Source organism: Coptis chinensis, chromosome 1 (assembly GCF_015680905.1).
Source record: "Coptis chinensis isolate HL-2020 chromosome 1, ASM1568090v1, whole genome shotgun sequence".
NCBI lineage: Eukaryota > Viridiplantae > Streptophyta > Magnoliopsida > Ranunculales > Ranunculaceae > Coptis > Coptis chinensis.
In genome coordinates, this window is record NC_141456.1 from 1,075,787 (window position 1) to 1,147,875 (window position 72,089).

The 72,089-nt window shown below is 35.6% G+C and overlaps 6 protein-coding genes and 1 non-coding gene across 8 annotated transcripts in view; 3 read left to right on the top strand and 4 right to left on the bottom strand.

Annotated features, from left to right (window-relative positions):
• Nucleotides 1-5,591: 5,591 nt before the first annotated feature.
• On the bottom strand, nt 5,592-8,118 carry LOC147521091 (F-box/FBD/LRR-repeat protein At1g13570-like). 2 transcript variants are annotated; one of them, XM_086590201.1, is made up of 4 exons: nt 7,581-8,105; nt 7,052-7,346; nt 6,779-6,949; nt 5,592-6,174 (listed from the first exon to the last, which is right to left on the bottom strand). In XM_086590201.1, the coding sequence occupies exons 1-4, from the start codon at nt 7,964-7,966 to the stop codon at nt 5,752-5,754; spliced, it is 1,275 nt and encodes a 424-aa protein (XP_086446327.1). In that variant the 5' UTR covers nt 7,967-8,105; the 3' UTR covers nt 5,592-5,751. The 2 variants fall into 2 exon arrangements, with proteins under 2 accessions (XP_086446327.1, XP_086446257.1); XM_086590131.1 differs by having other exon boundaries at nt 7,052-8,118.
• Nucleotides 8,119-41,371: 33,253 nt separating this feature from the next.
• LOC147521092 (uncharacterized) lies at nt 41,372-50,287 on the bottom strand. Its single transcript, XM_086590312.1, is given in 12 exon segments — nt 41,372-41,690; nt 41,933-42,154; nt 44,144-44,369; nt 44,748-45,105; nt 45,677-45,787; nt 46,560-46,917; nt 47,295-47,457; nt 47,657-48,272; nt 48,776-49,063; nt 49,065-49,121; nt 49,123-49,522; nt 49,740-50,287. Coding segments are annotated over 12 exon segments (3,477 nt in total). The 5' UTR covers nt 50,264-50,287; the 3' UTR covers nt 41,372-41,536.
• Nucleotides 50,288-51,072: 785 nt separating this feature from the next.
• On the bottom strand, nt 51,073-54,319 carry LOC147521093 (uncharacterized). The gene is made up of 11 exons (XM_086590523.1): nt 54,023-54,319; nt 53,793-53,950; nt 53,557-53,709; nt 53,299-53,430; nt 52,654-52,804; nt 52,523-52,561; nt 52,369-52,443; nt 52,059-52,118; nt 51,628-51,692; nt 51,421-51,511; nt 51,073-51,310 (listed from the first exon to the last, which is right to left on the bottom strand). Exons 1-11 carry the CDS (start codon nt 54,110-54,112, stop codon nt 51,257-51,259), a joined length of 1,068 nt encoding a protein of 355 aa, XP_086446649.1. The 5' UTR covers nt 54,113-54,319; the 3' UTR covers nt 51,073-51,256.
• Nucleotides 54,248-54,320, top strand: TRNAR-ACG (transfer RNA arginine (anticodon ACG)). The gene has a single exon. It is a non-coding gene; the product is annotated as a tRNA-Arg (tRNA).
• A 498-nt stretch (nt 54,321-54,818) lies between these two features.
• LOC147521095 (transmembrane 9 superfamily member 3) lies at nt 54,819-58,188 on the bottom strand. The gene is made up of 6 exons (XM_086590423.1): nt 57,870-58,188; nt 57,161-57,787; nt 56,412-56,549; nt 56,151-56,307; nt 55,578-56,062; nt 54,819-55,391 (listed from the first exon to the last, which is right to left on the bottom strand). The coding sequence occupies exons 1-6, from the start codon at nt 58,016-58,018 to the stop codon at nt 55,172-55,174; spliced, it is 1,776 nt and encodes a 591-aa protein (XP_086446549.1). The 5' UTR covers nt 58,019-58,188; the 3' UTR covers nt 54,819-55,171.
• Nucleotides 58,189-62,491: 4,303 nt separating this feature from the next.
• LOC147521096 (uncharacterized) lies at nt 62,492-70,503 on the top strand. The gene is given in 9 exon segments (XM_086590622.1): nt 62,492-63,908; nt 65,201-65,508; nt 65,510-66,552; nt 66,796-67,060; nt 67,062-67,076; nt 67,727-67,834; nt 67,940-68,218; nt 68,989-69,132; nt 69,792-70,503. Coding segments are annotated over 9 exon segments (3,357 nt in total). The 5' UTR covers nt 62,492-62,902; the 3' UTR covers nt 69,981-70,503.
• Nucleotides 70,504-71,397: 894 nt separating this feature from the next.
• The window catches only part of LOC147521097 (uncharacterized), a 1,936-nt gene continuing 1,244 nt past the window's right edge, over nt 71,398-72,089 (top strand). The window contains exons 1-3 of the mRNA XM_086558599.1: nt 71,398-71,600; nt 71,749-71,909; nt 72,003-72,048. Coding sequence (XP_086414725.1) covers nt 71,591-71,600; nt 71,749-71,909; nt 72,003-72,048 — 217 coding nt within the window. The 5' untranslated portion in view covers nt 71,398-71,590. The remainder of the gene's footprint in view (nt 71,601-71,748; nt 71,910-72,002; nt 72,049-72,089) is intronic.

Consider the following 72,089-nt stretch of genomic DNA (forward strand, 5'->3'; position numbering starts at 1 on the left):
TTTTGTATGGCTGAATCAACCCTAGCACCAACACTTGCCATTCCATCAATCAAGTGCACCTAACAAACCCCAACAAAAACAATAAATCTCTGACAAACCCCATGAATTTAGATTACTGTTTAAATTAGAACTCTTTGAGACAGCACCTAGCAGATCATAAGCATTGTGAAGTATTAGCAATAAGTCATAACAAAGTTAAACTTACATGTCGAGCAAGAATATAGAAAATTGTTTCTTCTGTAGCAAATCACCAGATAAGGTAAACAACCCTTTCACACACTGTTACAAAGAAACATAGAAATATAAGTACCATAAATGACTGCACAAATACATCAGACAAGTTGGTTCAAACAAATGGCAAACGCAATAAGTCATAACAAAGTTAGTTAAACTTACATGTCGAGCAAGAATATAGAAAATTGCTTTTCTGTAGCAAATTACCAGATAAGGTAAACAACTCTTTCACACACTATTACAAAAAAACATAGAAATATAAGTACCATAAATGACTGCACAAATACATCAGACAAGTTGGTTCAAATAAACAAATGGCAAACCATGCACTTGTAGATTGTCCAGGAAGAGCGCAATCCTGGCACACTTGGATACTCTTTGAACTTGAGATAAATTGCATGCGCTATGTCCAGGACTAACATGTCATATAGTCCAGGAAGGTGGCTGCAATATTATGTAAATTGGAATTAAAAAACTACCCAGGCAATCGAAGGCATCACGTAGTACAGTCCATGTGCTCATGGTTTGCATCCAAAATTCCAAAAATGACATGAAGCAGTACAATCCTTGTCGTCATGGTTTACAACAAAATCACTAGGTTTTAGCTCCAAAATAGCATACCACTGCGATAAGGATAAGATCCACAACTATAAGTATCAATGAGGGCAGAACTTTTGTGACATAGCTTATCCTTTAGGGTCAGATAAGAGTGAAAATATATTGACTATTGCATTCATATGATGTCTCTAGCTGAGAAGTGTCACTTGAATTGTCAGTGAAAAACACAAAAGTATTTGCATGCTTTTAAACTTTCCATAGGAATTTCAGCTTATGGAACTTCAGAATTCATTCATATATGGCATGTTTTAAAAAGTTACTCCGGCCTTTGCCAAAGTCATGAGGGCGTGCGCCCCTCTCGCAAGGCACATTAGAGGGTGTGTGCTCCTATGCTCATATATTTAACAATACTCACATGGTGAGGGACCACCCAACACGAAGCCTTATAGATTCAGAAATTTTTGTACTTCATATCTATCTAATAAAACACAATGGTGTGGGGCCCGCAGAGCTTCCATCCAGATGGTTACTATCATTTTTCTAAGCCATGACATTCAAGACTTTCAAATTCATCTAGGTGGTGTCTTTGCATTTCTAAGTTAATTGTGGTTCTACCATATTCTTCTTCTCTCATTTAGAGTAAAAAACATAAAGAATTGTTTCCTTCCAACATCGCCCTAACCGCCATCATCGTTTCCTTCCATCATCTGCCCTAACATTCCCTCCCAGAAGTTCAGGGGTGATGTTAGCTACTTCTCAACGTTGTTTGCTAATGCAAGTCAGCACTTCTCGATGCTAAAACTGGTTTGCCGAAGTAGATAAATGATATAGCTACTTTCCATGTGATCTATGTGAATCTAACTCCTCTTGGATGCAGTTGTGATTGGTAACATTGATTTCTGAGCCTTATTCAAAATTTCTAGAACTGTAAGCTCTCATATGTAATATGTAGTTTTGTTTGACTAATGGATTCAATCTCTCAATCTCTAATGTAGCTGAAATGCATAATTACCTACTTAATTTTATTTGTCATATGCATCAAAATGTTTCTCTATATATATATTTTTTTGCACGATTACAGCTTATACAAAGGAAAAGATAAAATTTAGTTGTGATAGAAAGGGGGTGTGTGTTTGGTGATAGCCTAGGCTCTAGGCTCTCCCTGGAACCTAGCCATCCCCGGCACACGTGACTGCATACCTTCCAAATTCTTATTTGTAGTTTGATTAGCGCAATCTGTTGAGATTTTACTTATCTCAATCTCTACATATATAGTAGTAACAGGGTTGTTGGTCTTGAACATATTCCACCTCTGTTTATCCTCCTTTGCGACCATACCGCATTATTAGAGCCATAAGTCGCTATTGCCGCTTCGGTTTGAATCTTTGTGCAATTTCAGCTATCCTTTTGCTAAACCACATTCCACCATTCAATGGAACTATAAATCGGCTTGGCTCCAATCCTTTTCAAATTTGGTAGAAAATTTGAGAAAGTTGGACCAGAAGTGTAAATGCTTTTGTAGAGTCTAATGTTTGTGGAGATTCCAATATTTTTGGAGCTTTAAGTAACTAAGCTTGTAGATTTAAGGGACAGCAAGAAAAGATGCAACGTATATAGCTAAGTAGCTTCATAAATCTTTCTTGTTAACAAAATGGCACAATATGAAGTATATGGATAATTATGTTAACATAAGGCGTAATCCTAGGTCAAAATGTGAGGGAAGTGATTTTTCCCTTGTGTATATGGTTTTGTAGTGTCCATTTGAGTTAGCAAAGCAAGTCTTGATAAAAGTCCGTCATTGTGCGGGGGATCTCCTCCCCCAAAACACACACACACGGAACTTTCGAACACAATTATGTGCCTTGTTGGTTTGTTCAAGAATTGATTACATGACTCGGAAGTTCTAGATGTCTATAAATATTTGTATTGATATTTTTTTTTTCTTTTCTGGTGAGGTGGACGAATTTTACTATGTCAAAAATCATGCACACACAAATCCTATCTTTTTACTTTGCTTGAAAAGATTGCGAGGCTTTGCTGGGGGTATGATATTTACTTTATTAGTTCGAACCCGACTCTCTTGCATCTGTTGTGGAAAATTTTAGGTGCGGATGTCAATTATTGACATGATTCATTGAAGTTGCCTTCTTGGTCAAGCCTTGGGAGGTTGGAGGTTGGGCCCAAGGTCTTGGGATTGATCCCCACCTTAACAGGATTCACTATTTCTCAGTGAATTTTATGTAGTGCACTTCTGGTAATTAACTAATATAATAGGCCAAATCATTTGTAGGTTTTGGTTGAGCCGGGGAACACCACAAGGATATAAAATCATAGCTCAAAATGCGATCTCATATTTTGTGGATGGAGAAAAAGGTAAGCTGTATTCTTTCCACAAAACCGGTTTAGCACAATGCCTAATTTGTACCGGCGTTGGTTGTGCATACCGGTATTCGCTTAGCCTATAATTATCGGCTGCATATTACTAAATTGATATTTATGATTCTCCGTGAAATGCCGTAAATCTAAAGCTCCTATTAACGAGGTTTCAAAAGACATGGTGTCTTACAAGAAGAATGGTGCATTTGTAGTTGCTCCCGTAAGTAGCTTACTACATACATTTTTAAGAACTTTGCTACTTCCATAGATTCGTTTCTCCATATTTTCCATGTGTTCTTTGTGTCCTTGTCATTGCCTCAATTTTAAGGAATGTCAGATGTTACTTTAATTATAACTTAATTTTGATAAGTCAAATTTTATATCATTATCATACTTCGAGAAGTATATTTTCTTGTGATAACTCGTGAATTGGATATTTACAGACAATATTACTGTGAAGCGAGTTATGGAAAGTCTTCAAAGATCAGTCCGCTTTGAAAATTTGGAATTGCAACTTCTTTATCAAATTCGGACAAAGAATGGTTAGTAACTTTTCCATTATTTTTCAAGTTTTACAAAGATCGAGGAAGTTATTTAGGTTCATGATAACTCATATATCTTGTCCGTTTTCCTTTGGTTCATATCCCCGACTGAAAAAATGGAACCGAATAGGGACTTTCCAAATGGTTGGGCTCCACCGCAACACATGATTGTTGAAGGTCTTGCAGTGTCTGTTCGAAGACGCAAGATCCATGGCGAGGATATTTGCCGTGAAATGGCTTAAAACAAACTATCGACTTACAAGAAAACAGTAACAATGCATGAAAATAACGATGTGGAATCGTGTGGAGGCGTTGGAGGGTGGTGAATACATCCCTCAAGTAAGTTACATAGTCTATTTGCAAATATTTGAAATTGTGATTAATTATCATAAAACAAAATAACCGTTAATCCTATTTACGTAATAGATAATTTCCCTTGAATCAAGAGCAATCACGCACAATGATGTGTGTGGGGTGATCTCAATTCTTATGTGTTTCGGTGTACCTATATGCGGTGGCTTTGGATGGACAAAACGGAGTAGTTTTAGCATTTTGGAAGAGTTTGGGTGGCCGCAAGACCGAAATATAGATTGTCGACATTTTGGGTACAACCGATAAAAGGAAAAGTAGCATAAATAAACCGGAAGCATAAGTAGAATTACAAACCGGTTACTTTCTAGGTTAACATTGTTTGATTCTCGCTCTAACTACAGAGAACTTTTCCGGCCATACTTATTACAATGTATCAGACTCGGATGATAAACCCGAAGTTCATTTCAAATATTTTGTTACCCTCATTTATGTACAACCGTTTGTGTTCTTGAAACAAAATGTACTATTATTGAAACTGTTTGGTTACCTACTTTGTTGTTGCCTCGCTTAGGTGGATAGTGATCCATATGGTGTTTTTTCAAGTTAATTGTAGTTCACTACTTTCAAGTAGGAAAATTTATACTTTTAGATAATATAGTTAGGTATAAGGATTTCTATTGAGCGATATGTGTGTTTAGTGTTATGTGTGTGTGTGTTCAAGTTCAAATTTTTCGCTTCTATAGAGTTAGCGTCGCGGCGACTTTTTATCGATCACCGCGCAAGACGCATACCCTAGTCTATATAATAAAAAGCAATGGTGTGGGCCCGCAGGGCCTCCATCCAGTGGTTATCATTGTCTTTTAGCAAATTGTGACATGGCAGATCCAAGTGTTTGGAGGGTTTGTGCAATTTTGTTAAGTGTAATCAATACCAGGGGATCTGTCCAAAAATCAATCAAAAGTCAACAATTGTGGCTGGGCTTATAAATTGTTGGGTTGGCCCATAAACTATTGGGCTTATAGATAATGGGCAATTGGAATGGCCTGGGCTTATAAATTGAGTTGTTTTATTTGGTCTTCATATTTGAATATTTTTGCCTAAGATGTGTAAGCTTTTTACCGAAGCGCGGCGACGAAGTTGTCGAAGGCCGTAGGAAGCGCCGAGGTCTCATGAGTGGCGAGGCACGGGCATACCCTAGTAATCACATAAAACACCAAAAGACATGCATGTGCTGCCGTATAACAAAACCTCTATTTATAACTTGAAAAATAAAAACGATCGGTAAGCACATGGACCAAAATATCGCCAATATATATTGGTATTTTGGTACACCAATATTAATATTTCCGATATATATCTACCGAATATAAAACTTTTTTTTTCCCGATATGTATCAGAATTTCCGATATAAAATTTTATATCGCCAATATAATCAATATATCCAATATTTACAATATATATCGATCGATTTTTTGACTATTTTTTAATATAAATCCGATATTTCTAATATATTTCTGATATTATATTTCCGATATATCCAATATTTCTGATATTTTAAATAGTTTGGACTGGTCACCAAAAAAAATTAATATATCCAATATATATCAGTTTTTAAGTACACCGATATATTCATCTATATCGATATTTTGGGACTTGGGTAAGCAATGTCGAAACTTAATTACAACATCAGCAGCAAGAGTCAATTCAAAGGTGAAGAAGATATTCACTCTTAATAACAGCATATATTGTCCAAATGATAGGCAGCATGCTTATGTTTGGGGCATAAGCTAGTATCAACTTCCCAATGCTCAAACAACAATATCTGAGCATCTGTTGACACCTTTGGCAATTGGAGCAGTTGATCGTGGAGTATTCTTAGTGGTACATTACAGTTCTCGGACTGAGATGCAACACCATCACCCTCCTTTATACTGTCGATGTCCTTCTCCAGGTGAAAATCGGAAGCAACAACTAATACCAAAGACTCCAGTACAACGGCCTTATCCAGAAAGAACTCGACCATTTTCATCTCAGTATGGCTTCCTTGAAAACTAGTGATCTTGACTATCTGGAGATTATAGAAAAAACAGCTAGAAGGCTCTTCTGCTTCTTTTGCAGTGTCTGGTTTCCAGGGAGAATATGGACAAGAGAGCTGTAGTCATACTAAAGTTAGAGCAGCAAAGATGGTCTGTCTTAAAATTAAGCAGAATATGTGAAGAAAAACTTAGGGAGTACAAGAAAGTTACTACATGCAGGTTCTACATTAATGGTGTGCTTGGTAAACAGAAACGGCCTGCAGTAAAAAGCGCTATGAACTTACAAATACATAGGAGCATCAGTTTATGTCTTGATTGAGACAAAATCTGATTATCTAAGACTAAAGAGAATTAATTACGTTTCTCCAGGATCATACTCATGTTTTGGTGCAAGGTCCTAAGCAAGATACAATCAGATTGATGCTAGCAATAAGAACAAAAACACCAACGACAGAACCTAGATTCTTCTATGCGCAGTTTTATTTTACCAAGCAGAACCCGACATCAATAGGAACATACATAGTTTTATCGACAGATTTGAACTTAAACCCCGTTTATTATAGTTACTGTACTGCAACTTTTACCTAATAAATTCAGTATCTTGCTTTGTTCATTTTGGCTCACTCAAGAAAATAGTGCTATAAAAATTGAGCACATTAAATTGGACAAAAGAAAGAAAAAGAGCCACATGTAACTAGCAACCAAGTAAGGACTACATACATCTATGAAGAGTTTCTCCAAGCAAGGACAGATTGTATGCTTAAAGAAGCTAAAGGTGTAACCAAGATACTCTTCCCCGATCTGTCCCCCAATAAGAATTTGCAATTCTTGCAGATTCGGCAGAGAGAGTGGCAGATTATCGGGAAAATACTCCTCTAACATAGCAATATGCTGGTAGAAAAAGAAGTCATGGTTTGAGTACACAGTCATCAGTATAATTTCAATGAAAACGATAAATTTGTACACTAATTTTTTTGAAATAGAAATGAATACCATTGGAGGAGCAATGCACATTGTAAGAATTTTGATATGAGAGACACCAGAGAAAATTTGAATAAAATCATGTTCAGGTTCCGTATGCTCATAACCAGCTGCACTGATGAAAACATCTTCCAAAGCAGAGACATTTCTGAAATCATACCCGTACAAAATACCACCATGAAAATGGACTGATTTGAGATTCGGAGCAAAGATATCAACCTCATAGGCATCAGTAAGAATCACACTCAAGGTTTTCAATTGGAGGTTTGGACCTGCAACCTTTATAGACCCCAAATTATTGCAGTACCTGAGATACAAGTTGGTGAGAAGTGGGCATTTGGAAACTATGCTTTCAAGTGTATCGTCTGTAATACTAACTTGACTAAGACATAGTGTTTGAAGGGAACTGAAACCAGTGAAATCTATGGGTAGATTCAGCTCAATGTGACTTGTTCTTAAATGAACCAAGGAATCATAACCGAATAGAATAGCAAGTAAATCAATTTCTACTTTATACTCTCCGATTTCTACAAGTGTGTACTTTTCTGTTGCTTGACAGAAAATAAGATCAAGTTCCTCGACTCCTCTCAATATTGCAAACTCTATCCACTTCTCAACATTGGCCTTATAATGCTCTCCCGGATAGAAATGGAGGAGAAACTTTTCGATCTTATTGCCACTGTGAAGCTGAAGATATTGGTTAACAGTATTAACAAACTGTTCTTGTGTTTGAGCCTTTGCAAATTCTTTGCCAAAGTCTAAAGTGGTAGCATGAATCCAAAGATACTTCCAGAGGTTTCTCCATCTTTTGGACAGAACACTACTTCTTAAAGCAACTTTCATAGGAAGGGAAGAGAGAATGGATTCAAGGATACCATCAGGTAGCTCACTAATTCTGTCACAAGATTTTGCCATGGATTCTTTCATCGCCCTCTGAATTGTAAGTACCTTGGACTGGAAGACTTAAATAGCTCTATACATTACACTATTTTGTAAAATAAAAACAATGGAAAGTATTAGGATGGGGTTCTTTCTTTCTTAGCTTCCAACGGAAGCTCCAAGTTCAAGTACTTGGATTCGATTTTTCAATGAAATTGACTGCTCCAATAAGTCGTGTTTCAATAAATTATCAAAGAAAAATATTAAAATAAACAAGATAAAGTGATTGAAAAGGATGGGCACTAAGCTGCAGCTCGAACTCCTTGAAAAAATAGTTTTCCTTGTGATCGAAGCTAACTGACCAGGGATGAGCTCAAAGGCTGTGATTGTAGTGGTTGTGTTTTAATGTTTTAAAGAAAAGTATCGTTCTTGCAACGGAAGCTCAATTCATGTAGGTAGTTTAATTGGCCCTCATCAAATTGCATTGTGTAACCTCTCTCCCCCAAAAAATATATATATATATTATAAATTTGTCATATTACAAGTTTGTCAGAAAGCTCAGGCCCAATAACCAATTCAACCGGTCTCACTATATTAAAACCCATGCATCGTTTGAGTATACCACCGAGTCTCAATGCACACAAAAGCGGTCACCCCATGTTGTTTGAGAGTTGGCACTCGGGTTTTTCTATGAAACAGGCTTAGCGTGTCGTTTGTATGTATATGTAAGCGGTACCACCGGGTCGTTTGGGGCCTCTATGGAGTGACATAAAGGAATCGTTTTGACTAAAATAATTAAGAAGTTCTAAACCAAAAAAATTCCTGATTAACCCATAATTAGCCCGATTAACCAATCAAAATTGATTACATAAACACCAATTACACTTTTCTTATACATAAACACCGAACATTTTTTCTTATAATACAAATCATTAATCGGCCATAATTATACAATAATTTATTTAAACAATTATCTGTAAAATTGAATTAGCAATGATCAATAATTAACATACCCCAATTGAATTAGCAAAATTGAAATCCGATTTAAAAGATTGGGTTAGAAACAATACAATTAGTTCTTGCACCAACACAGATTACATGCACTCTTTATCTGTTATGACATAGTATCTGTATGGCCAAAGTTAAAACACGAATCAAACACGCCAAAATCTAAAATAATGTAATCAAACATGCTAAAATCTAAAATAATAATTTGTTTTATATCTAAACTTGTTATTTTTCATTTTCTTTTATCAATTGTGAATTATAAACTAGTCTCAAACAAAAAAGAGCTAAATTGAATATGTTTAATCTTGACAAAAGGTAGAAAGCTAATTTGTGGCATAGAAATGTGGACTCATTCGTCTCAACTTCTAACCACGTAAACCTCAAAAAAAACTCAACACATCAGTTTATCATGTTTTTTGTTTTTTTTTTCTTATCCTTTTTGTTTTAGCAAATAAAAACAAAATGAAAAAACCACACCACCTCTCACTGTCCCGGATCGAAATCAGCTCTTGAGACGACCCAAAAAGACTTCTCATAAATATTCCTCCTTATTTAACTAATTTTCACACCATCTTTCACCAACACCAGCAACACCAAATTGTCCAGAGAAATAAACTCTAATTTAGATTCTACTAGAAATTTGGGCTATTTGATTCTTGTCTTAGAAACGAGGTGCTATAAATTTCTTCTCAAACAAGTGTTTTTTTTTTTTTTTTATGAATTCACGCAAAACACCAAATTACTTCGGTGATTGCTTCCATCTGTAATGATGTATTTCGGTATATCTTTTTTTATCCTTTCATTTGCTGATTATACAATCATGAAAAAGTTGCTGATTATACAATCATGAAAGTAGTTATGTGGTCTGGGGGGTGGTGGGAGAGTGGGGGGTGGTGGTTTTTTCATTATGTTTTATTTGCTAAAAGAAAAAAGAAAATGCAAAAATAGCTTATGCGTTGAGTTTTTTAGGTCTACGTGGTTAATTTGAGACGCGGCCCAATCAACTTTTGTTGTCCCGTAGACTACATTTCTATGTCTGTCTACAAATTTGCTATCCAAAAGTTATTATAAAATTTAAAAAATCTAAAATAGTTGGATAATTTCATAACACTGGTAGACTACATTTCTACGTCTGTCTACAAATTTGCTATCCAAAATTATTATAAAATTTAAAAAATCTAAAATAGTCATAACACTGTAAACGAGTTTTGACAGATTATACATCTTCAAATAAATTGATTTTTTGTGATAATGATCTCAATTGTGTAGAGAACCCACCAAAAACCAGCTTCTAACTCATAGTATTTAGTGGTGAAGTAACTTTAGAGTCACTTTAAGTGGAGTTCATATAACCATTCCATGTATGTATACTTCAATTTTCAAACACAGTTGGCTAGCCAAACAACCTTGCTGGATATCTTAGAACAAGATAAATAATATCTATCTCAGAACAAGATAAATAATATCTGTATGTGACAAATTGAAAAACACGTTATGATATTACTAAAGTGAATCTCCATTGAAATAACTCAAAGAACTTATTATAGATTCATAAACTTCAATTCCTCTGGTGTACACAAAATCCTTTAGGAACTGCACAAAAGATGAACAATTGACATCAGAAAATTGTTGGTAAAACATTTGGGTGATGATACCAGAAGTATGGGGCTTAAACCCGCCCGTACCAAGAGTTATTGATCTTGTTTAAAACAGGCTTGCAAAAATAAATAAATAAATAAAGAATAGGGTTAACTAGTAAGAAAGAAAATGGAAGATTTATATGATTCAAGGAGCATATCTTTATGCTATGGGAACTATTATGGTTTGGTTTGGCTGGCTAAAGATTTAAAGTTTCTTCCTAGAAGGCCAGAAATGGCAAGAAATGGCCCAAAGTAAATCTGTGTAACCTAGCTGGTTTCTTTCAGCCTGTAACCTGCCAAAATTGCAATTTGCAAGACTTGTGAAAATATATCCTGGTTTATACTAATTTTTCATATTTAAGCCGAGTGAATTGAAATTGGCAGTCTAGACAGCCATTTTAACTTTTATATATCTTTGGTGTTAATTAAGAAAATAGGCATAGTGCCTAGGCATCAATTCTGGCCTGAGATTTATTGAGAATAGACAAATTAATTTGGAAAGGTGATGTGAATGTACATTGCTCGTCTCTTTCATTATGCCCTGGCCCTGAGGCAAAGCAACCAAGCAGTTGTTTCGGCCACCAAACCAAAACAAAAAATAGGGGCCACTATTATTATGGACACAAAATTGTAGGGGTTTGGATTCTATTATTTATTGGTCAATAAATATTTATTAGTGAAAAAATTTTTTTTTTAAAAAATAAATATGTTTGGTCTCTATTATTGTAGAAAATAGTTTTTCCCCCAAAAAAACATTTATTGGTCCAAAAAACATGTTTTATGATAAATAACAAAAACTTGTTTTTCAAGTTAAAAAAAACATTTTTTTGTTAAATTCTATGTTAGTAGTGATGCTAGAAGAGTTGTGACATTGATATATTGAGAGAAACCAAGATGAAGAACAATTGAGAAGAATAGAGATTGATTGAGAGAGTTGGGTTGGAGAGATTAGGGTTAGAGTGATTAGAGTACTTTTGTTCTCTACTAAGAGTTATATATTTATACTAACTACTTTGGGTGTGAAGTAACTCAAAACATGAGAATAAAAACTACTAAATATGAATGTCCACATTTATAGAAACGTGGAACTTTACATATAGGACATATTCTAATATTTGTTTCTTCTTACTTTTTCATCAAGCTCCAAAAACATATGAATTGCCCATTAGTGAAAAATGTCAAGATATGCTAAGATATTTCGAACAATATCGTGAAATTTATTAGTTTGATAAAATAATTTTTAAGAAAAAATCTCAACCAAACATGTTTATTTAAAAATTGTTTTAAAATAAATATTTTTTCAGAAAAATACTTTTTGAAAAAAACTATTTATTTATTTTTTTAAAATGAGATCCAAACACCCATTAAATTTTATAATAAAGAGTTCAGTTAGGTGCCACTTATTTAGAACAAAAAAAGAACCAACCATATTTAAGAGAAAAATAAATACACGATTTCAATTAATCCCTCAATCCTTGAGAACCCATCTCCTTATTAAACTCTTTGGCAATATTTACCTTACAAATAATTAAAAAAACAAAAAATCCAAACTTTTATCCAAACTTTTAAAAAATCACAATTAAAATCAAAACTTTTATCCAAACTAACTCACAATTAAAAAATCCAAACTTTTATCTATATCTAAAAAATAAATAAAACTCCTCTGTCAAATAACAAAATCACGTCACTCGCTCTATTTTGAATCATATTGAGTAACACAAGTAAAAAAATTTGATAACATTAACGCATATAGGAGCACATTCTATTGTCTTGATTTAGGGCACCAAAATGTTAGGACTGGCACTGGTTCTATGGGCGGCTTTTGTTTAGGTCCATTATTATCTCTTGTCACCGCAGGCTGTTCCAGGTCTTGACGAACTAGAGAATCAGTTAACAATTTTGATTGTAACTTTGAAAACGAAAGTGTTGTTTCTGCTATTGATTTTGATTTAAAAGTTAGAATTACCCACATGTCTTATAAGTTACAAAGGGAAAGAATATGTATTGCCCTTTTGAATTTTCATATCCGACTAATTATTGTTTATTCTATCTTTCTTTCCTTGAAAAACACCATTTGTTTTTGGGAAAGATAATTTAAAAAAAAAGAAGAAGAAGAAATGCAACCACACTTCCAAAGTTCCCAGAAAAGAAGACAATATTTCAAAACATGTGTGCTTTTTTGAACCGGATTAATATTCTTGATTTTTTGTGAGGGTACCATCTAATCATCTAAATTATCATAGCCTAACAAACATCACCTAAATTGTTTGATTGTCCTGCAACGTGAAGCAGGACGGGACATTCCTAGAATTGTGAGTCCCTCTAACTTTATTCTTTGTGCTTTAACGCAACAACCTCGCTACTGTCCTGTTATGAATTATCTTTAGATTAAACCAGCTTAATGTATTAGTCCTCTATATTAGCAAATATGTGGTTTTTGACTTGTCCAACAGTTTGATTTTCCATAAGAACAAAAACATGTGATCACAGTGGGCTTCATAGATAGCTGTCCACTGAATTATTATTTTTTGGTTTCTTTTTGGAATTTGTTTTTAAGTCACCGCGACTTGATCCCATGACCAAACTAGCTAATAGTCAACCATGTATTATGCATAATAGTATGAAGTTGAACACTTGAACGTGATGAGCTGAATAATTGACTGAGTATCTTTGAATCCCATGACCAAACTACCTAATAGTCAACCATATATTATGCATAATAGTATGAAATTCAACGTGATGGCTGAATAATTCACTGAGTATCCTTGATTCGGTTCGATATTGAATGCTCCGCAACTCTACCGAGCTAGAGCCTAAATCAAGGAAGAATCGTTCAGTCATGTCTCATGACTTTCGTTAATTTGTTATTTTTCTATATTTAGAAGCAAAAAAACATATCTATATAATAAGCCAGGGATTTTTTCTGCTTTACATTTAGCCTAACACAAAGGTTCAGATCGATTTTTGGTACAATTGGATGGCTGAAATGTGATGATCAACCTCGAGATACGTGTTTCAGCTGTTTTTAATTAGTTAAGTCAGTTTTATATCGCATTAGCAGTGTTCGCAATCCAGTTACATCAGCGGTGTTCCGTCAGTGTATGGTCGCGGGTTCGATACTTGCTGCAAGCATTTTCTTTTATTTATTTATTTTTCATTTTGTTCTCATCATTATTATCAAGTTTAATTTATTTATTTTTCGTTCTCATCAATATTATCAAGTTTAATAAGTTAAAAACAACTAAAGAATATGGTTCACGTTGTGAGTCGGATCCAGGAGAACACACATTGCGCTCGCTTGGTAGTACTATCTACTGACCCATAACCATCATGCTAAGTGAATTTTATCTCAATTAATTCGTAGACATTTTAAATACTACCTATTAAATACTATCTATTGTGGGCAAATCACTAAACCAAAGAGATGAGTGCCTTTCAGGCACGGGGCATATACTAGTCTTTAACAATACTCACGTTTTTCAAAATGTCCCCCCCTCCTTGTATGACGGTCTACAATGAGAACCATATTGTTCTCATTATTCTCCTTGAGAGAGAGAGATGGATTTATTTATAGTTATGGATTTACCAACTTAGCAGGCAGGACAGTGTGCAGGAAGAGTGATAATAAAATGACTAAAATAGCCTAATTGGTATGCCAGTAACAATGACATTGGGGAAAAAAGATGGTATGATACTGCAACATAAAGAAATGCGCCCGCTCAGAAAATTTGCATTGGTATGACTTTACAAGAAAATAAAATAAGTAAAGACATTGGATTTAAACCTTTGGTTTTAGAGCATCTCTAAGTGGTGGAGACATCAACTACATGTTTGAGGCCAAAATTTGAAGCAAACATCAGCAAACAATGACCAACTCTAGGTGAACGCAAATCAGAATCTCAAATTTCGTATAGGACCTATATTACCACTGTCGCGTGACAGTTGGAGTGTCGTACGTACCATTCTAAAAGTAAAAAAAACAACTCACACGACAGTACCAATATTGTCGGGCGACAGTGGAAGCGCCGCACTACCATTCCAAAAAAAAAAAAAACAACTCACGCAATACTACCAATGTCACCTGATACTGCCACTATCGCGTCGTATCCGCATCCGAAACTGTAAATTTGCCTCCACAGATGCGGCTAGACAGTTGATATCTCCACATTTGCCTCTACCTAGAGGCAAAATGAGATAGTGTTTATATTTTAGGATCATTCAATTTTTCAAATCAAAGTATCAACGGCTATTTTGGTTGGTTTAGGCGGCATAACATCAATTAGACTTGAACAATCAAATTATCACTTCAAATTCTTGGGGATTGGACTTTTGTATTGGTGATCCATTTTCATTCTGTTTCCAACAAACTAGGAATATGAGGAACCCTGAATAACAATATTCAAGTTTGCAAATTAGACAAATCAATGGAAGTATTCAAAACAGAATTCCTAAAACTTTTCAACCATCGGATTAATCTTTCCAGCTTTGTTCTTCCCACTAGCGAAATGAAGAGATACATTCCATACACATTAGTTATAGTGGGTGACAAATATACCACTCTTTAATGCTAAAAATGGTTCAGGATAGTATCCACAAAGAGAGTGTATTGAAATTGTTAGGCCCGATGGAGTAATAGGCGTAAGGAGTAACAATATATGGAGCATTGGAGCCCGTGAAAAAAAATAATTCATTTTTCAATAAACTAATTCATAAGGACTAATGACCATAACTGAATTTTGATTTTTTTTTTAACAGTAGTGTATTTTCAAACCGCTGCGTCTCTCCGAAAAAGTACATTATTTTCTACAAAACTTGATCTTTCATCATTTCATGTACGTACTGCTCAAAACAATCAAAAAAAAAAAAAAAAAAAAATCATTTGCATAAATTCTTTTTTTGCATTCTGGATTTAGTGAGAAATCGGTTACCTCGACTTAATCGGTCAATTTGGTAATTTAATTGGTTGGTGAAAAAAATTAAAAAATCAGTAAAAAACTAGATATTTAGCAATGCCACCAGTTTTTTGGCCCATGGATCATGGAGCGGGTGGGGGACAACTCACTGAACTCAGTTTATGGCTAATGGCCTTACTTATGAGGGAGCCGGTTGTAGAGTCGCTCCCGGTTGTACGTGCCAAAATCAGCTTTGTAAAAGCAAGGCCGAAAATATTGGTAATATAACAAAATATTAGCAATCTTTGTCGATATCAAAAAATTAAGTACCCGATATGGAAATAATATTTGATATTTTGGCACCGAACCTTTTTGCAAAGCAATATATCTTTCTATCGATGATATATATGATATGCTCAATATATATCATTTGATTTTTTGACCATTTTTTTTTACTAGTCTATAGTATTTCGACGAGGGCCGGCCCCCGAAAGCTTACGTGGGCGACCGCCTGACAGCCCCCTAATATATAAGGCCCAAAAATAAATTTTTAGTGGAAAAGAATTATTTCACAAATCAAAAGCCCATACCGATAAAAAACCCAAAAAACCGAAAATTTCACAGTAAACAGTCGATTCTCTCATATTCTCTTTTCTCATTAATTATGTTCATAAAAAAAGAAAATAACAATAGATATAATAGATGAGGAGATCTTTTCAATGACTAGATCTCTCTCTTCCTAATTAATAACGTTTTCTTTTGGAAAATCACTCCAATTAATTGCTTGAGTTGTCCTCAATTACTTAAATACAAAAAGAATTAAAAAAAAAACCCTCATTCACCTTATGACCATCTAGTATCCTCTCATTCTCAATAATTTCTTTCTTTACAATTGTGGATTTGTATTAATTTTCACTTCGATCAATCTCAATTACTTATTCATCTAAATTTTGATTATTTTTCAAGTAAGTTAGAGATTAAAATCAATTTTTCCTTTTCTTAAATATTATTTCAATAACTCAATTTAATTCCAAAGTAATCTAGTCTAATATTATTCACCTAACTTGATTTCTTGAAACGACATGATTGTTTTCCTAATGCATTCATAGCTTATGGAATTTTGTTGATTGTTTTTCCATTCATGTCACAGATGCATTTAAATTTTTAAAATTAAAACTATTGAAATCATACCTTAGATCGACTATGTCACAAGAAAGTCTAAATGGGCTAGCGTTAATATCTATTGAAAATGAATTTTTAAATAAAATTAACTTTGAAAGCATCATTGATGATTTTGCAACAAAAAATGCGAGAAGGGAAATATTTCGATGATCCAATTTGTGTTGATGGAACACTGGAAGAGGGCCACATTTCGCCGTTTGCATAGGGCCATTGAAAACTCAGGGACGGCCCTGATTTCTGATATATATTGTAATTCTAATATTTTCCGATACATATCGACAATGCAAATATATTTTGACTAGAGACAAAAAAATATATATTTCCTTGATATATTGATAAATATATACTGAAATTTGAGCATTGGATATTTTCAACCTTGTTGGAAAGTGCTTATCCAGGTGTCTCATGATACATTGCCAAAAACTAATCGCTTCATAAGCTATACTCAACAATCAAATTCATTTTTGCTACAATTTTCTCAATGCTTAGTTTGTTTCTGGCCAAATTATAAATTGCCATGTGGTCATTGATAACGGAACAAACTATTGAATTCGTTTATTAGGACAGTGAGTAAAAGACAAATTTAACTTTGTCACTTTGTCAGTCTCACACTGTTGTCAGTTACTTTTTCTATAACACCAAGCCCACCATAAAGCTTTGAACCAAACAAAATGTATGCATTTGTGCACTTCTCAAGCCCCAAATTTGCCCCAAGCCTTTATTCTTCCCGTCATTTTGCAAATTGCCCCAAACTATGACAAACATTTTTCGATAATAAAAGCATTAATTAAGCTAGAAACTAGATATAACCAATATAATAATAAATATAATAAACAAGTCTAAAATGTAAATAACTTACTTTTAATTGTTGATTACTTTTTCATATATTTTTAAAAATCATGTAAATCTATCTAATAAAACACAATGGTGTTGGGCCCTTGAGGCCTCTCTATCCAAAAGAATTCTACCATTGTCTTTTCTAAGTTGTGACATACATGACTTTCAAATTCATCAGGTGGTGTGTTGCATTTCTAAGTTAATTGTGGTTCTACCATATCTCTTCTTCTCTCATTTAGAGTAAAAACATAAAGAATTGTTTCCTTCCAACATCTGCCCTAACCGCCGCCATCATCGTTGATGCATGGTGTCTTTCAAACTTGAGCTTTTAGATCTTACTGAGTTTTGGTGAATGAGATCACAAACAGTTTGCAATTGCAGAATGTGTAACACTTTGGTTCTGATTTATGGTTGGGTTACTTTTTGATGTTGAAACAAGTGAACCAGATGTACTGATTAGAGAATAGACGACCCTACGAACCTCTTTGAAACTTGTTTTCGGATGTGGGTGCCATGAATTAATTAATTTTTTTGGTCGTGGGATGAAGCTTGGGTTGGTTGTTGGTTCGTGTAAATGTAATTATTGGTTAAAAAACATTGTACTCATTTGGTTTGTTTTTATGTTTCTAATATGGTATGAGCTGTTTTTATGCAGTGGTCTATTGTAATATATGTGTGAAGACATTCTTAAGTTGGGGCTTTTGCTGCTGCAATGGACGTGCTGAATAAGAATGGGTAAGTTCTTAGCACTGCATTATGCTCTGATAATCCGCTCTTCGGAAAGATAAAGATATTTTGAAGCTGCCTTTAGTGCGTAGTTGGGATCAAAATGAACTTTAACTCAAACTTCCGCCCTTACTTAAACTTGAAAATCACGGAGAGGGTCGTTCCTATATCAATCATCTCAACAATCCTTCATTTGCTATCCCTATTTTACTCCTATTCTCATCGATATTGTCGTTTTCAGTATATTAACATTCAGAGATAATTATATTCTACTAGAATGTATGATTTGCAGGATGGCAGAAGCGCTTTGTGCTTATATTGAAAATGACCGTCCCTTTCTAGGAATTTGTCTTGGACTTCACTACTTTTTGGTGTCCTTTACTTAGCTTTTTATGTGTGTCTGATATGCAGAATGCTCAAAATGCCAAGAAGGCAAAGAGGTACTGCAAAATTGGAAAGGAAATAGTCTTAGCGTAAGTTCATCAAGTCGTCACCTATTTTCATTGTTTTAATATCTGCTGTGTTTCCTCCTGAATTGTGATTTTAATCTGTTTCAGTTAGTTCGAACTTTTGAATTGACGCCTTGTTATTTAAGTCATAGTTGGATTTCTTCCCTTATAACAAGTCCCCTACTATATATATACCTTGTAGGCGACTCTATCAGTGCCCTAACATTCCCTCCCAGAAGTTCAAGGGTGATGTTAGCTACTTCTCAACGTTGTTTGCTAATGCAAGTCAGCACTTCTCGATGCTAAAACTTTTATAACTTCTATCTAACAAAACACAACTGTGTGGGGGCTGAAGGGCCAATCCGACGGTCCAAAATCTTTTTCACCAAATTATGACTTGGCAGAAACAACAAATCTCACCTGATATGTTGTTTCTGTCCGTAACATCTGGATCCATACGATCAAATCTTTTTTCTCATCTCTCCCAAATCACTTTTCCATCTTTTTTTCTCACTTCTTACTACCGACTTCTTACTGCAATAAGACATCACTTCTTTCCTCGGTCCTAGCCATTTGTAAGTAAGTTTCCAACCCTTTTGATTCTCATAGTTCTTTTCTTTTTTAAACCCCCTAAAGGAACAACCTTTTCCAATGTCGAGTTTTTTGGTCTGCGAAATTTTTTGGTAAAAAATGGTTCTTATACCTGAATATTGATCTTGAGGTGTACACTAATTTATTTTATTGTTATTTTTATTTAGAGGAGGCACCACATTTAGTGGCTTCTCAGTTGTGACTGTTTTTTAATTTGAAATTTAAATAAAAGTTTGTCCTGAAAGTCATGTCTCATCTATAATCCATGATCACTCACAGGAGTGGTATTATATCAAGAGGTTTTAGAGGAGAATTCGGACACTTGGAATTAGTTTCGGGTTTATGTGAAGCTTCTCCTGATCGCGAATCGATTTCATTGTGAAGTTTCTACCGCTCATTTTATTACTTTTATAACTAGGTGGCTTTTCCATGCCGATAGTAGCAACATGTCTATGCCAATGTAGTCATTTGGTTTTAATCAAATTGAACACACTTTTGATCCGACCATAACCTTATCATTCACATCCAATATCTAGGGCTTTAATTTATTGCATTTGCTGATAATGCTCAAAAGTGCTCTAATATTGTTCACTGTTATTAAATTAATAAACTTTAGATTCTCAATTGTAATTTGCACTATTTTTTATTACTTTCATGTGCTTTATTTGGTTCACATGCAACTCAGTGTAGTAACTTCTAGCATACATGATGTATGAACTTATTCGGCTCATTTGGCTCATTTTGCTGATAATGGTTTTTATATAATTTTCAGAACGATTATTTTGGCTTCTAAATGATTGGTTGAACTTCATGAAGTTCACATCTGAAAACACAAACGTCCTCGGGGTAGAAGCAATAATCACCCAAGATGCTGCTATGTACAGGTTGTGTCAAAGGAATATTTCGACCTTTGATCATGAGGCCCTAAATGAATTCCTAAACCAGCTGATGTACAGAGTGTCGATCAAGGTGCCAAAGCTATGAGGGAGGCTCAAACCTACTATAGAGCTTCCTATAAAGCACTGGTGGTAAGTAACAAGTGGAAATACTTCCAATTAAAAATTTCATGTGTATGTTATTATTGTTCTCTAATTGATGTTAATGGTGCGGGGCAAAGATGGCTAACATGAGTTGGTGAACCATGGCAGCTCATTCTCCGGAAGCGGATGGCATCAACCGTGAAGACGGTGGTTGTTTGCATCTTATTCCTAAAGAACTTTCCCTGAAAATTTTAAGTAAAATTGAAGTTTGGAGAAAGGTTCTTGTCTATGTTGTGGTCCCAATGTCGCCGGAGGGATACGGAGAGTGCATCTGTTCGAGGCAATCTTTGGCGTAAGAGGACAATGGAGATGATGTACACCGACATTATTCAATTACATAAATGGTCTCTCGTTTCTACCGATGGCAATAAACTAATAATCACATCTTCCTTTTTCTCGTGTCTCCTCGCTGCATTAGCAATTAGCAATAAGTTGGCCTTCTTCCGCCCTTCCCGGTTTGAAGTTGCTCATATCGGTCATACTTTGGTGATGATGCTTGTATGAGTTTGCTTAGAATGAAGCTTTTACGCCAAGTAGCTCGGAAAGCTTTGATAAATGTTCTTGTAAGTTTGGTTGTGTAACCGTGGGTTGGTGTACTTTTAGCTTGTTGAATTCGCAGTTGTTGTTAAGGTTTACACACTGCCAATTACTATTTAAAACAATAGTACTGCCAAGATGATTGAAATATGAGAAAATCTACTATGGTAGTCTTTGTAGTGTGCTATGGTGTTAATCTATTCTTTTTTTCTTTTGGTTAAAGATCCTTCATTAACTTTAAAATGAGGAATTACAGTCATAAACCCCAACATCTATAGCCGACTGACTGCCATAGATTACAAAACAATAATTAATCAGCTAAGTCCTGGTCAGATGCCTCCTCCACTGATTAGAGAGTCTTCATAAGCTCCTTATTATCACCCAGCACCAGCACTTGTCTCAGCTGTTGCCTGTCTTTGAGTCTACCACCTTAGCTTCAAGCCTCCAAACATTTATGCTTGAATGGGATTTTGAGCACTAACCAACTTAAATTCCATGTCCTAATCTTTCGCCCATTCAAACACGGTCCTTGACTAAGATAACCTCTTCATAATATGAAAAAGTAGTTGTCGTTACATTTGAACATTTGAACAAGGTATTTGTCTGTGCCAGAGGGGTTGAGCATCAAGGTAGCGCCGCAGGCGCGTCGACGCCTCGCGGGCCATAGGCACGGGCATACCCTAGTATATAATAATAAGTATTATATGCGTCTTGTGTTTATCACAATTTGAATGTCATGGTCTATCTTTTTTACCCATCCCCACTTCCAGGGAGTGATTGGTTGCAGATAATGTTCTAAACACCACAATGTGGTAGTCGGGCGATGGGAGAGCGCCGACAGGCTAAGCACTAGGTTTTTTGTTTTTTTTCCAAATATATACTTATTACAAAAAAGCATAACATGGAAGAAAGCAAGTGATTTGTTCTAATTGGATAAGGTGCCTAAAGAGCAACTTCATATAAAAACACATTATCTTTCTTATAGACATATATAATTATACATTGGGTTCAAATCTTAAGCCTTCAATTCATGGGGCTTTTATTATCGACATTTAATAATTTTTTGGAATAATAATAATAATAATAATAGCCAGACTAGAGCGCTAAAGGCAGATTTATCGATCTACCGAGCTTGACTACACCAGTCTAATTGGTCCACCACTTTTTGAACCGATTTAGGCCTAGGTGAGTCGGTTGGGCATTGCCTAGCGCCTAGAGACTGTCGAGGCTGCTTTTTAGAATATTGTTTGCATAACCAAGTGTTACATGTTTATGGACAAATTTATTGTTATTTGTTTTGTATTAATTAATTGGTTATATCTATAAATATATAGTAAGTTCATTATTTTTTTCTTATAATATAAGTGATAAATTGTTTAAACCATTAAGTAGGGTCCAGCGGGGAATATTAATCCAACGATGACCTACATTTGTAGTACACAATAAAAAGGACTCGTGGTGCACACTCTAGTGCGCTTGTCGATCACCTCTCTCGTTGTAATTTGATTATATATCAATTAAAATTAATTCAAGCCAAAAAAAAATGTTAAATTGGTGAAACCAAGTCAATGAATGGTCAAACCAAATCCAAAGGTTCCCCAGTCAACCATATACAACTTTTGCTAATATTGATCCTAGTCCAATTGACTAACCCTAGTTTAGAGTCAAAGTTTGAGACTAGTCACATGCTTCCATTTTCAATTTTCAATACTTAATTATTATTATATTTTTCTTGTAGTATCACTTACAATAGATGAACTTTGGAAGTATTGTAATTGCGAGAGATAAAATGAAACAAACGGTGGAACTCTTCGTGTCGAAACATTGTTATCAATCACACACACCTTAACCGTATATTTAAATTTTTATGTAGTGAACTTATGTCGAGGATACAAATCCAAATTCAATGGTCTTAAAAACGTATTACTAAATTTTTTATGTTTTGGTCTTAGAAGTTTCTATTTTCCATTTCTATTCATTAGTAGATTTGTGTTTTTATTAACAAAAGTTATTGAAAAAAAGGTTTAGGGAAAATTTGGGGCAATTCGTAAAATGCTCCTAGAGTCTAAGGCAAATTTGGGGTGAGAGGTGCACCTGCACACCATTTTGTGGTTTTCCATAAGAATTTTTTATATCAAAGCAATTAAACAATTGTTTTATGGTAGGCCTGGTGGTATGGAGTTGAGCTAACAATTGTGTAGGCTGACGAAGTTAAATTTGGGTCACTATCATGAGAAACGAAGTAAAACTCTTAGTTCGGTTATATTTTAATGACCACAGTCACCTTATGACAGTTTTTGGCATATTGCAGCAAAAATGAGCTGTTGATTGTGAATTCGTGAATTGATATTAATGCCATCCACATAAGACCACACAATGCCAAGTCACAACAAAGACAACTACACGTTTACTAGCTTATAACTAGGGGTGTGTATGGGTACCAATTACCCGAACCGGAACCATTTATAACGGGTCTGGGTCTTAAAATATTAGACCCATTTAAAGTGGGTCTTCAAGAACCGACCCGATAAAGAACTGAACCCGTTAGAACTGAATAGTAAAAAACCGATGGGTATCCGAACCGAAACCGGAACCGATTAGTTTGATTTTGATATATAGAATTTAGTATTATATTACACTAAATAAAAACAAACCCAAACATTATTATTATATATAGTCTATATTTGTTAGGTGTAAAATTATACTAAATATATATAACATTTAGCATAATAGTGAATGTGTGTTATTAAATGCATCTTTTATAATATTACATTAAATATGTGTATTATAAATATTAATAATAATATTTACGTGTCTACGTCTATACGTATAGTCGTATACTATGAATTAACTTATGCACTGTTTATATTAACTAATACATGAACGTGTACGTGCTTGATATATTACATGTATATATATTAAATAACGAATACGTACAATGCTAACTAACAATTGTGGTACATATGGTATTTATTCTATATATGACGCATTACGTATAGTATAATATACATATGTTCGATTTAAAATATATACATACATATAATGTATGAGAATGTATTTAAAAATTTTAGATAACTTTCAAATATTATTATTGAATTTAGGACCATTACTTCTTATGAGAGGACAAAAATATCGATGACAAGTGTTATAGTCCCCGTAAACCAACTTTTATATCGGTTATATAACTAAAAAAAATAATTTTAGCAATAAAAATGTATAACCTGATAAGGAACCGAAATCGGAACTGGAACCGACTTAATTAATGGGTATGGGTATGGGTTTGGGTTTTCAAAATATAAGAAAAAACCTGAAAGAACCGACCCGATAGGAACCGCTAAAAATAGACCTAGAACCAAAACCGGTAAGAACCGACCCAGAACCGATCCATGAACACCCCTACTTATAACTCTATATAAAACTAGTTTTCGAACCCGTTCTATGAACGGGGGCCTTATATTAAATTATTATAAAAATTATAATACCTATGTGGATCTATGAGGTATAAATATTATATTGGTTTTTACTTTATTTTGTATGTGTGTTGTTCTTTGTCTTTTCCAGTTCGTTTGTGTAAGTGTTATCCACATATTCTATGTAGAGGTATGAGATATGCATATTATATTTTATTTTGAGCTATGAGATATGAATATTATATTGGGTTTCACAATATTTTTGATGTGATTCCTATGAATATCATTAATTAGTATATCTCGTTGTCACGTTAGATAATAATACTTGGCTACACTATTAATAAATTATGATTGAGCATTTAGTAATGGTTTCTTGCTTTCTATGAAAAAAGTGTTAATTTTTTCAAGTTTACATCCATTATCAGCTATATTTTGTGTGTTTATGTAAATCAATTGAGAAATAATTGATTATGGACAGAGTAGAGGTGTCAATTAAAGGTGGGCGAAAACTGTAGGATTTGAGGAGAGAAGTTATTATGGGTTGTATTATCCCACAACTATTTCGTTGTACATAGAACTTGTTGTTGATTGGAAATGATGTTATTTTTCAGTTTTTTAATGTAAATGGTGTAAATTTATAAAATTTTGTAATGGCTGAAAGTAATAGCAATGAACAGCAGTTGCACAGAAGAAATTTTATCAATGCATCTCTGTTGCTATTTATAATTATGTAATAGCTAGAGTCCTTCGTGTATAACAAATGATATTGGACCACGCCCCATGCAATACACGCATGTCCGGATTAACACCAAGACTTGTAAAAGCATTACACGCATTGTATGACCGAATGTGCTCGCGAAATGACCCCGCGGTGGTTTACCCTCAAAAATTTGGGCTTCATTCAACTGGAGGGTTACACCAGTTTTGGCTATGACGTCTGCAGAGAAGTTGCCCTCTCTAAAAATCGAGGTGAACGAAATAGACTGAATTTTGGTACAACTATTCCTCCATCTCGGCTGCAAGTCCCATGGCACTCTCCCACTAATGTAGGCTTTGATTGCCGGTTCAGAATCAGATTCAACCCATAACCTAAAACCATCCCTTACTAATAGCCGACTCTATGCCCTCAATGATAGCCCGACATTCAGCCCTAAAGTTGGATCAATCCGATATTCTTGCATAAAAGACAGCTTAAAAAACACCTTCGAATCTCGAATGTAACCCCAATACCGGGACGGTCCCTGGATTGCCAAAGGCAAAGACCGTCGGTATTTAACTTCATAACAGTTTGCTCGGTGGCACCCATGAACATTGCTTTGTTGTGAAGATCTCTCGCCTTTGTTTATTAAGTTCCATGCTCGCATTGTAGCCACATCCCTGTTAGAAGAATTGTTGCTTGCTTTCGACACCAATGAAAAACTACTAATGAAACTTGTTCAATACTACTTATTTTGGTTTGCATGGATATGCAAGAGTTGTAGAGTGGCAATGGAATTGCAAATATAGTCTTGGTTACAGTATAAGGTACTTCTTGAGGTGACCTATCAAGAATCGTCATGTATATAGTATTAACAACAATATAAAAAGTGTTTTGACTCAATGTTACATTTGTATGTCATATTATTCCATGCACACATTACGTGAGGAGAAGTGGGATTAGATAATAGGTACTACATGGAGACACATTTTGCAGGTTTTTCCTCTACGTCAATTTATAGTCTTACCAACACATTCTTTGATCTTCTATATATGTATAACCATCAACAATGACTGTTTGACGTAAACGTCCACGCACCTATCCAAAGTAATCGACTTTCTAGTGTCCTTCTTTGTAGTCTAAAAGCCCAATATTGTCTCATACTAACCGTATCTCTTTTATGATCGTCTATATTAAAAACTCTTTCATTTTCCTCACTATTAGGAAATCTTCTATAAGGAATCCAAGGTCTATAGCCATCTTCACCACGGGGAAACATTAAAGGATATTGCAAAGCCATGAATTTAGGATGCAATTCATTTATTCTCTCCAAACCTCCAACAATTATGTCCCTAAAATCATTAACATTAAATCCATCCCCTTTAATTAAAGTTGCAACTTCATTGCGGTTGGATTGTATTGTCTTCCATCACTCCGAGAATTAATAAGTCTTAGGCGGACATCAATCATTTCATCTTCTTTAAATATGTCTCTAGCCATCCTAAAAGACTGTACAACTTTATTGTGTTGATCAAACATTTTGATCAATCCATCAACAATTGCAGGATCAGGAAGTTCATTATATTCATTGAATATTTGCATCCTATTCTTCAATTCATTTTAGTCTTACCTATCTTCCCTCATGTAGAAATAAATTGAAACATGGATCCTTCTCCACAACATATAGAGAACGTTGGAACAGATGATTTTCCTTTGTTGTTTCTTTCTTCTTCCCAAAGAATTGCTCCATAGTACATACACAGTTGGTGGTCTAAAGTCATGAACTCCTAAAATATAAAAATTATTAGTGAATTGGGCAAACATTTCGAATAAAATATCGAATTGAAGAAGAAAACACATACCATCACTTTGTTAGTATACTTGCTTAGATCACGATGATTTTTTTTTTTTTTCCTTTTGCAAACGTTTATTCCTTTCAATCGATATTTGTGATTTGAGATATTGAAGTCATTATCTGACGATAACATCGTAAGATTCAAAGTACTGTTTGGCCTGTGTAATAAAAAAATATCAAATTTCAAAAATTTAATTAATCTTCAACGTAATATAGAATACAATTTTACCTTTATTTGAACGCATAAGTTGTGTTCCTTGGATGCCAACAAACGATTGCGTTTCTTTAAAGCCAACAAACGACTTCGATTAAGGCGAGCTATTTTAGCAGTCTGTTCCTTTGTAGATTCAACATTGACTGTTTGAGAATTATACCAAAAAAGGTTCAACTTTAGCCATTTCTTGTGTAAAGGATATTAGAATTGTTGTGTCATTATAAAATCAGTAAGTTCATACCAGTACTATTGGTTAAATGATTGCTCTGTTGCTCATTTAATTCCTGTGTGTGTATCAATTCCTCTGTAATAAAGGCATAAAGAAAAATATAGATATCAGTTACTTACATCTATACAATATCTTAAAATCAAATGAGAGTATAAAACGGTACTTTTTATTTCGCAAGTTACATACCAGTGTGACTTTGACATTCCATTTGTTGTGGATGTTTTCTTCTATGCTCGTTTAGCAATTTTTCTCTATGGATGCTCTTTGTATTTGCAGACATCATAATTCTTCTATGACGCATAATGTTTGAACCTTCAATATATTCGCATAAGGTTAGACCCTTCAATATATTATTTTGTTAGAATATTTATGAAGTGTGTAAAATAAAAATTAACACTTCGTACCATTATTCCTTTTCAGTGCAAGAATACATCGTCTATTGTACCGAGCAATTCTGGAGGTATATATTTTTTCGTTATCCATAAGGTAAACCTGAACAACTCTTCCTCTCTTTGCCTAAAGCTTTAACTCCTCTTATAGTAAATGTTGCTATTATTCACCGCAGTTGATAATGATTTAGAAATTGTCTTCTTGGACAAAGACTTACTTGATCAGATCAGAACCTTTGGCGATTATAGGGAGTGCATTTGCAGCGGAGTTTGGAACAATGCAGGTTTGAGTAGACCGATACATTGAGAGTTCTTGGTAATCGACCCAATGGATTACCTTGTGAAGCCGAGAGTGATTGCATGTTGTGTTGCTTTGCCGATTTTGACGCTGATTTGTTTCACGTTTGGGTTTGCTTCCAGTGTCCTTCTTGCTAATGGGGTTTATGGTGTTAGTATAAATATTATACTGGAAGCCTTAGGATATAATCAGTGATATGATCAAGTTGCAGGTGTTGATCTTGAGCGACAGAAAAAACAATTTGCTTACAGCTTTTGTTAAGAGATTTTGTTTGGATAGAGTTCTAAGAGTTCTAAGACTGTTAGTGTTACCTTTAAATTTTTAATTGTATAAGATTTGTAATTGTGTAAGAACTGAGTTAACTTTAGAGTTTTAATTGTATAAGACTTCTTGACATTTGAGTTGAATTTCTATGTAAGTAAGATTTTATATAATAGTAGGCACTCCTATATTCCGACCAAGTAGAACTCACAGCCTTAGGGTTCTGACAGTCTTCTAGTTCGTGCGGTTGGTACCTTTGGTTCAGGTGTAGTCACATCTTTTTCTCTCTTTAGCTCAGGTAGTGATGACACTGAGCAGCTTAATTTGTTTACAGCTAAGCGACCACTGTTACTAAGTCTAAGTCTGCTGGGCTTACTGACTTTCTCAGATTCGTTAGATCCACATAAGCAGTTCTGATGGGTAACTTTTGTATAGGCGACGATGATTCAAGATTTGAGTCACTGAACTTTGATGCTTTATGTGAGTTTGGAGAAAGCTTTGTCAGCAACCTTTGTTTCATCTGAGAGGGATGTTGTGATCTGAGCCTCTTCCTGCAATTCTTTTTAGGACACATTTTGAAACTGTCTTTGGTTCCTATCTCCCTCCAACAATATAGCTCACAGTTATAATATTGATCGGCGAATGGTGGAATGGTGGTTATTCTATCTTCTGTTTGTTAGAAAAGGATCTACGGAATTAAAACTTGCGTAACTTCATTAATTGGTGGATGGAGTTATCAAGGAGTTACATTCAACCACATAGAAAAATAAGCAATCAATTAAAACAAAACAAAAATTTGTAGAGAACTCACTAAGTGTTTCCCTATTTAGTACAACAAATTTTTATTGAGAGTTAAGTAGTTAACAACAGAAAAATATTCACATTGGGGCTCAACTAACATTAGACTAAGCACCGCATTACTATCCTTCTGAAGTTGTATAGTGATCAATTAACCACCCGGTGAGAGTAACCGACAAGAATTGATTGTGAAGATCTCTCTAGAAAAGATTAGTATGAATTGACAAATTCATCAAAACCTTCAGTACCATGTGTAGGATCGCCAACATTTGCAGTAAGAGAAGATAAGTCAGGTAGAGGCACATTGACATCTAAGTATCTCTGTCCACATCTTGCATTACTGTCGTGATGTTCGCCTAGTGTGGGCATGGGATGTGAACACGACAAACCAAGCTTCAACACCAACCCCATTTCCTCAAGATTGTAAATTGAAATACCTTTGCAAATTTATATCGAGAGTGTCCAAATATTTTTAAGTGCTGAGAAACATATTCATGCCTCTTAACCCTACTAAACTCTTGTAACCCGACCAACACAATGTCTAGAAATTTTGGGTTGGTTTTGGGGTTGCCGTGGATTAAACTTCAAACTTTGGGTTCACGCAGGTTGTGTTCTACTTCCGACCATTTCAACTCTTCTTCTTCCCGAAATTAAATATTTAAGTTTCTATAAATCAAGACAATATGAACACAACACACTTAAATGCTAAAGAATAATATATTATAGCCAAGCTCAAAATCGTTCATTTCTCAAATGTTTTCTTTTTCCAATATAAGCAATATTGGCTAAAAAAAAAAGGAAGGAGCTATACATTTTCTTTTGTCATTTTCTGAAGATCAGCTTTGAAGGCCCTTAGATTGGCTGCTCGTGCTTGTGCTTCAGTTGAAGGACCCAACTTAGAGGGCTTCCCTTTCCTAGTCGTGGCCTCTATCTTCCTCTTTCTCGGACTATCTTGACCTTTTGACTTCTTATCCTTGAATAACTCCTTTTGCCCTTCCTTAACATCCCTCATTGTATCATCTTAGGTTCTATTACGTGTACACTACCAACATCATCGGCTTGTACCCGCATATCATAGTCTATTGCGGGGTCATAACCAATGGACTCCCACTCTGTTCCACACGCTCAAATCAAGCTCATATCTTCGGTTTATAGCTGATATGACTTTGGACCTTGGTATTGCAGAGGAGTCTTCCGTGTATGCCAAATTCCACAAAATACAATGAATTTCATGATATATGCCGATAGTTTCATGAATCGTGATTCAGTTCATGAAGGTATCTAGTGGCATCTTGGTCAAAAAGCCTTGGGATGTTGGGCCCAAGGTCTTGGGTTTGATTCCTACCTTCATGGGAAAAGGTATATAACCGGTTATAAAATATAAGTTCAAGTTCTAACTATCAAAATAATGTTAGTGTATCGGCATTGAAATATTTAATGTCGGTACTTTTTCGGTCACAACATTAAAGGCAGAAAAGTGTGATTCACCAAGAGAAGAAAATCGATGACACGGCCATCAAAATTAGAAGGGGATATCTTTGAGATATCATTTTTCAAAATCTCAACAATACCCATACTTTGTTCTGTAGAGAAAGAACTTCTAAAAAGAAACCGACAACCACATTTTGTCCTATTCCGTAAGATTAAAGATCAACAATAAGCCTACAAGCCCGTCCGATATTGAAATATTGCTTCCACCAGCTCCAAGAACAGAGCTTATTGTACTGTTAGGAATTCTAATCTGCATGGAGCTGCTAATATTTGGAAACCTGGATAAAAGAAAGAGAGAGATGAGAACAACTTATCAGAAGATAGAAAATTGAATTTTCTGAGGATAGAAGGTTTGTGTAAAGAAACTGAAATGGCTATACCTAGAAGGAGTTGGCTGAGCAGGGTACCTAGGAGCTTGATATTCACGTCCGCCGCCCTTCAAGATGGAAATTATATGTTAGTTAAAAGAAGCATGAGTTTAGGTAAAGAAATAGCTAATAACGACAATCTTCTATAGAATAATAGAAAGGGTCAGAATGGAAAAGATGGACGCATTCGGTAAAAAATAATTAAAGAATGATAAAAATAGTAGTATCGATCAAAACATGTTGCAAGATGTCAACGGGTTTTAATATAGTCTATCAACTAAACTGAATTATTCCAATTGCGATTGAGTGATGATTAGGGTAGGAGAGACCTTAGGGTATTCAAGCACAGGGAACGGGAATAAAACAATATAGTGGAAGTGGTTCTAGTTTGATCTTGTAAGCCTAATCTAAAAGGAACTACAAAGGATTCATCAATCACAGCATGTGGTGGCCTCCTATCCCAATTATCAGAAGAATGACCAAGCTCATTTCCATCCAATGGGTCTGATTGTGAATTCATAAGACCAAACTGGTTTTCTTGCCTATGGACCATAAAATCGTCTTTAGTTAGCCTCCTATGTCCTAAAACATTGCATAAAGGGAAAGAGAAATAATATTTTTAACTTTTAGTTGCAATCCATAGTGGATTGGAATGTAGTAGAAGGTAAAAGACTAAAAGATAACTTTTACTTGCAATCAAAACAATGAGCATTGAAAGATATCTTGACTCCATTGTTTCTATATTTTTTTGCTTAAATTCAAGTGTTGTTGGATATAAAATGGTGTTAGTGGTGAAGCTATAGATATGATATTCAAGTTCCAGGGAATTTTCTCCACATTGGTTGGATTATGGCCGGGTTTCATTATAAGAAAAAAAAAACAGGTTGGGAAAGGTAAAAACATATTTCGAAAATACGTTCTATATAAGTTGTTAAATAATGGTACACACCAAAAGCTGTGTGTGTTTCACCTTTTCCCACCTAGAGACAATCAAACAAATGTGAAGCAAACTACTTTGATTAAAGAAAAAAAATATGGATGCCACATATAATATTATACCAAGCTTGAGCACTCATATCCGTTTTCATTTATGTGGGAGGTGAGTTACAAAGTTTACATCCCCAAAAAAAACCCAGCTTTGGCAAGGAGGCAACTCAAGTGGTGAACTGTTTCACATGACTTGGACCACTGGGGATGTTTTAAATTTCGTTCGTGGAATTACAGGCAAAAGTTATTCACACTTCGCTGTAGCGGATAAGGACCGGGAAATATAAATGTCAAGGCGTCTTACATACCTGAAAGTGTGGTATGGAACAATGGGTTATCATCTCCCCAAAACTACCTTTTTAGGTTGATGCTTTGCGCATTGCCTTGCCGTCATCAGGTGGAGATCATATTATGTCATAGCTGCCCTGGGAAGTATGCTCCCGTTTCAGTTTTTCTTCTTCTTATAGTTTGTTAGTAGTTTTCTTTGTCATTTTGTATTTCCTTTTGGTATAAAAAATATGAATAATAGTAGCCATTTTTTTTTTTAATAACGTTCACTCGAGATTGTAATATGATAAGAGCAGTTCTTGATGTAATGGTGATTTGGTGAAGCTTATTTTTCTATGAAACAAAAGCTTGTATTCTTCATTTCAATTTATGTACTTTGTTTCAGTTTTGTTTTGCGAATTACAGATATACTTATAATAGATCAAGATAGTTGAATTATCGAGGCTGGCTCTCAGGCTTGTCTAAGCGCAGGAGTTAGACAGGGGGTCTAGGCCCTTTATGTGCCGGGTTGGCTCTCTAGGGCATTTTATAGGATTTGATGATTGTCGGGGAAGACTGTTAATACAACAATACACAATCAATGGTAGTGTTAGTAGTTTAGCTAGTGCATCGTGGTAAGTTAAACCACCCCAAAAACATAAAGGGGACTACTAAATTCACGCACAATAATAGGCAGGGGAAAAAAGGGTATACTTACTCTTGAATTGGGGTTGGTCCTTGCAAATAAATTTTTTAGCTTTTAACTCATCGGGCCCTTCGAATCGGGAATAAAACCCAATGGTACAAACTCTTCCCTCCATTTCTTCCATGAAACCAACATCTTAACTGCTTTCATTGGGTTCATCAACCTTGCTACTAAAAATCTCGTCAACATGGCATCACCATAGTTACGCGGAAAGCACCAACAACAAATTAAACCAATACATTCATTTATAGATGTTATTGAATATCAAAACTATATAAACATTCAAATCAAAGGTTATTAACTCAAACAGACTTTTCATCAAATTAATTCATAGCAAAGAACTATGAATTATCAAACTAAATATATCAAGGAACAACCAAAGAGTATAGAACGCGTTACCGTGAAACTCTTACAAAATTTTCCAAGGATCAAAAGCAATATTATTATAAGGATGTCTATGGATTTGGTTATGATCCGTCAAATGATGATTACAAAGTGGTAAGAATTGTTTGCAACTATGACATTACTTCTAAAGGTTATAAAACAAATTGTCATGTCTCAGAAGTTCATCTTTATTCGTTAAGGGCTAGTACGTGCAGAATGTTTGATGTTCCTTATTTCATTCATAGCCCATTCCAACACAAAAATAATTTAGTCCGAGGGACATTTTTTAATGGTGCAATTCATTGGTTTGGAAACCACATTACAGATTCGTTGTGACCAGTCAAAGAATGGACTAAACTTCCATCAGCAGCATTCCAAACACAGATTCTGTAACACACCTTAATAAACACACATACGGAATAAATCATGGACAGCATAATAAAACTTGGAGACAAAAAACCAAAATTAATGCAGCTAAATTGAAACTCTTCTCGGTGTCAAAAGGTAATTAATCTTTTGCAAGAACGTGAAAAATGAGATCATCCCAATACCAAAAGCAAACCAAACCCAGCATCTCGGTGTCAAAAGGTAATTAATCTTTTGCAAGAACGTGAAAAATGAGATCATCCCAATACCAAAAGCAAACCAAACCCAGCATTCAAAAATACAACAACAACAACGACAACAAACGCTGTTTAAGAAAGAAGGCTTACCAGTAAGAAGGGGTGTGATCGAAGTCTGAGATGTTCAAAGGAGACGAAGTGGTGACTGGTGGAAACTCAAGCTTTGAAGTAGCATATGACGATTCGGGCTTCTGGCGATTTGTGGGAGGAAGATACGAAAGATTTAGTCGTGGGTTTTTTTTTTTTTTTTTTGGGAACAGTCGTGGGTTTTTGATTCTATCAATTGATTTATGGGGTTCTTGGTACATGATGTTTAAGGGTTAACACGTTTTTGAAATTTTTGTGATATCGGATGGATTGTGATAGTTGGTTTGAAGAAATAAGTTAAAGATAACCGATATTGGGGTGACATCCTCTTAGGCGATGTAGAATGAATGGTAAGTTCGTTTTAATGGCTTAAGAGTAAGAGATGGGTTAGCCGTTCTTCTTTGTAGAGAGAAAGATGGGTTTGCGTTTTTGTTGCCGGTAAACTTACTTTCATTTGTTGGTCCTCACTTTTAGGAAACATAATTAAGTGCGACTCTTAGTTTTCGCAGTTTTTTTCTCCTGATTTTTCGTAATTAGTATGGACATCGGCCAGTTTTTTCTCCACTTTTTTCTCAATCTATCCTGATTTCTCGTGAGTAAAAAGGGTACTTAAAATTTGCCTACGTGGACACCCTCAGAGAGCAGGAAAAGGGACTGCTATTATATATATATAAAGAAGCAGTGTCTCTTGTATGCTGTAACATGACGTCAATTAGGTTTGTTGTAATATAATTTCTTATCACACGTAATTTAGGTTTGACTCCATGTTTTACATTATTATCTAAATTCTACAGGTAGAAAATTTAGTTAAACTCCTAAATAATATAAGGCTCATCTTTCCAATACGGGTCGGGCCTGGACATAAATAAGGCCCAACCTATAAACCTCCAAACACCGCCTAGCCGCCAAGTTATAAAAATGAGCTCCACTCCTAGATCTTTTTTGTAGCTCTTTCTAACTCTGTCACCTTTCAAGAAACACCAATGATTTCAAGCTAGTAGCTATTTTGGTTGGGGCAACTAAGGAACTAAGTAACAAATGTGAAATGCTCGGAATTGCGAGGATTCCAACACAGTTAGAGTTTTTATAAAAGAGTTTGAATTTGGAAAGACATCCTAAAATACTGATCACAACCGACTGTTCTAGATGCGTGGAAATTCTGACTGGCAGGGCAAACAAGAGCGAATTTAGCGTGACTCATTTGAAAAATATGGAAAGGAAGAAAGCTGAGATTGAAGCGTATAAGGGAAAATGGGAGGTAGTGTATGTTCCCCATGAAATCGTATGCGATTGCGGTTACATGGCCAAAAATTATGGTAAGTTTGTACGCGATTATAAATGGATATAGGGGGCGTGTGGGGGCGGTCGCACTCCCCGAGATTAGAAAAGTTCTACTACCACATAACTAATTGCCTAGAAAAATCTTCAAACTATAAGGACTCGCACCCCCAATTATTTTAGTAAACTTCCACTACCGCACCTCAAAAAAATTCACAACTATAGTGAGAATATAATAAAAAAAAAATAGTATGAAAAAAATACTAATAAAAAACATTAATTCTAATAAACCAAAGTTTTTTTTTATTTATCTTTTTGCGCTTACAAAATTATCATTTATCATTTATTTTGAATCCGAAACCATTAAAGAGAGACAAATGTGTCTTTGAATGTTTGATGGGTTAATGAGACTAAAACAAATAGCCAAAGGCCCAAAGCCCTACTGGTCAGTTTTTATAATTCTAATCACTCATAATAAACCACTAAGCTCTCCCTCCTTTATTTCACTCTCAATTTTTAAACAAGCATCAAACCTCAACCCAAAAATAAAAAACAAAAACACAAATTCATAAATGACTTGCGGCGCAGCTTGTTGCACGCTTGTCCTAATTATTTGTAAAACTCATTATCATTATCAATAAAATTTCCACTTAAAAAACAAAATAAAACAAAACAAAACAAGATAATTTATTTTACTTTCAATGCTAATCTTTTATAGTTTTCTCCACATGATAGTAGGGTTATATATAATTATAGCATTATAGGAAGTTAATAATTTGTTGAATTGTTGTAGATTTGTGGACTAGATTATGTAGATATATATTGACATAGTAGTATCAATTAATGACTTAAGTGCTTAAGTAGTTAGCTTCGTCTGTCCATATTAAGTTCTTAGAAGTCAACACACTCTAGTTTTGTGAATTGAAATAAATGCATAATTTTGTTGATATTTATTGTTTAGACCTTTTGAAAAAAAAAAAAAAAAAAATACTTTTTTTTTTTTTTTGGTGGAGTGGGTATGCACATAATCTCGCACCCCTAGCTTAGAATCCTAACTCCGTCCCTGATCATAAGTGAAAGGAACACTACACTTGCAGTAGAATTTCCAGAAAATGACAAAATAAATCTTGGTGCTAATGGTGTGATCGGCTTTGGTCTCTTAGAGACTTCTTCAATGGAGTGTTTCGTATGAATAATCCAATTTCATTTAATTTGTTGTTTTTGAAAACCAGACAACGTTTAATTGAGTGATGAGTGATGAGTGATCTGGGTATGAGCAATATGAATATGGTTGAATTGAGAGAACTTTTACCAGTCAAGAAGATTAAACAGACAATGATCCTACAAGAATTATATCATTTGGATTTTAAGAAGAATCTAGAGATTGGGAAAATTACTGGTGATGGTGATTCGGCGCTAAAATCTTTTTTTTCTTTTAGGGTGAACTAAGGAACTAAGTAACAAATGTGAAATGCTCGGAATTGCGAGGATTCCAACACAGTCAGAGTTTTTATAAGAGAGTTTAAATTTGGAAAGACATCCTAAAATACTGATCACAACCGACTGTTCTAGATGCGTGGAAATTCTGACTGGCAGGGCAAACAAGAGCGAATTTAGCGTGACTCATTTGAAAAATATGGAAAAGGAAGAAAGCTGAGATTGAAGCGTATAAGGGAAAATGGGAGGTAGTGTATGTTCCCCATGAAATCGTATGCGATTGCGGTTACATGGCCAAAAATTATGGTAAGTTTGTACACGATTATAGATGGATATAGGGGGCGTGTGGGGGCGGTCGCACTCCCCGAGATTAGAGAAGTTCTACTACCACATAACTAATTGCCTAGAAAAATCTTCAAACTATAAGGACTCGCACTCCCAATTATTTTAGTAAACTTCCACTACCGCACCTCAAAAAAATTCACAACTATAGTGAGAATATAATAAAAAAAAATAGTATGAAAAAAATACTAATAAAAAACATTAATTCTAATAAACCAAAGTTTTTTTTTATTTATCTTTTTGCGCTTACAAAATTATCATTTATCATTTATTTTGAATCTGAAACCATTAAAGAGAGACAAATGTGTCTTTGAATGTTTGATGGGTTAATGAGACTAAAACAAATAGCCAAAGGCCCAAAGCCCTACCGGTCAGTTTTTATAATTCTAATCACCCATAATAAACCACTAAGCTCTCCCTCCTTTATTTCACTCTCAATTTTTAAACAAGCATCAAACCTCAACCCAAAAATAAAAAACAAAAACATAAAAAACAAAAACACAAATTCATAAATGACTTGCGGCGCAGCTTGTTGCACACTTGTCCTAATTATTTGTAAAACTCATTATCATTATCAATAAAATTTCCACTTAAAAAACAAAATAAAACAAAACAAAACAAGATAATTTATTTTACTTTCAATGCTAATCTTTTATAGTTTTCTCCACATGATAGTAGGGTTATATAATTATAGCATTATAGAAAGTTAATAATTTGTTGAATTGTTGTAGATTTGTGGACTAGATTATGTAGATATATATTGACATAGTAGTATCAATTAATGACTTAAGTGCTTAAGTAGTTAGCTTCGTCTGTCCATATTAAGTTCTTAGAAGTCAACACACTCTAATTTTGTGAATTGAAATAAATGCATAATTTTGTTGATATTTATTGTTTAGACCTTTTGAAAAAAAAAAAAACTTGCATATTTTTTATTTTTTTTTGTGGAGTGGGTATACACATAATCTCGCACCCCTGGCTTAGAATCCTAACTCCGTCCCTGATCATAAGTGAAAGGAACACTACACTTGCAGTAGAATTTCCAGAAAATGACAAAATAAATCTTGGTGCTAATGGTGTGATCGGCTTTGGTGCTCTTAGAGACTTCTTCAATGGAGTGTTTCGTATGAATAATCCAATTTCATTTAATTTGTTGTTTTTGAAAACCAGACAACGTTTAATTGAGTGATGAGTGATCTGGGTATGAGCAATATGAATATGGTTAAATTGAGAGAACTTTTACCAGTCAAGAAGATTAAACAGACGATGATCCTACAAGAATTATATCATTTGGATTTTAAGAAGAATCTGGAGATTGGGAAAATTACTGGTGATGGTGATTCGGCGCTAAAATCTTTTTTTTTCTTTTAGGGTGAACTAGTATTCCCCCCCATGGGAAATTAAGGTCTCCCTCCCAAATAGACACAAAAAAAAACACGGTCAGCCTAATTTGACTTTTTTTTTTGTGTATTTAGGGAGGAGACCATAATTTCCCATCTAGTAGGGGGAAATTCTAATCGGCTCATCTAGTATGGGGGGGGGGGGGGGAATATTGGGTAACCCTTTCTTTTAAGGTTGGTGAAACATGTTATGAAGGAATAATTGAGGAGAGCTACAATTGAATACTCATTTGCACATATAGTGAGAAGTTGGCATGGGGAATATATGTTTTTCTTTCTTGTTATTGTGGCTCTTTAACACGCCTTTGAGACCTCAACAGATACGTCTTGGATGGGGTTGCCAACTCATAGTTATGTTCATATACCACCTCAGTAACAACCCATTCGTTTTTCACATTCAAAACAGTCATGCGAGCTTTGCAACCAATTCTTGTTTCGTTACGATTATTTTTCACATTTCCATTCCACTTATCCTTTTTACGCACACCTTCCTTGAAACATACAAAGAACCGCCTCCTCACTGTTCTATGACTTCTATCTGTTCTATAATATATTTTGTCCTTCCTAATACTAAAACCCATTTTACGAGCGTAGGAATTATAACTTGCATATGCCTCTTCCTCAGATTGAAAAACCAATCCCTCATATAACAAATTTTCCATTGTTAGTTAAAGAGATTTTCTTTTCTTTAGAGTATGAATAAAACCTTTTTTTTTCTTTTTTCGGATAGAGAGTTGAAGAAGGGCGAGTGGAGATTTTTCTCCCCATTTTCCACACACCCAATCTTTTCTCACACATGGAATCTTTCCTTCTAAGGAGAGAGAGAATGTAGAGATAAACCACACACGGAATCTTTCTAATTTGTAGGCAATTTTTTTTTTTTTTTTTTAGGATTTTATCTAACACTGTTAGTTTCATAAATTTTTGGGGTTAAATGAGTGGACCGGTGTCAATATAATTTTGTAAGGTGTAAAAGGCTACTTTTTACACCCGGGCGGAGAAGATTCGGCCTCATAAAAACAAGTTATATATAACCGAGAGTAAAAACAGGAAGGCACGCTCAAGCGAAGTCAACTATATCTTTGTTTCACAGCTAATACCTCATCACTCCAACTGAAAGTACTCCTTTTGTAACTTATTGGCTTCAAATCTACCTTGTTAAGGACATTATCACCATGCCGTACCCTCACATCCATGCTACCATTGGAATTTCCACTATTTCCATGACAGTCCTTCGAAGTTTCAAGGGTGTCCACAGAACTCTCTGTTGATGAATCACAATATTACCTGAATCAAAGGACGTTACAGTTCCAAGTTTGTATATTTTTACTATGACGCCTGATGTACGTGCCCACGAAAAGATGATGCAAGCTCGTTAGCTCCATGCATGAACATTGAACAAGCTTCAGATCTTACCAGAGGTAGTTCGAGTAAATTCCTTAACCAAGAGTAGATATATGATTAGTCTTTATACGGTCCCAGGTCACAAATGTCTCCCATTTCACTACACAATCAGTGTAACTCTCACAATGCACTAGTCGCTGACACCACATGCAAGCTAAAATTGGAGAACCCCCAAGAAAGGACCCACCACAAACTCATCACAGTGACTACAACTTAGTTTCCTCAGGATGATCAGTGATCTCAGTCCACCGAACAGCCCATTGACTTGTAACACCAGCTCATTCCTAATCATGGACAGACAATTGCAATCTTTTTGTGCATTGGATGAGCAGAGCATATGTGATGCTGCACCACATATACCACGATGGTATGAAGCTGTCAGATATTATCACTGGTCCAAGACTGAGGTGGACACACAGACTTCAAGCAAACTAAACAGCTTTAGCTTTTTCCATAAGGCACAGACTCTATCCATGGCAGGCGGTTTTGGTGACGGACGGCTTCGAATGCAATAGATTGCCCAGACTTGCATACAAAACTAAACTTAATCAAATCAGGAAGAGCAAGTCGTTCCCTGATTAGATGCAAGATGTCTTCCGGAAAATGGCTCCAATTATCCTCTGTCAACTCCATTGTTGGGATGGGGTTGATTCATGAAAACTCGTTTGTCAAAACTAATATAATTCTATATTTCTTTCTCGGGTAGGAAACTCGTTGTTTTAGGAGTTAGGTATCCAAAATTGGAACTTGGAGTCGTCTTGGACCCTTCGGGTAGAAACCACGGAAGGCCCGAATGAAGTTGGATGGTTTTGCACTGACATGATCTCTACCATTGGGTTTTTGAAGCTGGCTCCAGCCGGCCCAAGTACGTTGATAAGCTCCCTTCACCCATCGTATAGTCGTATGGTACTATGGATGCTTTCCACTTTCATGGATGGGTAATCATTCAAGTTGTATTGCAAGTGCTAAGAGAGCGAGTTGATGAGAGGCGGCAGTGAGAGAGAGAAGAGAGATCGAGTGGAAAAGTTGTTTCTATTTGCAGTGAGAAAGAGAGGAGAGATCGAGAGTGAGAGTTGTTTCTATTTTCCTATCATAGTAGGAAAATACCGGGTGACTAATTCAACTTTGGTAAGAGGTGTTTTCTATTTTTCCACTTCTAGTTGGATAATTTGATTTGCCGGCTAATTCCAAATAGTGTTTGTCAGGGCCTTTAAATGCACCCAAACACTGACAAATGGTGCTTCTAGTGGAAAAATACAATTAACCACCCCCATTTGCCAGTTAACAAACACACCCTAAAAGAGAACCATTATCGGGAAAAAAAATAAGGTTAACTAGTATTACCCCCACTAGATGAGCCAATTAGGATTTCCCCTATATTTAGGGGGGAGACCCTAACTTCCCATCTAGTGGGGGGAAATCCTAATACCCAAAAAAATAATGATGGGTAAAATGAGGTGAGACTGGATATCTTAAAGCCGCACCGATCCCCCTTGACATTGTATCATCCATTTAATAATGACAATGCAGTTTTTTGTATCCAAAAAGCTACGTTTTTCTCACCCAACTTCATATACAGTAAAAATCCATTACCTAATAAGATTAGTCAATGGGAAAGGATCAAACTACAAAAAAGCATTTTAAAATTAGTTTTCATCTTCAATTTCAGACGATATCTTTCTCGTATGGCCATATTACGCTGGAATGATTCAAGATACAAATTTTACACTTAACCTAGAACTTTTGAAGGTACAAGTGTACAACATTGTAATGATTGTATATACATTGGATTTACGGCTTGATTTCATCTTGCAATAGAATCTCGTATATATCCGTCCTCAGATTCAATTCTTTATCACGCATTACTTCTTGGAGATCTGACATTTCTTTTGCAGTTAGGATCGAATTCAGTTTGAGAAATCCATCAAGCCACAGCTTTTTCGACCTGTGGAACATGTGGAAAGATTACAAACAAGGGTTAGAAAATAAAAAAGTATAAATGTGAAATAGTTTGCTTATTCACTGTCAATTCTAACCCAAGGAAAACGAACATCAACTGTCAGCAATATCCCATAACACGTTTCCACTAATTTTCTCTACTGTGAGAAAGAGGCATTTGATTGACCAATAAACAGTTCACGTAACCTAATTTCATTCTCAAAGCATGCCCAAGCAAGCAGTTCTTACCAAGGGCAGGCATTGATAGCTCTGAAGAAAATCCGTCTAGCTGCAGAGAGATTGCACGCTACGTCAGCCTCATAAGCAAGGTAGCATCTCCATAAAATTACACAATCCTGCAATCTATCATCAGCTACTGCCCTCTCAAATAACGCATGGATTCTATGTCTAGAACCTTCTTTGCCCAACTCATATGAAAGTGCAAACAGCCACAGAATTACAGATGGCTTCCTGTGAGAGTAATAGGAACATAAAGTATTATAGAGTATGAAAATAATTGCAAGACCATAATAAATGCTCCTTCCGCACAAAGTTGAACATAATACCATACAGAACATAGTAAGTTACTCTCATCATATGTATACACTAGTTTTCAGGCACATTCGTTGAGCATCTTACTTATGCAAGCATAAATGCAAGTGTGATTAGGGGTGTGCAAAAAACCAAGCAAACTGCGGAACCGAACCGAACCGAACCGGCCAGTTTCGGTCAGTTCTTTTTAATAACCGGTTCAATTCAGTTTGAAAAGATGAGAAACCGGCCAGGTCGGTTCGGATTTCGGTTATCCAATATTAAAATCCGTAATATCCGACCTGAACCACTTTTTAGTTAGGGTTTGCTACTTATGTTTTTGACTCTTATATCTTGGAATAAAAGAAACGCGCTTTAGCCGTTAGATCTTGGAATAAAAGATAAATAAAACCCTACATTCTCCATTTCTCTTTCAATTCTCCAGCAGTCCTAACTTCTCCTCCTCCTTCCCCCCAGCTAGTTTCACTTCATTAATTCATTTCTTCTTACCTCTCCATCCAAATCTCTCTCTCCTTTTCTAAGTCATTCACAAAATAAAACATCAACAAACACATGTTAAAGATTTTTGGATTGATTTCTTAATTGTTGTTTGGGTTTTAAGTTTGAACCTAGAAATGAGGAAGTTAAACTCTAAGAATAAAGAAGAAAGAAAGGTGGGCAGTAAAAATTCATTTTTTTTTTCAAATTTCTTCTTTGATTTGTTATTTTATATTTGAAATTGTGTGGTTTGAAAAACTGACTGATCCGAACCGAATTTGTCGGATCGGTTTGTGTTCGGTTTCGGTTTGCTTGACTGTGTAACCGAGTTGGTCGGTTCGGGGTTGGCGTTGGATTCCGGTCAAAACCGATCCGATCTAACCCATGCACACCCCTAAGTGTGATCCAAACTTTATCCCAATTTAATGGACTAAATGCCACAACAAACTGTGATATATATTTGGAGAAACTCAAAGACTTCAAAAAATATGTAATAGTGTCAATATTGGCATCCGCATATTGCACCTTTGTAATGTTTATATATGCTAAAATTTTAAGGAGCGCAGTTTATGCCGGGATTGATAACCTAAATTTTTATGTGGCAATAGGAAAATAAAAATATTGGTAGGAGCAAATGGCCAAGTGGCCCATCTATTTACCATTGAAAAAAACAAAAATGCTAGGTGTCAAAGGACGATTGGGCTCACAAGCCCCGCTCTTAATCATTTAACTTGACAAGAAGAAGAAACAATAGAAAGTCAAAATAAACATCATTTTTTTTCTTTATCATATTATATAAAGTGAAATTACATATCTAACCCCACTCTACTCACAAAATCAAATCACTGTTCACATGGGGGTAAGATCTCTATATAATAGTTAAATAATACATAGGTAAACAGTTACAAAAAAGAACAAAGATTAGACTATTACATATATAAATCGTCATCTCTATATAGTAGAACAACAGTCTACACATAATAAATCATCATTTTCTTTCATCATCTCTGCTAGTTAATTTTCAAAGTTGTTGAGGTAGGATAGATACTGAATGGATAGGATATTTGCCACTTGCATAATATTAATACAATCGACATATACAAACAAATCAAACTATAACACCAAGTGATGTAAGTTTTCTTTCTGAATCTTTCTTGTCGAGTGGTAGCCTTTTAGCGGCTTTATTGCTGGGACCTACTCTTGCTGGTTGTAAAAATTATTTGAGAATGAAAAACATTTTCTATTGATTTCTTTTTATTTCTGTTTTAAAAAATAAAAATCTAACAAATCACAAAAGAGTAATAGTGACCAAATACAAAAAAGTAGCAATTTATTTCCTGTTTCAAAAGCATTTTATTCAAATTTATGACACTAGTAAGTACATATCATGCGTGAAACATTATTTATTCATATACAAGAATGAATACTTACGTGTGACAAAATTCATCGAATATCAACCGAAGTTTGTTTGGTACAGTGTAAAGACAGCCGATTTCTATGAAAGCAGCCAATAACTTTGGATTGTAAGGATAGATTTGCAACCCTTGCAAGATAGACTGAAATACTCTCGAGGGTTTTAATCGTTCATAGTGCTTCTGCAGCCTCTTGATGTAATAGTTGAACAAAAATTCCAGTTGAGAACTCTGGCTTCTTCTTCCTGGCGTAAGAAATATGTCAGTAAATGAGAAGGCGAGTAACACCTAAACAAAATTTTACATATATGTAAGCGACTAGTATAGGGTTTGCTAATCAAAACATTTGTAGATCCTATATCATCAGATTATCTAAAGCACCCAAGAGGATGCTTACTAATTGCTATATTACAGTGCACCTACAATGCTATCCTTCCTAGCATTACATCCAGCTTATCATTCACATCTTGCTATATGCTAGATTCATAAATATGTCCCTTAACTACCTAAAGCTAATCCACAAAACAAGCAACTAAATTTGAGGCATCTTTTAAAATATTGCAAAGCAGCACATGTGGTAACAAAAAAGAGTGTCTATGAATTTATGAAAGCTAAAAATTGACCTGGAAGCACCATAGAGAAAGCCTCCTCAATAACTCCAACACCAGAAGCCTCTCCAGAAGTCAAATCTTCAAACAAAGAAGCAGCACAGATTAAAGCGACCGACTCATCTTTAATATCTCCACGGGCCCATGTAGCTCGTAATGTTCTGATTTGTTCTTTGAACCCTTGGCGTGCTCTCAATAGTTGTGGACTTGATGGTTGACACTTGAATACACTGTATTTGTCACCACTTCCTAAGCAAGATAGTATGTGCACTGCACGTAATGAGGATGATTCTAATCCTTCGTCGGAACAATTCGAGAGCTCCATTTCAGCATACCATAAATATAAAAGAGATATGTTCGACTGAAGATCCTGCTGAAAGTTTTCAAGTAAATATAATACGCATCACTGGCGTAATAAGCACAGGTTCATGGATACTAAAAAGACCCAACATGAAATCTCCTAAGGCGATGAGTTCAAAATTCATATCAGATATAGCATGCATGCAACTCCAGAAATGCAGTTATGAATAAAATTATAGTCCATCTCGACATGGAAAAATGACACTAGAATGTTCCATCACCAATCCAGAAGATTCCTTCTAAAAGCTTTGCCAAACAATCAGGCAAAGTTGAATTTAACATGCTGGATTCAGCATCAACATTTAATTACAAGAACATACGTCATCAACAGTCATGAGACCTGGGTTTTCCAAAATAGGTCAAACAAAAACCATACAAATTTCATAACCACTCAACTCTATCAGTTCAATCCTCCGAAAATCTATCAATTACTCCAATTTATAAGCATAATTTTCTATAATAAATATTAAACCTAATCAGAGTTTTGGCTAATTATAACAATAAACAGCAATTTCCTGAAAACGAAAAAAGGTGGGAGTTTCCAAATGTTAAATGACTACACCAAACAATTCTAGAAAACTCACCGATGGAAGGTCAGTGATTGAGGACAAGGCCATATCAAACACCTTTCTTGCAAGATCAAGATTACCGAAAGCAGCCTCAGTTTGCGCATAAACTCCGCAAAGTAGTAAATCCTATGCAAAAAGAAAAAGATATGCATGAGTATTAAGACGTGCAACTGGTAAAGAATCCAACGAATAGATAAAATAACATAACATAACATAACATAACATAGCATGTTTCATGATTAGATAAGAAATTGACAGAAAACCCTTAATCATCTAAAGATATTTAAGTAACTGACATGAACCTGTTATATATATTGATAAGAAATATAATTCGAGCTCATTACATCTTGTATTCTTTTTTTTCTCTCTCTCTCTCTCTTTATATATATATACCCATTTACACCTAGCCCTTAAACCATCCCTTTCCCTGGTGAAGGTAAGAATCAATACCCAGACCTTGTTTTTTGTGTATGCTATCATCTTGGATTCAAAGCTACAATCTTAATAACATGTTCCACCCCTGTTAAAAATCATTCTCGTAATAATAAATTAACGCTAATGGGCTAAGCTACAGCGCACACCTTACAAATAATGTTGTACCAAAGTATATTAGCTTCCACATGTGTACTAAGACCAAAACGCAAATGTGAGATCCCACAAATTATCATATGCAGCCAAAAGAAATGCAAAAAAGGCCTCTCTTTAACTTCTTTTTTAACGGTGGGACAATCCTAACCTGCTATCAGACACTAGCTATATGAATCCAACAGAAGAGATATTGACTGAATATTTTACTTACTAAAAGTAGCACCATTTCATTTTCAAGTAAAGAGTAAAGAGAGAATTCTACAATATCACAACATTTAGATAATATGTGCCATATGTAGCAGAAACATACCTGTCGATCATTTTTCAGTAGGCGCTTGGCTAAAGTGCGTGAGGGGGTGGCTGAACAGGTAAAGGAATTCATTTTTGTCATATATAGCTCCTCAGAAACAAGAGCAGCTTCTTCCAAGATGTAGTTGCGTGGAAAAGCAGTCAAACAAAGACAGATTGTATTGCGGAGGAACTTCATCATATTAGTCCTGCTAGTTATGTCCAATGAATTTCCCAAAAGGCATGTCAAATTAAAACCATTTGAATTGCTTTGAGCTTGTGTCGACTCATTAATTTTTCTAATATCATCTAAAATGGAATCTGATAATGTCTCTAAGCTAAGAATCTTTGCCATCCAACTTGAATTGTTAGTGCAAACCCTGAAAAAAAGAAAAGAGGGTGTGTTTATGGAGTCTTAAAAAATATCTAAACATATCAAACATATATCAACATAGTGTCTAATAGAGCACATTATTTATTTGCATGTTGACATTGGTAATTTGGTATCACTGTATAATAATGCATGATTTCTTCCATTCAATATCACAACATGAGTAATCTGAAAAGCATTTAGTGAAACTTTGCCACAGTAAACTGTACAAATGAACAAACTCAAATGTTCTTATTGTAACAGATACTATATCAAAGCAAAACAATATATGATCAAATTGCAAAAAGCATGATTAACATTTACTAACTAATATTACATACATAAATTTGAGGCATAGTGAAATCAAGTGAAAACTCAGATACTAACCATCGAGAAAACTTTCCACCGAAAAAATCAATGAATTGGGATACCAGCGACAAACGAGCCTCCTCGCAGGACAATGAGAATAGGAATTCGCTAATGTCTTCAAATAGTATGACTCGCAAAATCTGCTCTTCACCTTCTCTGTCAGGAGGATCATCAGGAACCACTGATTTTCACAGATGGATACATAAAAGTCAGTTACAGTTCAAGAAGCAAATCTAGTTAAAGAGAGAGACGATTAGCAACTAGCATGAACATGAACTTAGAGCAAGAGTTAAATAATCCTCCAATCCTCCAGGAACAGGTGAACTACAAACGTGAAACGTTAAAAGCTACAAGGAAATGGTCAAGGGATCAGAGCACACACCAGATTTTTCTCAAGATAGGCATCCATTGCCCAGAGTCTCTTGATAACTCTTCTTCTGACCATCTAGTCCATACAGCTGTGTCCTTAACCTCACATTCAGCCTCTTTATCAACATCAATGCCCATCTTTCTAAGTAAAAGTTCAACATCATCATCCTGCTGGATGGCCTCATCCTCAAGATTCTCTTCAACTCCATTGCCAACTGCAACACCATCCATTAGACCTTCTGCCTTTCTACCGGTTTCGTCTTTTACTAATGGAGGTTCTGACCATCCTGTCCAACCACCTTGACTTTCCTGAATTGAATCCTCAATAATAACCTTTTGCCTATTCTCCTCTTCTTTTTCTAGCCAAACTGACCACCCAAGAGCTCCATCTTCTCCAACTCGCGAGCCATTCTCATTCCAGAAATGCTCAAAAAGTCGCAATTTACTTTGTTCAGTGAGGAGTAAAGAAGGAGAAAACAAACTGAATTCAATTTCAGCTTGAAATAGCGCGGTTGCTAGCTCCTGATAGCCAGATTGCCACTCGAACCGACAAAGACTAACAAAAGTATCAACTAAACCAAGTTCCACTTGAATAATATCACGACCTAATTTAGCTGTTTGATGACCCTGTATCAGAGATCCAAATAATTTTTATTTACACATTAAAAAAAAAAGTCAAATGAAAAACATTTCTCAGCTACTTTACTTCATACCACATACGTACAAAGAGCAATCAAAAGAGAATATCTGAGCTATCAATATAGACGATCAAACATTATAATAAAATTGTAACCTGATATATGTCCACTAAATTTTAAGTAAGGGCCAATTAAATAACACAAAAGGATAGAATTATATTAAAAATTCTACAATCTTCTTTCCGGTGACTTTGGTGATAGGATAAATGAGATAATGGCTAACCCTCAATTCCGTTTCCTATTGTAGTTGTCTGGATACAGAGCGGGCCACGTCCCACAGAAACTAAAATTTTCTGTACTTCAAGATTACAGAGTATATATACTACTAAAAGACATACAGCTAAATATATACTTCAACAACATACATAAAATTCGCCTTGAAAAGTAAAAATCTAAAAATTCATGCCTTGATGTACTAGAATAATAGAGAACCTGCCTAGACAGCCTCCCACATGCCGCAGACAGAGCTTCGATCGCATGTGCATACATTTTTCTAACTTCGGAGACTTTGAATCTTGAGAAATCCCCTTGAATAACACGCAGAAACTCTCTCCAAAGCATGTAATTTCCAGAATGCTGGACCAAGATCTTTTCCCACCTTTCAATGAGGACCTCCCTATTGTCCCTACTCTGATAAGCCTTCATTAGAGACAGCAACAAGTCCTCATTATCCGGATTGAGCTCAGTAGCCTTCTCCAGTATACTTATTTTCTTTTCAAGCCGCCTGCAACCTAGCGGCTTTCTGTGGCTGCTTACTTGAAATTTTATCCTGAAACTCCCGCAAATGCCAACCAAACTTTTTCATCATGCGGAGACTCCCTTGACATTTTATTGAACTCCCTAGTCCGTCGTAACACTTCTTCTTCCCATGATTCTTCAATTACATCATTCGTTGCACCTGGCTTTTCAACAGTAGTTGATAAAGGAACAAAGTCTAAAAATCTTCAGAAATGCCAGGAGAAGCAGCAATTGACTACGCTTTAAAGTCCTTGTGGACGTTCTAAAACCGTGTACTTTGTAGACCAATACCGTCCACCTGATCGTAGCTTATCGTCTAAAACATCAGTATCTTGGTCTCCATCCCATAATGAATCCCAATTTTTCCGTTTATACAAAGACTGAAAATGCAGTCCACATAATTCACTAGGTTTAAGCGGCTTGTAGCGAGCAACATCCATTCTGTAAGCAAATATAAAAACCATTATCATCCTAAAACTAAATATGCACATAGCTAGCTAAACCTTCTATACACCATCCTCATTAAAAAAAAAAACAGACATATAAACAAGCTTAATTTTACAAATACAGCAACGAAAAACTATTCCCGTCTAATAACAAATTTCAGTTTATAAAATTGACAGATTGCAAAGGAAATGCAAGTAAAAAGGTTGCAAACCTGTAGAGAGAACCAAAAGCCAAGTTATCGCGATCGCCACGAGAATCAAAGTAATAATCCTTAGAAGGTTTAGTATCCAAATCCTCCTCCCAAGCTTTAACACCTCGTTTCCTAGAAGAAGCATTATAGTTAAAGTAATCAGATGATTCAACTCGTTCTCTCTTTCTCTTATGCTTACTCTTTTTCTTCTTCTTTCTTCTTTTGTCTTCTTCTTCAGAAGAAGAAGAAGAGTTCAGTAAAGAATAAGTTTGATTCGAAGAAAGTGGGACGACTTCTTCTTCTTCTTGTTCCAATTCATCATCCTCGTATTCATCTTCGTATTGAGAAGAGATGGATTGATTAACGATGGAAAGATCAATGGTGAAACTAGTGTTTGATAGCCATTGAGATTGTTTTTCTCGAGATTCGTGTTGTGAGGATGGATTCAAAAGTGGGAATAAAAATGATGATGATGAACTGGGTTGTTTTGAGGATGGAGATAGTTTTTCGCCTTCTGCTTCTTCTTCGTTTTGTTTCGCTTCCATTTCCACTTGCCGAGCTCTTCTACTTTTGAGCATTTTATAATGTCTCAAAGCCCAAAAGATTTTACGATTACGGGCTTCTTCATGGGCTTTGGGCGGTGACAAAATAGTTCGGTTCACATTATTCCCAGTACAAGTGATTAACTGATTATGGTGGGTTTGAAACTTTATTCATCTCCAAATGCTTCAAAACATTAGCCCAATGCAAAGATGAATACTTAGGTGATTATTTTTCTAAGTCAAAATAAAAGTGAAATCTTCAACCGAGATAGTGACTGAGTTGTGAATTTTGGACGGGATGTTGGATTCCGTCTCGTGTGATTTTAAAAAAAAAAATAGGTTTTTTTTTTCCACACATAATGTTTCGTTCCGTCTCGCATGATTTTTCAGACGAGATGTTTCATTCCGTTCGGAGAATTTTTTTTTTTTTTAAGTCGGTCATTCCATCCGGGCGTTTTTTTTCGATTTTTACGCCCGAATGGAATATAACATCCCGTCCGAGATTAATATTCACCTTTGTATTGGGCAGCTTTACATTGCTTTTCACCAAAACGGTGGAAAAGAGGAAAAATATTGTCTACATAGAGGTGAAAAAAGGGAAAAATATTGACTTGTATTGGGAATGCTCTAAGTAGCATTTCTCATGTTGTTGGTGATTGTGAAAAACCAACAGATTCTGGCACCGAACCTCATACTGTATGTTCTTGCTGTAAGTGCATACTTAATGAAGCTGAACCAGTTCACGTTCCAAAATTTGAATTTCTTTACAATTGGAATTTGGAACTTTATAGGGCCCTCCCTCCGGAGTGAAAGACCGAAAGAGTAATTTTTTACTTTCACATTATGAATATAAGAACAACAAAGGTCACGTGCCAATGATAGTTTTCATGAAACTAATTAGCTAAAGCAAGAAATTTACTGCAATGAGCAAGTAACATTTTATACAGTCACGCAGCACCCTGTTCAAAAAACTATGCAATTGATCCGCCCGGGATTCTAAATAAATTGGTCCTTGTCAGATGCCAATTTATATGTGCGAGTGATGCGAATCTGTATCAAGGACAGAAGAAATGCAATCAATTAGATGCAAATGTGCAGAGAAAGGAATATACAAGCAAGCATTGCTAGCATAGTCAGTTCCAAGCATTTCAACAATTTACCTGCGCAAATGCATATATTGCTCGCAAAATTCTAGCATAATCAGTACCAAGCATTTGAATGACAACATCTGCCAAGAGTGTTCCCCACAGCCTGCAAAAGACACAAAGATAAACCATATAGTATAATCTCAATGAAACAGATTTAAAAGTAAAATTACTGAGAGATGATAACAAAAGTAAAAGATGGCAGTTAGAGAGAGAATATACATTGGCCCAAATAACATCATCACGGTTCTAAGGCCCAAAAATCTTGATGCTGCACCAGCTAAACCCTGTAAAAAGGCAATGGTAGCTCAAACGTTCAAACAAATAGATAAAGCAAAAACCATCAAATCCTACTATAGAAAGTGAATGCTTGTCATCTTTGTACATATGCCCAGCATACTTTCAGGCCTCGTGTAATTCTACTCATTCTCATCCATAATCAATTTAGAAGGTAAGACTGTCCCTTAAGCTGCATCTATACTTAAAAATGATATTATACTCTCCAAGAAGTAGTCTTTTATTTCTTTGATTTATTCCAGAAGAAACTGACGGTAATCTCAATTTAGAAACAAAAGATCTTGGTGTACAACCTACAGTTTAAATGGTCCAACACCGTAAAAATTGCAGTAACATTAGTTGATTTGCAAAATCACCTGTCTTGCTGCAAGCAAAGCTGTTCTTGGCTGCAGGCTCAAAGCTGCCAATTTACCTCCCTGACAATCAAGATTTTAGCAGTGGCATTAACCAAAAAGACAGCTTTGCAAAGTAAACCTATAACCTATTGGAGAGGGCAAATTGGAAATAATAATAACAGAAAAAATCATGGCTATAAAGTATCTATTGCTCTCTAAAATGACACTTTGTCCCCCCCCCCCCACACACACACACGAAATACCACTCAAGATGACTTCTTCGTATATAGCATTAAAAGGAAGGAGATAAAAAGCCCAAAAATAAAGGTACCTCTTTGATAATCTCACATTTTATCTGATAGTTTGCAGCTTCTGATAGCATCTTCCCAGATAATCTCCTCGCTAACTACCATAAAGGAATTAATATATGTATATAATTGTTACAAGAAAAACAATTGAAATCGAAAAATGTGGTGTCCTCATACCAATTGATAAACCTTTCCCAAAGTAAACATACTACCAGCCTATCAAACAAAAGAAATAGGATAAAAAGTATCAGTAAAGTAAATAGTAGAAGTTACTCATAATTAGTTGCTAACTTGTTAAGCACATAAACCTTCATAATTGTTGACTTCAACTCCGCTGCACCAAAGTTCAAAGCAGCAACTGCTTGCACCTTCCGCTTATTCAATCCAAGTTCTAAGCCATGATGACTATTTGATACCATAGAGTTTTCCCATGACTGAGATGCATGACCTGTTTCTCCACTGCAAATAGTTTATGAAAATTCCTGTCACAACTCACAACAATAACAAGTAACGACTTATCTATATGCTAATGAAAAAAGTTCTAGTTAGGCATTTTGTAAGGCGGGTAAGAACTATGTCACATTGTAACATTTGGCACAAATGTTACGGATTAGGCTGACTATTCCGGTAAAAGGTGAGTTAATTGATACCGATAGGTGTGTCCGTATCAGACACAGCGGATTTTCAAAAATTGAGGCATATCACATACAGTATGTGTCCGACACAGACACGTTGAAACGTATCAGACACAGATTATTTTGAAAATACGGTGTGTCCATGTAACTTGGGGTAAAAGTAATAGATTTGATCTTCTTGGTTTTGAGGTGTCATCCTTGTCATGAGTTTTGTGTGCGTCAGTGTGTGTCACCACGAAAAATCTCCTCTCAGAAAGTACATTGCTCTTTCTTTAGTCCTAAAAAGTGTGATATTCTAAATTTAAAAGAGATATATACCTTGAGTACTCCTGTATTAGATGAAGAAAAATTTCCACCTCTAGGTCTTCTGTTGAAAGTTTGCTTGAACAAGGAACACTCAATTTTTTCCTAATGCCGAGCAAAATCTCTCTATAGGATGGCCGCCAACCCCTTTCATAACAATAAAGAAAACCAATTAGATTCCTTAGCATATAACAATTCCTTAAAACAGTAAAAACCTTGTAAACTTAATTGGATTAAATTATTTTATACATGTGACAAAGTAACAAATATAACCTTAATGTAGAACGAGCATCTGCAGCAAGATACATGAACCGCGACTCAAGAAGCTCGAAAAAATATTCACGCTCCTCATAGTCCTCACCAATTGTAAAATAATCCACATCAGCTTTACTACTTGTCACGGATTTGAGCAACGGGCTAAAATAACTGTACATAAAAAAAACAAAACAAAACAACAATCAACAGCAAACTTGTTAAACAACATTGTAATTGGAGAAAAGAGAAGTTACCTGGGACCGAAAAGAATATGTTCAAGCTCGTATAGTTCAGAATCAGTAGCTAATTCAAGAACTAAACGGAGGTCAGGATCAAAACTAGCTTTGCCTCTTGTTGAAACTGCTGAATGAGAACAAGAAACAGCAAAACCGACACGTGTTTTATGCAAAGTCTGCAAAAAGTAAGAAGAGAGTTTTATTTATGTCAAAAGTAGATAAATAAATAAAAATGTTTAAAAACTTACGAATGAAGGGAGATTTAGGAGTGGGTATTTGAGTGAGGGAGTTTTGGTGAAGGATAAAGGGAACGTTGGAGTTGGAGTTGTAGTTGTCATCGCTTTTTACTCTTCAGTGTTGTTGTTGTTGTTGGAAGTTGGAACGAGCAGAAAACTTGGTCAATCCGGCACTGATTGCTCAGTTCTATGAGTATTTTAAGTAGACAAAATTCACTGAGCATTCTAGCAGATTACGACTCTGTGGCCCAATGGATAAGGCGCTGGTCTACGAAACCAGAGATTCTGGGTTCGATCCCCAGCAGAGTCGTTTTGTCAAAATATTTTACTTTCATATTCACACGAAACTTCGACTGGTTGTCGGTGCATATCTCAACAATATTCAAGTTTTTCTTTGAACGTGCTTGTTATTTTTTGAATTTCTTCAGGGTGGTTCTTATAGTTCTTACAAACTACAACAACATTTTTAACACCAGTGGGAGATGGGGGGGTAAAGGCATGGGGACATGAGAAAGATTAAGCTCGACACCTGGCACAGCTAAATTCAATGGCCAACCCACGCTTTAATGCCTCAAGAAATCTGCAACCTCTATGACAAACTTACTACAAAAAGGCATAAAATGAGCCTTTGCAAAACATATAAACGTCCTATATCACTTGCTTTTGCAGAGAAAAATATACTACTTGTCAAATTCCTATTCTGGATCATTAACTCTGATTTGTCATGCTCGGGAAGGAAGTGGAGATGAAATGTCCTGCAGCAATCATTTGTGAAGTGTATGCAAATGAAACAATAAAGCAAATGATGTGGTCAATTCGGTTGATCCGATATTTAAAAAATTTAGAGAACTGTATTCCAAAGAGTGCAGCCAACATAGAATGATACAAAGATTTTTCTAAAGCACCGTATACTGTCTTGCCAGATTACAGACACCAACCCACCTCAATCTCGGCAGCCAAACACTCCCTCAAGTAAAAGCACTATCAAACTAAGTACTCCCGAGCATGGCTTTAATTCAAGTTGTTTCTGCCACTGAGATGAGCTCCCAGTCCCCACTACCTTTAGCAAAAATCATATGATGTCTATAACAGAACCTACTGAACAAAACGTTGAAACATACCAACGTACCCCATAACGTGAGAGCATACAACTGCATATCATTATTCGCACTTGATGGATCTGTATATATGACGGACAAAGAGCAAAGATGCACGGAAACCGACAGTACCAAGCATAAGAAAGAAACCATAGCAGATGCAAGCCATGTACCCAAAGAAGAACGAGGTTTGCATAAAGCCAGACATATCTGAACGTGCATAATAGTAATATAAGCAGTATCCGTAGATAAACAAGCCAGTTGATCCGCCACATAGGAAAGACCTGTAGAAATTAAACATAAACAAAGAGATACACATAAGCAAATCTAGCAATACACTATAAATGAGAAACAATACATGACAATAGGCACAAGGTGCCAAATTAGCTTTAAACATTGATGACTTTCAGAATCTTGCAGAACAAATTCAACAAGCACCAGTAATCATACAAAAAAAAAAGTTCACATACCTCCACCACCACTCATGGTCTTCGGCCGCAAGTTGGAAGTATGTCAACGCCACAGTGATGAAGGCAGTAACAATCAAAAGGATAATGAAGACAATAAACAGGATGCTGTATATGGTGTAAATCCGGTGTCCCCAAACACTGGCAAAGATGTAGTAAAGTTCAATGTAGATAGCACTGAAAGGTAAGAACCCAGCCATTGCCATCTGGGGAAGAGACCCACGGTACCAAGGAAGGGATGGAATTTCTCTCGGATATTTTGTGGTCCGGCAAGGGGCTTGAAACTCAGACTTGCTGTTCTTTCCAGCAATCCCGCCCAATACTAGCAAAGGGGATGTGACTAGTGTCCATATGAGGACTATAACCACAATTGTTCCAAATGGTAGTGCTGCAGTTGCACTATAAGCAATTGCAACAGTATTGAGAAAGCAGAATGTAAGAAACAGAGGCCCACAGAAAAGGCATCCAGTGAGCAATAAATTTCGCACCTATCAATCCAAATTTTAAAACCTATATTAGTTCAGCATACATTTATATTCAGTTCAAAGACAAAAACCTTATAGGGAAAATACAGACCCAGTTGGATCCTTCAAGCTGACAATAGAAAGAGGTTGCAGTATAGCCAGCAATCCCAGATGTAAGTGCATATATGACAACCAATGCAGTAAAGAGAGCTCCTCGGTTATATGGATAAAACACCCCAACTAGAGCAAGTACGAAAATGAAGATTGTACTGAATACATGCCCAAAGAAAGGCGTAATTAGACATTGTAAATAATAAAGCTCCTACTGTAAGCGTCTGCCACGCGCAAACTGCAGATGATACGAGATACTCACAGAGTAAACAACTGGGTGCCAGAACCAAGGGCCGCCGCAAACAAAGACTTGCTCTTTGGGTACCTGAATACATCACCATGAATGTATTTCCACCCAGTCTCTTCCTGGTCATCGACAGCTTCCTCATCGTGTGCATACCTTTTCACGATTAATTTCAAGTAAGAAAAACGGAATATAATAAATGGCTGAAATTGGATCCATACCATAGAAATTCACAAAATTACATCAAATACTCCAGTCCTTGAGGACTTGGGCCTAGTTAGCATTTTGGCATAAAACGTGAACTCGGTCTAATGCTTATTTGTATATTGCTGTGGTATTCATTACAAAATTTGGGCAAGAAAAGTAACAAAATTGCATGGCGTAGTCCTCACTAACTTCACAGTGAAGCAATGCACAACTGTTAAACTAAAGGCCAGCTAATAAGGACAATGTTGACCTTAGATCTAGAACAAAGCTATTTACAGATTTACTTCGGGTACGCTAATTAGTGTTGCGGAATGAAATCGGTCTAGTACTCCAGTACGAGTATACTTCTTCACATACACCACAGTACTCACTACAGATATTGGACACAAATGGTGAATAATATAGTACATATGAGTTGACCAAAAACCAATATTCAAGTGCTAAACTAAATGCCAGCTAATTAAATGTTATAACAAACCTAGTTCATAATGTAAATTTATCAATCTACAAAGTCAACATTCAATAAACAAAGTATACAATAGCTGAGATAAAATTCTTACTTGACGAAATCGTTCTTAAGAACACGCATGAGAATGGTAGCAAGAAATCCAGTCAACAAAAGAACCGTGACACAGGAATTAATAATGGAAAACCAATGAATCTCCAAATGATGTGGCAACGAACCAGCCGAAGAATACTTGTCCATTCTCTTATCAAAAGGAGTACTAGTCTCTTTCCATTTCACAGTATACATAAACTCAGCTTCCACTTCCCTATCTTCCGTTAAATCAACTAACGAATTGGGATCCGTTCGCACATTAATTTCAATAACACGATCTTTATTATAATTAATATCAAAGTGAATATGTCTATAAAGATAATATTTATATTCACTTGAATCAATTTTCCCTTCTTTATCAACTTTACCAATAAATCCCCATATTGGTAAATCATCATAATACATTTGGAAATAGTAATCTTTATTTACTGCTTTACGGAACTGAATTACTTCTTCAGTTGTTAGTTTTTTCTTACATACAACTTCTGATTCTTTTTCAACTAAAAAATCTAACTTATACGGTGCACTTACTAAACGATCTCCATTTAATACTTCACCTAATGCTTCTTTTTTCTCTTTTAAATGTTTTGGTATACAAAATGGTAGATCGAAATACCGGTACGTTTCACTGCCCAAGAGAAATAAAATCGTATTAGAAAAAGAAAAAAAATTATATTTTTATCGAGATCTGTGTTGGGATTTTGTTTTACCTGGGATTATGGAATGGGCCCACTTTATTGGCGTAGAGAGGAACTGGATCGTTGAGTTTGTAACGATGGTCTGAGCCGTCGGATCTGGTGAGGTGGATTTGTGAGAGGGAGAGTATTAGAATTGTGAAAAGGAGGAGAGTCTTCGCCATTTTGTTTCTGTGTTCTGACTTTTTGCGTTTGAGAGAGAGAGAGAGAGAGAAAGGAGATGGGTGTGTTTTTAACGATTTGTTTTTGGGCTTTTTTTTTTTTTTTTTGTTGTTAAAGTGGTAGAAATGGAGTAACAAGTGCGCTAACTTATTAGGTGGGGTTTGAGATTGGCACCGACGCTAATATTGCGCCTGACATTGTAGTATTCGGCAGTGGGTTTGTGTAACTCTCAATACAATTTTCCAATTTTTTTTTTTTTTTTTGGTCCTAAATCCATCCTGAATTTTAAATTCGAATTTAAGAAAAAAACACTAGATGTAAATTTAAATTTTATGTAAATATAAATGTACGTATAAAAAAAAAAATATGAAAATTTAAATATACGTTGGTAAAAGAAGACTCTGTAAATTTGATGATGTTTGCCCCATTTGTTATTGAGCCGAAATTATTAGTGAAGATTGTTTAAATTAGTCTGGTTTTCTTTAAATTAGTAATTAAAATTTATGATAGACTTTAGACGAAATTATTATTGGACTTTGTATTTGAGCCGTAATCCATATTGTGTGACTTAGATGAGTTAAGGATTTGAGGTTGTAAATAGCTACTGCCCAATTGCCCAAGATCCTTGAAAATCAAGCCGAGCTTTTAGAGTATGAACTTGAGACCAATAAGATTTGGGTAAAAACGTTCTTACTCAAAATGAATCAGGTTTGAAGAATTGGATCGGGGTTAGTGAATAATGAATAGAGCCAAGCGGCTCGGGCACGGCTCACTCGTTTATTTAATACACAATCCAAATATGGCAAGGAACAGGTCGGGTTTAGGTCAGGTATGCGCATATCCGAACCTTAATATTTTCATATTATCTTAATGAATCTAAATCTGAACCTAAATTTTTTCAAATATTTCAACTAGTGGTGTCTCTTTTTTTCGAAAGGCCAATTTTCCTGAATTCCGATCCAATATTTTTTCAAATTTAGCAATGATATTTGTGTTCCAATATCCAAAATTCTGATATCCGATTTTTTCAAAAAATAATTGGCTCGAAATTGGATATGTTTTCAAAATCCAATCCAATCCGATTTTTCGATTAATTTATGAATTTTTAACATATAATGGTTTATTTAATATAATTACTAAATTAAAACTACATATAATTTACAAGTCAAATAAAAACCTTAGAGAGGTAGAACATTATCTCTCTCACAACTTCAATAAATCAATATTGTCATTCTAGTACATGTCTCAATTTATCCCATATTCCTATTTACTGAATTAATGCATTAGCATGAAGATTTTTTTTACTGAATGAACATGTTAAAAGGTCTAAGTTGTTTGCTTAATTAATATATTTCAAAATAATTGCTAAATGAACGTATTAACTGGATAAAAAGAAATTGTTCTTCTAAAAGAAAATCCAATTATATAATTCAAATTTCCGATTTACTTTCATATTTTATAGATTTCGAAATTTCCGAAAATTTTATGATTTTCCAAACTTTCTGAATTCGGAAAAAAAATTACCATCCGAAAAATAATTAGATCGGATTTGGAAAATATACTGTCATCCGAAAAAAATTGAATTTTTTTCTGAAAGTCCTTTATCCGATCCGATCCGAAGTCACCCATAATTTAAACTGAATCCGAACCCGAATGGGTATAACTATAATTTTGTATTTCCCTAAACCCACGGGATGTAACCCATACCTGACCCAAATACACAAAACGGATAGGTGTGGAATTTGAGCCGAGTAGCTCGTTTAAGCTCGGCTCAAGCTCTTTCATTTAACTAAATGAGCCAAACTTGAGCCTATATTATAGCTGCTTAGTAAATGAGCATAATGAAGTTCAGCTCGATAAACTCAAATGTCATCATCACAGTGTAAAATAGTCGAGCTACTTAGACTTGGCTCGAGCTCGTTCATATAATATATGAGTCAAGCTTGAGCAAGGATGTCAAAACGGGTACCCGACCTGGCTTGAATCCGACTTTGTGGGTTTTGAACGGGTATCGGATTATCCGAACCCAGACCGATTTTCAACGGGTCTGATTTAGAGTCGGGTATTTTGTTGAGAAGTGTGACCAAACCCATGGCCGGTCCTAAGGCTATGTAGTATAAGCCCTTGCATAGGGCCCCCAAAATAAAGCAAAACAAAAGGCCCCATTTAGCTATAAAAACCCCACTATAATGTTAAAAACCCAAACAAAAGCCCATTCCCGGATAAAGAAAAATGAAATAAAGGCCTCATTTTGTTCAACTTGCATTGGGCCCATTGAAACTCAGGACCGGCCCTGACCAAACCCTACCATAACCCTTTATTTCGGGTACCCATCGGGCTCGGGTTCGAATTTCGGGCATGATAAAGCCCGATATAAATGAATAAAGAAAACAATAAAAAACTTTATTTGAAATATATATCTACATTTTACTATTTTTTCCGATATCCACCAATCCTTCAAACAAAATAAAATCTAATCAACTTGGAAATAATTATCACCTATACTCGGATATAATTATTTGATACGATTTAAAAATATATTGACTTGGAACTATAACGGATATAAAGATATGATTTGAAATACGTTCAATTACTAAAAAATTTTCAATTACTAAAAAATCTTGACATAAATTTTTTCATAATCCAATATATTAATAACTCATCATTATAAATATGAATGAGATTGTAATCCAAATATTTATCTAACTCATTTTTTTATATGATATTAGTAGTATGCAATTGAAACCAGATTTGGGATTCGGTTTCGGTCTGGTTTCGGTTTCGGGTTTTTTAACCCTTTTAACGAGTTTATGGCTAAATTATCGGGTCGGGATCGGCTCGGTCCGGGTTTAGAGAGTGTGACCAAACCCTATCCTATGTATTTCGGTTTGGGCTTGGGTTCGGGTAGAATTTGATGCGGGTATTTTGTTCGGGTTTTAGGCAAGGTGGACATCCCTAACTTAAGCCTATACTAAAGCTTGTTTAAAAAAGCAAGTTGAGAAGCTCGGCTTGATTAGCTAAAATTCCACCCCTAAAAATGGGTATATTTCTTGACCGACCCAAATTGGATTCGGTTCGGGCCAACATGACCCGATTCCAAGCCCTAGACCAAAGCCTAAACTTACTTTAAAACTCATGTAATAAACTAACATGATGAAGCTCAAATAGTATCTTTAGTGTCAAATAACTAAGATATTCCGGGCTCAGCTCCCTAAAAGCTTGATTTAGTTTGGGCTAGTTCATATAACATATAAGTCAAGTTTGAGCTTATTGTAGAGCTTGCTTAATAATTATTGAATACTGAAGCTCGTCTAATATGTGGTTTTGGGTAATATGTTCAAACCAAACCATCTCTTCGCGTGCCTATGCGCTACACTTCCTTCATCTGGGAATATAAACCACCTATTAAAACCTTTTGTTTTTTACCCTTAGGTTTTTTTCAATGTGTTGTGGGAAATTGAAAGTTTAGGTGAGGGAAATAAAAAGTGAACACTGAAAATTTTATTAATAAAAAACATAAAAACTAAAGAGTGCATGAAATATCAATTATACGGCTAAGAGTGTATATAAGAATACGGCTAAGAGAATATAAATGAATATGTGTATCATGACATTCATGGAGAGATACATTTGCCTCGATAAAAGAAATGCGATATTTGTTTTGTAATGAATATGCCAAAGCATATTCTAAAATGTTTTAGATTAGAAAATATTTCGGTAAACAAACATTAATTTTGTAACATGGAAAGGTCATAAGTTTCAATTCTCCTCTTTAGGCCGAGTCCAATGGTCTATCACTCTCTATATCTATCCCTCAAAATAACAATGTTATAGGGATAGAAAGTAGGTTTGGGTGAACCAATGGTTTGAACAATCCTACGCAATTTCAACTGGAGCAGTTTGAAACATTTTTTTTTTTCATGCTCACTAAAAAAAAAAAAAAAATCCAAAACATCTAAACTTCAAAATGGCGGTATGAAATTATATTTTTCAGATTCCACACCATTTTTCAAATAAAGCCATTTGGGTTTTTTTACAAACCACACTATTTTTACTCCCAAGAAATACACTCTCTATTCCTCAATAATACTCTCTATACAGAGAGTTATATAGAAATAGGAGGAAAAAACCACCGTCACTCCCTCTGCTTTTGAAGGAATGGGGAGCTATTGCATCCAGTCTTAGACTATAAAAAACGGTGGAATAGCGCGTTTTTTAAATTATCCATACACGATAATGAGTTTAAACTAAGTGAAAATAAATAAGCCAAACCCTAATTTATTTAAATATTCAATTTGCAAAACCATTGTTATAACAACTACTTATTAGAATGTTCTCATGTATAATATTGGAACCTTATAGTTGACTTGATGTTTTATAACAAACTCTTTTTATGCGAGAGACAATTTATTTTAAAAGATAACATCTGTCGTGGACATGTATATATAGGTCTTGTAGGCAAAATCGTCGGACGGCATAAAGATCTCACTTTATTAGAAAATTATTATAATTATTATTATTTAACTGGTTAATTACACACATTTATTTACAAGGGGCAAACGCCAAAAAAACATTAGAAAGCCTCGTTGAGTTAATGTCAATGGAATCTTGTTTCTTACACGAACAAATAGATTCACTCTCTTTTCTTTTACCACAACACAAACATAAAAACTACACCTCATCTTGATCTGTGACTCTCTCATTATTCTTCTCTCTCCTTGTTTTATATATATATATATATATTTTTTCTGTTTCATTAAATATATATTTTTGCCGTCCTTGATCCTCTCCAACGTTCAAAACTAGGGTTTTCAAACCGTCCGTACATAGATCTCTCATCACCTCGGGATTCGTGAAAAATCTGGATTAGGGTTTTTTGATTGATAATGGCACAAAATAATGTTGATGTGATATTGGATTTTCTAAGAAGGAATAGATTTGCTAGAGCTGAAGCTGCTTTACTTGGAGAACTAAGTAATCGACCTGATTTATCCAAAATGTCGAATGATTCACGAAATTTTGAAAAGGAGGATGAGGAAGAAGAGGAGGAGAAAGCAGTTGGGAAACAGAGGAGTAGTGGAGGAAGTGTTTCGAAAGAGCTTATAGTGAAGGAAATAGAGTGTCGAAATGAGAAGAAGTTTGGGTCGGATCTTTACTCGTGGAAAGTTGATTCGAGTAATGGTACTCTTGATTTCACGAACAAGGATAGTGGTGGCAGTGTTACTAGTTGCTTTTCGGAACTCCAGATATTGGAACAAGGTAAAAAACATAGGGGTGTTGGGGATTTGAAGTATAGTGAATCTTCCAAGTCGGGTGAAGAGAAAGTATTGTGGCAGGGAAGTACAAGTAAGACCAATGTTGACCCTAAGTTTGGTGAGAAGAAGGAGGTTGAACAGGAATCGAAGGCGTTTGGTGTTTATTCTAAAGATAACTCGAAAGACAATGCATGGTCTAACATGAAGGAGTCGACTGACCCTTCTTTGGATCCATGGAAAGATTGCTCCGTAAAGACAGTGTTCCCTGCCCCGAAGGAGGATGGAAGTGAAAATAGGAAAGAAGGGAAGAAAAAGGCAGAGAGTAGTGATAATGCAGTAGCAATGAAACAACAGATGGACGAGTTTGGAAAAGCATTGTTCTTTGGGAAGTCTCAAGGGATTTCAGAGCAAAAGAATATTGTGAGCTTTGATACGCCACTTTTGATAGAAAATCACAAGGAAGAGCTACCGAGGCTGCCACCTGTCAAGTTGAAGTCAGAGGACAAATCTGCAAATGTTCACTGGGAAGAAAAGTTTGATCACCATGGCTCTGGACCGAAGCTGAGCAGCTTGGATAATACCTTTTTGATAGGATCATTTCTGGACGTTCCAGTTGGGCAAGAAATTAACTCAGCAGGTTTGTTCCTGATTATGTTATCTCGTATCAGGTTATTTCGCAATTTAATTTGCTAGGGATACCCACTATTGCATTTTTACTGTGAAATCAAAGTGTCTGTTTAATCACAAGTACTTGTCTGTGAAATGCAGGGACTTGTTAACTTCTACTCTATTAGGTTTCTCGTTCACTCATTCAGCTTTCGTGTGTTATATTGATCTGGAATTTCAGTCTGTCTTTTTAAAACATGCTTCTGTGACTGTAAATTGTCTGATACCCTGATCTTGTACCTTAATATAAATTTGCTCACTGTAACCTGTTCTAGGACTTCCTCAACGAACAAAGTACTGAATTGAATCGTACCAATTCTTTACTGGGGGTATTACTCATTTTTGTACTTTGCTGTTTTATTTTCCAATTATTTATTCAATTAAGCGAAAAAAAGAGAATAATTAGCAATGCTGATGACCTTGTTTCTGACCTACATAAAAAATGTTTTTGCGTCAACTTAGACACCAGAAAATGCGTTCATGATTAACTCCTTTAGCAACTTTTGAAATGGGATGCCAAACATTGTTCTTGTATTCTCCAACAGTAGCAACACATACAACTTTTTATTTAAAGGGTCTGGGCCGTGCTCGAAATTAATTGAGTAGATTTCCAGGCATTGCAAGTCAGGGTATTTAAAAGGAAATCACATCTGCAAACATAATAAGCACTGAGCTAAATTGGCTATGAGCTGGACATTACAAAACCTGCTTGCCCCATCTTGACCTCATTTATTACATAATTAAGTAATTAGGATTACTTTAGTGTTTGGGAAATATTTTCAGGGCTTGTTTGAAATGAATAGTCCAACTCAGGAAGTTTGCGTTTGGTTTGTAAGGTTAATTCAACAGTTTTAAACTAAAATTTGAAATGTTACACGATCCTCAACTCTCCAAACTTCGCAGATCCTAGTAGTCAACTTGCCACATAGATCATGATAGGTTTCATTTTCTAAAAGGGTGTAGTTGGATGGCATATTTCATTAGGACTCTACTCTTATTGTTCTCTAGGACGTATTTTATTGTTATGCTACAGTTAGAAACACTTTGTCATTCGACAGGTACATCAATCATACTCTTAAGGAAGTAGAGCATGCCATTGTCTTATGGTTTAAAGTGTTTTGTCCAACTTTTTCTTTTATTTTCTTAGTGTATATTCTTTTGATAGATGAGTATTTTGTTCTCGAGTCGTCCCTCACAATAGCCATTTCTTCTTTTCATTTTATATGGCAAGTTGACATCAATTTGTGGAAATGTTGATTACAGGTGGAAAGAGGACTGTTGGAAATAGTTGGTTATCTGTAAGCCAAGGCATTACTGAGGACACTTCTGATTTGGTTTCTGGTTTTGCAACTGTTGGTGATGGTTTGAGTGAATTGATTGATTATCCAAATGAATACTGGGATTCAGATGAGTATGACGACGATGATGATATTGGCTACATGCGGCAACCTATTGAAGATGAAACTTGGTTTCTTGCTCATGAAATTGATTACCCTAGTGACAATGAAAGGGGAACGGGGCTTGGAAGTGTTCCAGACCAGCAGGACCGAGGTCCGGCCAAAGATGAAGAGCGATGAACAATCGTTTGCTGAGGAGGATTCTTACTTCTCTGGTGAGCAGTATGTTCAGTCAAAAAGTATTGACCAAGTTACTGCTGCAGATTGTCCTACAAGCCATAATATGTCTGAAATGTACCGAAGGAATGATGAAAGTGATTTAATAGCTCAGTATGATGGACAATTGATGGATGAGGAAGAGTTAAACTTGATGCGTGCAGAACCTGTTTGGCAGGGATTTGTTACTCAGCCCAGCGATCTCATTTTGTTGGGGAATGGGAGAGTTTTGAATGAGTATGATAGGCCTCGTCCAGATGATCTGTACATAGATGATGATCAGCATGGCTCAGTCAGATCGATTGGTGTGGGAATCAGCAGCGATGCTGCTGATATTGGCAGTGAAGTACGTGAGAGTTTGGTTGGAGGGAGTAGTGAAGGGGACCTAGAATACTTTCACGATCATGATGTAGGTATTAGTGGCTCTGGACACTCTCAAAATGACACAGAAAAGAGGTATCTTGATAGATTTAACAGGGAAAAAGGGAAGATGGGTACACAGAATTCGGATAAATACATTTTGGGGCCTGAAAAGGCTGGTTTTGTACCAGGAACAAATTATGAAGGTGTGTTTTCTTTCCCACCACCTCGTGGAGCTGGGGATACTCTACAAGCAGACTCTGGTAAGTCTTTGTGGTCAACCAAGCACAATGTGGTGACTGAAGATGAAACAATAGATGATGAAGATGATTTGATAGGGAACGATGATACACTTGCAACATGGAGGCGGAAGAGCAGTGATTCATCTCCAGTTAAGAGCTCTAGGGATGAAACTAATGCCAATGCTGTAAATTCGACAACTCTTTTGAACTATGGATGCATTGAAAGGGAGCATATGAATGAAGTTGAAGATGATAGAGCTAGTGATGCAAGAGAAGATGACCCTGGGACGACTTTAGAAGACGAAGAAGCGGCAGCTGTTCAAGAGCAAGTGAGACAGATAAAGGCTCAGGAAGAGGAATTTGAAACCTTCAATCTTAAGATTGTGCACAGGAAAAACAGGCAGGTTCTTCCTCAAGCTTTGATTGAACCTTTACAGATAGATTTATCATTTATCTATAAAGTATGAGTTGTTCATAATCACTTGGAAGTCTTGTCCACAAAGATATATAAATGCTGTGGTGCTAGTTGCCAATAATATCTTTTCAACCGAGTCACATAATGATAGAGAGTAGGCGACTGTAGTTCTTGTGCTTCCATCTTGATACTCTTTTCCTGAATTATTATTATTATTTTCTATCACAGGACCGGTTTTGAGGAGGATAAAAATTTCCATGTTGTTCTAAATTCGGTTATAGCTGGCCGTTATCATGTCACTGAGTATCTAGGATCAGCTGCTTTCAGCAAGGCCATACAAGCACATGACTTGCACACAGGAATGGATGTTTGCGTCAAAATTATAAAGAACAACAAAGATTTTTTTGATCAAAGCCTCGATGAAATTAAACTTCTTAAGTTTGTCAACAAGAATGATCCTGGTGACAAGTACCATCTTCTGAGATTGTATGATTTTCTTCTACTACCGGGTAATTTTTTGAGCTTTCCACTCAAGCTTTTGTATGATGTTATTCATAAAAAAGGAAAAGGAAATATTATAAATAGATGCAGGGGTTAAATATATCAAGTTGCACCAGTCAAAAGACCTTTTGGTTGTAATTCCAAAAAAATAAAATTATGTGTTTTAATCTTGATTTTGGTATGTGCCTCGACCTAGATTTTGTGGTATGTGCCTTGACTTAGGTAAGCCAGTAGTAGCCACATCCGCATGTGTGATTTTTTCACTTCTCTTTATATGTGCAAGACATTTGGTAAATCTGAATCGATGGATCTTGATTTGAGTAAAAAAATTTCTTTATAAAACCCTCAGGTTAAAATTGTTGACCACACTGCAAATGGTACAGTCATTATAATTGCAGCCTTCCAGTTTTGAGGCGGCCTGCTTTATCTCTTGCATGTACAGAAAAATTCATAGTATTTGTAAGCATTCCTTCAATCAATCTTTATAGTAGTTAACATGCTGGTGTATTGTGGTGAGCTTGTTTCCTGGTGACTTTCATGGGCTCCCTCTAGTCCCTTTATCTCCGATGGGTATAGTCAGACTTGACAATCTCACACTGCAAATGATCATTATAATTAAGTTAGCATGTTTTGATTGCTGACCCTTTCACATATACAGGAGCATTTGTTGATTGTATGTGAACTTCTCAAGGCAAACTTATATGAATTTCACAAATTCAATCGAGAATCTGGAGGAGAGGTTTACTTTACGATGCCCAGGTTACAGGTTTGTTGGCATACAATATAGTTGAATGCTCATCTGCATTACTTTTCAGTTTTTAATTTATTTTATTATGTTATTCAGCGCTAATCTTGGATTCTATTGATGCAGTCAATTACTATTCAGTGTTTGGAGTCACTTCAGTTTTTGCATGGTCTTGGCCTTATACATTGTGATTTGAAACCTGAGAATATTTTGGTGAAGAGTTACAGTAGGTGTGAGGTGAAGGTCATTGACCTTGGGAGTAGTTGCTTTCAGACAGATCATCTTTGCTCGTATGTTCAGTCTAGGTCCTATCGAGCCCCGGAGGTTATTTTGGGACTTCCTTATGACAAAAAGATAGACATCTGGTCACTTGGCTGCATCTTGGCGGAACTTTGTACTGGAAATGTAAGTTCAATCAATCAGTGACCCTTCTTGTTCTCATCAACAAACATTACTGGAGGTTTTACGCCGGTTCCTATTGATAATAATTTTTGGATAAAGTTTTGGATATTTATTATTGTTGAAGCTATCATAGTAATATTTTAATTTTTTGTTTTTTTGCTTGGTTAGTAATATTTTAATTATTTGGTTTTGTCTTTGTTCTTTCTGACGGATAGATTGTGTGAATTAGTCTAATCCGAAATTGACTACCTTTTGTTATTCCCAAGTGTTGCTTGGTCTTTTTAATCTTGCGTACAAATGTACAATGCATGCTTTTGCTGAACGAAAGGGTTCCTTGTTGGGCTGAGTGACTGACATCCTAATGTCCAAGCAGTTCACGAGGGCACTTTTATTTGGTAGCTGGCTATAATGCCGGTTACCTTACCTTATGGATTGTCATGCACTTGGATGGTTTTCTGTTGTCTGTAATAAACTTTTGTTTAACTAGAGGATTATTTCACAAAAAGCATATTCGTATGAGAATCTTGTAATTGAAATCCTCTAGTAAAAGGACTTTTTTGTGCGGTCATACTTGTTTTGTTATTTATATCCATTTAGGACATGAAGGATTTAGAAGTTTCAAAATGTTAGTAATGCATCTTGTGAACAGTATTGTTAGTCTTGTGCTGGGCAATGCTTATTTTGAATGGTGTAATTTACTTGCCAGTTGGTCCAAGGAGTTTATATTGGTGATTGCTAAACTAGGGTTTTGAATTTAAACTTTTTTAAATCAGGTTCTCTTCCAAAATGACTCTCCTGCAACTCTACTGGCACGTGTGATTGGAATCATAGGTCCCATTGACCAAGGTATGCTTGCCAAGGGACGAGATACATACAAATACTTCACCAAAAACCACATGCTTTATGAAAGAAATCAGGTAATTGTTCGGTTGCAATTTGTACTGTTGTTTTCCTTTGAAGTTTTAGAATTTAGTCAGCTAGCTAGGTTGTCCAATGGTCATCTGCATAAATCTCCTCTCTTTTTAATTACTCTGTCTAATGGTCACTGTTCCATCTGTTGGAAAGTTCAAAGAAAGGAATTTTTAGAAGAATTGGCAGTTTTTCATGAAGCATATCTGCATATAATGAATTCAGAAATAATTCTCGATATCTGGAGACTTAATATTAAAGATGCATTTAGCATCTCATACTGGTGCTACTGCAACTAAAAGATGCATGCAATGCTATGCATTCCAAAGACGAACATGACTATGGTACAGGTTGTAGCTGAAAAGTAATCAAACAAAATATTTGTTACCTAATTGGAAAAGTTGATCTATTTAGCTGGACACATCCATCCAGAAGAGCGCTATGTTTTTCGTTTTGTTAGAGTGGTTTTGCTGTGTGCCTTCGATTCCCATATGCATTTGAGAATTTGAGTGCAGCTTGTTTTGTTTCTTTTGAATCAGTTGTGATTTGTCTCCACATATCATGTTTCCCTCCATTTATATTCACGTGGTTGCTTCAGTTATGAAAGTAAAGTATTCTACTTGGGTGCGATTTATTTATTCTTGTGCGTATTTCCTACTCTCTGCAGGATACGAACAGGCTGGAATACCTGATACCCAAGAAATCGTCCCTGCGGCATCGGCTGCCTATGGGTGACCAAGGTTTTGTTGACTTTGTTGCGCATCTCCTTGAAATAAATCCGAAGAAGCGTCCAACTGCATCAGAAGCCCTGAAGCACCCTTGGCTCTCTTATCCTTACGAACCAATCTCATCATGAGCCATTATTCAGAATTACTCTGGAGGATATGACTTGCCACCATTGCCCCTATCCTGAAGCGCGGATGGTAATTTGGTGACAAGGGGGGGGAAAAAATTGGCCGCCAAGGACTGTCGGAAATTGGAATCGAGGGACAATTGCCAGCAGTGTGGCTTGTCTTTTCACACATGTTGCGTTTACGTGGAAATGTGTACTTGCTCTTGTTGATGGTCTCCGCGTGTTAATTATTGAGTTGTGTCACAACTTGCTGTACCTTAAAATGTAATTTTGAATGAACCATTGTAGGGTTCATCTAGCTGCTCTTTGGGAAAGGAGTCCAGTCCTAATCCTCTTGTATATGATGTGATTACTTAATTAGTTGACTTTGCTTCATGCAATTGCTGCTTATTGGAACATTTTGTTGATTTTGGACGGAGATTTGGCGGTGAAGAGAATGCAGGCTCTGATAATATGTTCCTACTCCTTGTACTCTGTTTTGCCTTAGAAAGAACATGCAAGCAATGAATTCTTTTTTGATTTTTAATTTTAGTGTTTTGGCTTTCTCAAACAGTTTGTCAAGGTCATTCTATTTTGCCATTTCCAATATAGCTCGTGTAGTTGCTTTGATTAAGCCTAAATTTCTGTAATGGGATGGCCAGACAGTATTTACCAATCTTTTTCGATAGCTTCATCACATTGAACAACTTGTGCATTGTGAAATTGCCCCCCGACATCTGCTGCTTGCTGTCCTAAACATATTTATTCACTGTCATTTTTTTCAGAGCTGCAAATTGATAAACACAAACTCAAAGGAAAAAACACTTTTCAGTTCACAGTTTTAGCACTGCCAGCCAAATGCAGTTAAGTAGACTAAGTATTCAAGGAAAAATGGATCTTACAGATAAAAGTGGTCTCACTCTCATAAGGAAAGAAATCAAATGATGTAGTACATGTGGTCCTAACTACTAACCTAAAGCAGCATGAGCAATCAGGCATGCCCACAGAGCACTCAGATTATGAATTTAGAAGATTTGGACCCCCACTATTATGATGTGGAAAATGTGAAAAAAGTTGTAACAGTCTATTACCAAAATCCAACCCACCTGCTAAAGTAAATCAATCAAACATTCACAACACAATCTCAAATTTGAATTTTGTCGGCTGCAGTAGTGATCCAATGTGTTCTACCGTTCTATAACAGGGGAGAGTACATACATGTCAAGTTTTCATTGGTCGTTACGGAGCACAGAATTCCTTTTCACTCATTGGGTGAATGCCACGTGGCCTTTTTCTGCTGACCTGATCATGACATAATGAACAATCATGGGGTCAACAATTATTTGGTCCCCCGCACACCACACACCAGCTAAAAAAAGTATATACACGAATCCCGAGAAAGTTTCTTTCTTCCCGTTCCGTTGACTGGCGAATTTCTTTTGTTGTCTTTATACTTTTTAAAGAAAATCTCTTACTTACATACATGTGTTGCTTCTATGTCAATTTTGTGTGCATTTTCATGTGACAGTGGACATGGCATTTGATAGCAGTCTACATACCCCTTCCCCATACTCTCCAACTCTAGCTTGGGGGAGGAGCTTTATAATAACTTTGGAGGAATTTTTAATGCAGATATGTCAACGGGTATGGCCATATTAAAAATTCTCACTTCCACTGTAATACTGTATAGTGTATGTCCATATATCTGGTTTTATGCTGTCAAGTAACTCCTAGTATGTGCAAGTGCAACCAGTAGAGTTCTTATTACATTACATTGATTTTTTATCACCAGTTATGGAGACAACCCAGCCTTTTTACTCGCCTATGGACAAGTGCAATTTCTCGACGGGTTATTTAGAAGACGCTTTGGTGGAGTGGAATAACCGATGCAAGCGCCGGCGGTTGTTATATGATGATCATGACCATACCACCACCTCAGAAGGCATTTTACAGGTATTTAATGTTTAAGCTACCAAGTCTTTGCAGATCAAGATGTGTTGTATAATTGGATTGTTGCCTGAAAAATATGGTTCGTTTCCTTGACAGAATTTGAACTGCTTCAGTGATATAACTAATACAAGTAGAATGCAAGGTAAATCTGAGAATTCTATATATAACTATTTAGATTACCTT

Excerpts from the sequence above, each read along its gene's own strand:
- LOC147521091 (XM_086590131.1), bottom strand. The coding sequence starts at position 7,966 with ATGAAAGAATCCATGGCAAAATCTTGTGACAGAATTAGTGAGCTACCT. Across the intron at positions 6,950-7,051 it reads TGTGCATTGCTCCTCCAATG|CATATTGCTATGTTAGAGGA; the intron begins GTATTCATTTCT and ends TTTTTCTACCAG. Across the intron at positions 6,175-6,778 it reads TGGAGAAACTCTTCATAGAT|CTCTCTTGTCCATATTCTCC; the intron begins GTATGTAGTCCT and ends GTATGACTACAG.
- LOC147521093 (XM_086590523.1), bottom strand. The coding sequence starts at position 54,112 with ATGACAACTACAACTCCAACTCCAACGTTCCCTTTATCCTTCACCAAA. Across the intron at positions 52,119-52,368 it reads AATGTGAGATTATCAAAGAG|GGAGGTAAATTGGCAGCTTT; the intron begins GTACCTTTATTT and ends CTTGATTGTCAG. Across the intron at positions 51,512-51,627 it reads ATGATGTTATTTGGGCCAAT|GCTGTGGGGAACACTCTTGG; the intron begins GTATATTCTCTC and ends TGTCTTTTGCAG.
- LOC147521095 (XM_086590423.1), bottom strand. The coding sequence starts at position 58,018 with ATGGCGAAGACTCTCCTCCTTTTCACAATTCTAATACTCTCCCTCTCA. Across the intron at positions 56,308-56,411 it reads GGCACCCAGTTGTTTACTCT|TACAATCTTCATTTTCGTAC; the intron begins GTGAGTATCTCG and ends GCATGTATTCAG. Across the intron at positions 55,392-55,577 it reads GACCATGAGTGGTGGTGGAG|GTCTTTCCTATGTGGCGGAT; the intron begins GTATGTGAACTT and ends TAATTTCTACAG.